Source organism: Talpa europaea (genome assembly GCF_964194135.1).
Source record: "Talpa europaea genome assembly, chromosome: 9".
Taxonomy (NCBI): Eukaryota; Metazoa; Chordata; class Mammalia; order Eulipotyphla; family Talpidae; genus Talpa; species Talpa europaea.
In genome coordinates this window covers 14880680-14950467 of record NC_140076.1, presented here as the reverse complement: position 1 = coordinate 14950467, position 69788 = coordinate 14880680, and the positions used below count along the sequence as shown (strand labels likewise).

General features: G+C 53.1%; 2 protein-coding genes and 1 long non-coding RNA gene across 4 annotated transcripts; 2 read left to right on the top strand and 1 right to left on the bottom strand.

Moving 5' to 3' along the window:
* Window positions 1–23593: 23593 nt before the first annotated feature.
* Window positions 23594–29139, top strand: ZNF683 (zinc finger protein 683; the record flags this gene model as incomplete). Its single annotated transcript, XM_084244114.1, has 5 exons — window positions 23594–23707; window positions 24269–24473; window positions 25976–26667; window positions 27727–27855; window positions 28816–29139. 5 exons carry the CDS (start codon window positions 23594–23596, stop codon window positions 29137–29139), a joined length of 1464 nt encoding a protein of 487 aa, XP_084100240.1.
* A 12424-nt stretch (window positions 29140–41563) lies between these two features.
* Window positions 41564–60219, top strand: CRYBG2 (crystallin beta-gamma domain containing 2; the record flags this gene model as incomplete). Of its 2 annotated transcripts, none has more annotated exons than XM_084242602.1 (20): window positions 41564–42967; window positions 43211–44290; window positions 44704–44751; window positions 44842–44954; window positions 45106–45235; window positions 47248–47387; window positions 48191–48317; window positions 48880–48915; window positions 49217–49353; window positions 49471–49597; window positions 49869–50008; window positions 50108–50234; window positions 50419–50451; window positions 50571–50683; window positions 54584–54713; window positions 56290–56429; window positions 56792–56915; window positions 58567–58725; window positions 59872–60031; window positions 60131–60219. In XM_084242602.1, the coding sequence occupies exons 1-20, from the start codon at window positions 41579–41581 to the stop codon at window positions 60217–60219; spliced, it is 4542 nt and encodes a 1513-aa protein (XP_084098728.1). In that variant the 5' UTR covers window positions 41564–41578. The 2 variants fall into 2 exon arrangements, with proteins under 2 accessions (XP_084098728.1, XP_084098727.1); XM_084242601.1 differs by having other exon boundaries at window positions 41564–43024; window positions 43235–44290.
* A 1384-nt stretch (window positions 60220–61603) lies between these two features.
* On the bottom strand, window positions 61604–63164 carry LOC311177422. Its single transcript, XR_014617081.1, has 2 exons — window positions 63046–63164; window positions 61604–61970 (listed from the first exon to the last, which is right to left on the bottom strand). It is a non-coding gene; the product is annotated as an uncharacterized lncRNA (long non-coding RNA).
* Between the last annotated feature and the right edge of the window lie 6624 nt (window positions 63165–69788).

The following is a 69788-nucleotide window of genomic DNA, read 5'->3' as shown; positions in this document are numbered from 1 at the left end:
TTTCACCCCATGCTGTCATCTTCATCCCTCTCCAGGGACTAGGGCTTCCTACATGAAGCAGAATTGTGCACCTCTCCCTTCTTAGGCCTGTTGAATTGGCAGGAGGGGGATGAACCAAGGGAGTCCCTTTCCTTCCTTCAGTCCTGCGCCCCATGTGGGCCTTGCTTCACAGAGCAAGACACCAGGCACTTGCTTTCACCAATAATGGCTTCATTACATTGAAAGGAGACGAGAGTGACCTCAGTGAAATAGACTTCCTGACCCCAGCTGACCTCTGACCCTCACCCTGACAGCCTCTAAATCTTTTCCTTCTGACACATCCCCCACAAGGTACAGCCAAGAGGAGGAAATGATGAGCCCGTTATAGCCCACGTCTGAGGACTGTAACTCCCAAGGTGTCCTCTTGCCGTGGAACTCAACGTGTCCAACCACCATTTCCCTCACGGCTCTGGATCCGTTCTGAGGTCCTCGCTGAGACTCTAGGCTGGCCTTCGGGACACAACTCATCCAGCTGCCATTCACCTGGTGTCCGCTGGTGTGTGTCCAACGATTGTCTCAACCACAGAGGAAGGAGACGGGGTGTCTAGCCGAATGCTGTCATTTCCCCAAGGCTGCTTTAGCACAGGTCTTTAACCTGCTCTCCCTGACTCTGCGGTCACTGGTTACCGAGAGCTGAGTATGTGCCAGGCGCGCACTAAGTGCTCTGTGTATATTGTCTCTGTCTGTCCTCCACGTTCCTGCTAGGATCCCCACTTTACTGGTAGGAAACTGAGACTTGGTGGAGTTAAGCGATTCACAGATCACAAAGGGTACATCTCAGGTCTGGCTCAACTGCATATTCTTTTCTTTCCTTTTTTTTTTTTTACAGTTAAAGTAATTAATGCATGTGGTTAAAAAAATCAATTGGTATTGAAAGAATTATAATGAAAAACAACAGGCCCCTCCCTCGCCATACCACCCCCTGCACTCCCAAGAGGCAACCATTCTTTAGGTCATTTCTTCTGGAGGGTATTTCCATACCTCTAAATAATATGCGTGTACCTCTCTTCCTTGAGTTATCAATTTTAGATATTATCTATTGATTTCTTGTAACAGTGGATGAGGACTTATCACTTTTAACTCTTTCTTTCCTTTCCTCCCAGCATAGTTTCATCACCATTTTCAAGCAAATTGATAACCACTATTTATATTGTCACAATTATAAAATGCCCACCACTGCATGACGAGGATGAAATTTCTCACTTTGCTTTTTATTTTCCCTCGACGCTCTAGATGCCTTTCTTTTTCCTGCAACATTTGCCACTGGAATATCCTCAGTTAGTTCAAATATCCTCATTTATTTCCATCCTATTCTCTTTCCAGTTACCTTATTCAGAACCTCTTTCCTGAGGGCCTCCATCCTGATTGCTGTAAGGCTTGCTTCACAGCTGTCACACTGGGGCGTCTGGTCACTAACAGTCAGCACCGGTTTTCTGGGTCTCAAGCCAAAATCTTCAAGTAACAGCCTCAAGAAACCACCTACTGAAGGGTGCTTGGGAGGAAATGCTCTAGACTTTGCGCTCTGAGGCTGTTATTTTTCTTTTGTTTTGTTTTGTTTTTTAAAAGATTTTGTTTTCCACAGAAGAACCAGGGTGTAGGCCAGAGGCAGGGGGAGGCAAAAGGATTCACCAGACACAGAGTGGGGGACAGAACAGGGGGCTCTACTGAAATACACTGTCTCTGGTGAATTCTCTCATCCCCAACACCTCTGGCCTACACCCCAGCTCTTGTATGCATAAATAAGTAAAAATAAATCTTTAAAAAAAAAAAAGACTGAAACTTGGTTTTCCTTTCTGTTTAGTGGGGAGAAAATGAGTGGACAGAAGATATGTATAACTAGAGAAATGCATCAGATAGCGCCTGGATGTCTAAGAGGGGCATTTACATAAAGGTACTGTGCAAATTTTGGAAGCCAGCACCTTACGGCATGGAGGGTTCCCAGGAGAAATTACATTGCTTTGGATCTTGCACAGGTTTCTGAAAACCAGGAAGGACAGGCTTTCCAGAGGAAAGGAAAACACCTCAGGTGAGGAACGGTACCCCAATGAACAACACAGACAGGCCTTTTCTTCATTCTTCAATTTCATTCATTTTGTCAACAGGAGAGCCATCACAGTGTGGTAGGAAAGTTCTGGGTTCTAGTTCTAACTCTGTCACCTAATTTATTAGGTGACCTGGACCAAATCTCCTCTTCTCTGGAGAGTAGATTAGAGTAGATTTCTGATCTCTAAATTAGTCTCTTCCTGCTTGTTGCTTGTGTGGTGTTTACAGAGTGAGAGTAAGATAAAAAGTATCAGTGTGGAGGACTCTCCCTCAGAGCACAGAGAAGACATCTGTTACCTTCTGCTATTGGCTGGGTGGAGGCCTCTCTGGCCACCCTGAGGGTGATGTTATTTTCTGCATTAATATCAGCGAAAACAGAAACTGACTGAATGACTTCCTCCTACCCAGTAACAACAATAAAATAATAAAAGCTAAGATGAGTGTGTTTATCATGTGCCTGACATTGGGCCAAGACCCCACATTAGCCTGTGTAATTCCCCAACAAACTCATGATGTGGGAATTATTGTCTCTATTTTCAAGATGAGCAAACAGGAAGGGTCTGATGTTGAATTTTGTGCTCCGAATTACTAGGGAACCCTGCATCTTAGTTGTGTCATTTGGGACAGCACCAGATTCCATATACGCCACTGCAGAGTTAAGACCTCCAGATGACATTGGTGCCCCTTCCTTCTCCTCACCCTGGGCCACCATGTACCTGACCATGTGGCGATAGGACAGCAGAAGCACAGATGCGTGGAGGTTGTCCCTGCCCACCCCTGATGGAAGCAGCACTTTGAGGTTCTGAGAAAAGAGGTCCCCACTCCTGTCTTATTAAAGAAGGGGGTGGGAAGTAGAGTGAAGAGAATGGAAATCCAGGATCCTTGATTCCAAGATTCCCAGAGCCAAAAGGGATCTGAGATCAGTTGTTTCCCTCCAAGACTCTAAACTTGACATGAATCCTTTCTAGTCTCAGCTTGCAAACCTCCAGCGACAGGGAGCTTACTATTTCTAGAAGCCTTTCCCATCCTGATAGTTGGGATGGTTAGAAAGTTCTTCCATTGAATTGAAGCTGATCGCTATACATACTGTACCATTGGGATCTTTAAAACAGGTCTCCTCTCTCTTGCAAATACTCTAGGGTAAAGCTTTTTGTTCAGACCCCAGTCCCCACCACCTTTCCCCAGTTGTATGACCTTGGAAAAGTGTTTCAGAGGCTCAATAGCTCAATTTTGGTTAATTTCCCTCTGTTCCTGTGAAGTCACTTATAGCCAGATTTACCCAGGTAGAGCCTCGGTGATCCAGTCTTCCCATGGTCTATGCATTGCGTGTCTTTCTCAGCCGCGGCCCTTATATGCATTTCGTCACCAGATCCTGGGAAACAGGCAGGTAAGGAAAACAGGTATGTGTTTATTTCAGCTTTGTAGGTGAGGCAGATCTCTGCCTCCCACTCCAGACTTACCTCCAAACTTACACTCCTCTCAGCTGTCATAGCTGCCTTCCAGGCTCTCCATATGCCTTGCTCACTCTTTCTGCCTGATGTTTTCCCAGGCTTACCCGGCTGCCTGAAGTACCATTTATCTTACTTCACTTTGCTGATCACTAGTCATTCTTTACGCTTTAACACAGATGTCCCCACTCACTCATAGATCCAACACCCTTTTGGGTCATGTGTTCCAGTAGCCCCTGCATTTCCACAACAAGGGATCTGTCCACGTTATATTTGTCTTTCTCCATCAGCTACTAGGATGCAAAATCCCATGAGACCAGGGGCTCTGTCTGGCAGAGACACTGAAAAATGTGTTTTCTTTTTTTAAAAGATTTATTTCTTTATGCATACAAGAGCTGGGGTGTAAGCCAGAGGAGTGGAGGGTGAGAGGATTCAGCAGAGACAGAGTGGGGAACAGAACAGGCAGACTGACTGAAATACACTGCTGAGGGGAGCAGCGGGCAAGTCAGGAGAGGTCTGCTGCGCCATGTGGGCCACTGCTCCCTGGCCACCTGGGGAATTGAACTCATGCTTCAGTGGCTGTGGACAGCTTCATAGGTTGTGTCTTAACTCCTTGTGCCACCAGGGAGGTCCTGAAAAATGTGTTTTCTTCATGTGCCTTGCACATAGCATGGAGCTTGGAGTAAAGTAATTGCTTTTTTTTTTTTTTAAAGATTTATTTATTTATGCGTACAAGAGCTGTTGTACAGGCCAGAGATGCGGGGGTGAGAGGACCCACCAGAGACAGAGTGGGGAACAGAACAGGCAGACTGACTGCTGAGGGGAGCAGCGGGTGAGACAGGAGAGGTCTGCTGCGCCATGTGGGTTGCTCCCTGGTTGGCCAGGGATCAAACTTGTGCTGCAGAGGCTTCGGATTGCTTCATAGTATGGTGCTTAACCCTTTGCACCACCAGGGAGGCCCCAGTAATTGCTTCTTAAATGTTTGTTGAATGAATAAATGTGTAACCAGCTCAGGATTCTACTATTAATGACATCCAAAATTAGAATCCAGGTTTCATTTCTACCTTCAACAATTCTTGTTGGCTTTTCCTAATGTAGCAATGTAGCGGTTACCAACTTTGCTTTGCACAAGAATTCTTCATGGGATCTCCTGAATCTAACCTAATTCCTGCCCCAGGTGTCAGCACCCACCCCCACTAAATTCCTTAGAATCTTAGATTGTTTATCTGGAAGGGACATCAGAGCACACCTGATTCAACCCTTTCATTTTATAGATAAGAAAGTAAGATACACAGAGGTTAAATGGTTTGCCTGAGGCCACACAAAAAATTGTAGCCATCCTTGTGACTTAGACTGGGTCCTTCCTACTGAGTGCACCCACTCCCAAGGCTTTGTCTGGGGGCTGGGAGTAGTAAATAATTCCATCCCAGCCCCTGCTTTTATGCTCCCTAGTTACTCAAAAGTCCAGATACCAGGAGTTTATTCTGAGACTTCCCATAGGCAGAAGTGTGTGTGTGTGTGTGTGTGTGTGTGTGTTCAAGGGGGGGCCAGAGATGTAGACCAAGCTGTGTAGCACAGCCCTACCCTTGTGGGGTCCCCTGAGGCTCCCACTGTGGCAACGCCACTCCTTCTGCCCCTGAAGCTGACCTTTGGGACCAGAGATCAATAAGTTGGACTTTGCCTTCAGCTCCTTAGCCCTCCAGTGACCGTGGGCTGTTCAGAAGAGCCAGCGGGATTCGGGTCATTAAGTAACTGTCACTCTTCACCAGCTCCACCCTGGGCATGACGGAGGCGGGGCCAGGGATGGGCAGCTTGTGGAGAGACACAGGTGTGGTCAGTTTCTTCCTCCCCACCAGATGAGAAACAACCTGTCTCTCCTTGAAGCCCACCTGCTTCTGCTTAAGCTCGCACCAATTTCCTCTCCGTCCTTCCCGCGCTCTTAGCACTGAGCCAGGCTCTCCTCACCAGAACCCCAACCCTGTCTCTGAGCCTCCACCCCATTTACTGACACGATCCCTCCTGCATGCAACCCCTGCGTTTCTCTTAACCCAGCCTCTGTGACCTCCACCCTCCCGGTGCGGGTAATGCAGAGTCTGGAGACTTTTACTCTTTTTCAGTCAACGCAGACCACAGAAATCCCCCATTTGCCATTTTCTAAATAGTTAATCCCTGTTAGCTTCTCACTCGCCCATCCCCCACAAAACAGTCACCTTCTGGCCATAACATTAGCAGGACCCTGTTTCAGAAACACCCACCCCACCCCCACCCCCATCCCGCCAACTTGCCACGCTCTCTGCTCACCACCCCTTCTCCACAGCCACCCCGTGCCCCAGCTGATCACTTCGGATTGATTGATTAGGGGGGAGGAGGAAAGAGAATCGATGGGGGAATCTGAGACTATTCTTATTCAAAGCTAAAGGTTCTTCGGAGGGAGGGTATTCGTTGTGGGGAGGATGAGGTGATGGTCACTGTGGAGCTTGGGGCGAGCTGGTCCTAGTGCGGGAGAGGCCCGGTGTAGGGGTTAGACTGCTCTGAAGGTTGGGAGGTGCGTGGTGATGGAGCTGAGAGGCGAGAAGAATAAATCAGTAGGACTCTAGTCATGAGGCTGGGATCCCTAAGACTACCCCACAGTTAAGAAATTTACCACCCCAGGGCCTCCCCGGTGGCGCAGAGGGTTGAGCGCAGCGCCAGTTGGATCCCCACACAGCGTGGCCGACCTCTCCTGTCTCGCCCGCTGCTCCCCGCAGCAGTGTACCTCGGTCAGTCTGCCTGTTCTGCTCCCCACTCTGTCTGGTGAATCCTCTCACACACACACCCCCCCCACCTCTGGCCTGTACCCCAGTTTTTGTATAAAATAAAATCTTAAGGGCCTCCCCTCGTGGCGCAGAGGTTGAGCTGGGCTGTGAAGCTGCCCGCAGCCTCTGCAGCGCTGGTTCGATCCCCGGACGCCGGGTGAGGGTCCCACATGGCGCGCAGACCTCTCCTGCCACCCGCTGCTCCCCTCAGCAGTGTATTTCCTTGGTCTGCCTGTTCTGCTCCCCGCTCTGGCTCTGGTGAATTCTCTCACCCTCCCGCACTTTTGACTGTACCCAGTGTTTGTATAAATAAATAAATCTAGAAAAATAAAATAAAATCTTAAAAAAAAAAAGACATTTACCACCCCATTATCTGCCCAACTCAGTCATGGGGTCGTTTGTACTCCTGCGGTGTCCGGCAGGGGGCACTGTGCTCCAACATTTCCCTTTTGCTCATTTGCTAGGACCAAGTCCCTTTGTTCATTCACTTGCTCAGAAATATTGTTTGAGTGCCACTGTGTATCAGACACTGATCCATAGGCTGGGAAAATGCAGGCATGAATGAGAAAGACACAAACACGGCCCCAGACTTCGTGGTGCTAGCAGGGTTACAGTGACTGAATGGTTATGGTGATTTAATGTTAGCGAAAGGGGGATTGACTTTAAACTGTGTCTTATCAGATGTCTAAATCTTGACCAAGTGACAATGTGGGGGAAAGGTGACGGTGGGACAGGTGGGGGATTGTGTTTCAGGCAGAGGGAGCTATGTGCAAAGACCCTGTGCCAGGAAGGATCAGCGACCCACCTGAAGGAGGGGCAGAAGCCTGCCTTGTTGCATCCAGCTTTGCCAGATGTTTAAGCTTCCCTAGAGTGGAATACACTGCTGCAGTCTTCAACTTTCCAAGCCTCGATTGTCTTGATAATTGCGGTTTTTTTGGAGGCAGGGGAGGGAGAGCCATAGGTCTCTGGGGCCTTTGAAGGATAAACAAACTGGGGAACCAGAATTCCTGCTCATTTTGTTACAGGGCAGGGAGAGGGGCAGCCCAGACCCTGCAAACCTGCCTGCTCTAAATAGGTTCTGCCATCTGCCGCATCAACACAAAACATGAGACTTTAATGAAAAGGAACTTTAATACAATTAGTGAACAATACAGGAAAGGCAAAGAATATAATTTCTAAATCAAGCACCCAAAGTTACCCGTCCCTCATGGGTAAAAATCCATCCAGGCAGGATTGGCCCAGAGCAAGGCCCCAAAGCCTGTCACAAGTCTAAAGTATCTTCCAGGGCCTCCCCTGGCGGCGCAGGTGGCTGAGTGCCGCGCTGTGAAACTGTCCACAGCCTCTGCAGCGCCAGTTTGATCCCGGCCGGCAGTGGCGAGGGTCCCACATGGCGCAGCAGACCTCTCCTGCCTCGCCTGCTGCTCCCCTCAGCAGCGTGCTTCGTCAGTCTGCCTGTTCCGTTCCCCACTTTGTCTCTGGTGAATCCTCTCACCCTCCCGCATGTCTGGCCTGTACCCTGGTGCTTGTATAAATAAATAAATAAATCTTTAAAAAAAATTAAAAATAAAGCATCTTCCAGTGGGGATCCATAGAAAAGGTTCAGAAACAACCAGACAAGTCTCGAAGGAAAAGAGCAAAATCAAAAGCAAGACAAAAACCGCCATTGTCACCTCACCCACATCTGTTTCAACCAGTCCATGACCAAAAGGCAAGCGCAGTTTCTTCACCTGTTTCTCAGCTCCATGTGCCTCCTCAAGGTCTCCTTCTGGCTCTCCATCTTGCTTCTTTCCTTCTCAGTCTCCTCTGCAGCTTCTCTCTCTGCTCAGCTCCAACCTCCTTTTGGGTGGGGCAGGAAACCTGGACCCTCCCCCTTTCCTGGGGACCACCCTGCTACAATTTCTTCCTAAGCTCAAAACTTCTTCCACAACTGAGTGGAAGAGAAGTAGGTATAACACAAGTTTCAGGCTCCCCTCCCCCAAAGACTCAGAAGGTGAGGGCGGGGGCGGGGGTGGGGAGAAATAATGTACTCACCTATATTTACAAAATGTGTACAATGAGGTTTTTTTTTTAAAGATTTATTTATTTATGCATACAAGAACTGGGGTGTAAGCCAGAGGTGTGGGCAGAGAGAGGATTCACCAAAGACAGTGGGGAGCAGAACAGGTGGATGTGCTGAAATACTCTGCTGAGGGGAGCAGCAGGTGAGTCAGGAGAGGTCTGCTGTGCCAAGTGGGTTGCTTCCTTCCTGGCCAGGGATCAAACTTGTGCTGCAGTGGTTGGCAAGAGTTTGATAGCACTCAGACTTAACCCCCTGCGCCACCAGGGAGACCCTCAGTCATTTCTTCAAGGAACCAATTGTGGAGCCATGTTCCTATAGTGTAGGGCTTTAAGTTTCTCGGTCCAATAGCTGACATTCTTTTAAGAAGACTTTGGGGGCCTCCCTGGTGGTGCAAGGGGTTAAGCACTGCGCTATAAAGCAATCCACAGCCTCTGCAGCACTAGTTCAATCCCTGGCCTGAGAGAGAGACACCCATTTGGCGAAGCAGACCTCTCCTGCCTCGCCCGCTGCTCCCCTCAGCAGTGTATTTCGGTCAGTCTGCCTGTTCTGTTTCCCACTCTGTCTCTTGTGAATCCTCCCACACCCCGCCCCCTTGCATCTCTGGCCTGTACCCCAGCTCTTGTATGCATAAATTAAATTTTTTAAAAAATAAATAAAAAATAAAAAGCCTTTGGCCTTAGAAAGAGCTAAGCTCGAATGTCAAGTCCACTTGCCATTTTGTAACTCCAGGTAATGCAAGATGGGAGCACTCACGCCTACCTCCCAGAGCTAGGGTGAGGATGGAACTCTGGAGGGCAGGGTCTGTCTGTTTTCCCCCAGCATGTCCCAACGGATGCTGACTTATAGATACTCCAGAACAGTTTTGAAGGAACAGCTCCAGGCAGGTGAGAAGCACCGTGCCAACAGCCAACCTGCAGTGTGCACATTTGTTTACTGGATATGCTCTGTTTTAGGACTGTTTGTATCTGCTGAGAGCTAGATGTTAGTTAGAGCTAGATGTTAGTTAGAGCTAGGTGTTAGTGAGAAGTCTCTGCCCCTTTCAGGAGGAGGATGAGTTTCCATGGAAGAAACAGAACTGGCCCAAGTGCTAAAAAGGAGGCCAAAGGCAGGTAGTCAAGTCCTGAAACAGCAGCAGCTAGAAGTCAGCTGGTGGCTTTGCAGGGAGTGTGGCAGTCTGGACCTGGGGGGAAGACAGGACAGGGGGCAGGTAAGACTCAGTAGGCATTGAGGAAGATCACACTTCTTGGGGCTGGAAAGCAGCTTTGTGCTGGAGTGAGAGAGGCAAGTGGACAGGACTGGATCTTAGAGCGCCCCACCCCCCAGCTCCTGATCTAATGAAAGACCCATCTGCAGGGGAGACCAGGACACAACCCCCAGAAATCCCTACTCAGATAAAGGAGTCACGGAACCTACTTGGGAAATCTGAAACACTCACCTATTCACCACAAACCCTGCTCCCTCCTCCTCATTCTGCTCCCGATCTTCCTCATCAAACCCAGTTGGACCTGCAGACCTGTTACTTCCCCCTTCTCTCCAGGAGGACGGATGAACTTGGGCTAAGCTGTATTTCTTAAATGCCCCCTCCTTTGTGCAGCTTCTGGGGTTTCCTGGAATTAGGGTGGTGGTGAGAGTGTGCTTCAAAGTGGCCACTAATCTTTCCTCAGGGGCTATTTTGGAAGGTGACACCTTACCTTTGCCTACCGCAGCCCCTGCCAGGGCCTCCCCACTTCCCAGCGCCCCAGTTGCTATGACAGCTAACAGAGGGAAACCGCAAGACCAGAAGTTGAGCCCTTCTGCTCAGGAGAAGCCAGGGCAAAGGGTGGCGGGGACCAGGGCCCTGCTTGGCACACCCAAATGGGCACAGGGGAAGGGATGCAGGACCACCACGCGGCCACACTGCTGTAGAACCCCCTGCCCAGAAGTCTAAGGGGGCACCCAACAGCAGGTTCCTAGAGACAAGTAGGTGCCCCTCTTCCTTGTTTCCATTTTAAGATGTGGAAGCTAAGGGAGCCATGTCAAGCAGCTTCCAGAAGCAGCTGAAACGCAGATCTCCTAGCTCTGTTCTGTGTCCTTTTTCCACAATTACCTACTGTCCAGGAATACGTGGAATTCATAATTTTCTAAAATGTTTTTTGAGACTTTGTGATGTGTCCTGAAAATAGATTCAAGACTAGTGATACACACGCGCGTGTGCGCGCACACACACACACGTGCGTGTGTGGAGCGTTTCTATTACATGTCTTGCAGTGACATAACAATCGCCTTTAGTCAGTGGCAGGATCCCCAAGCCCCGTGCGTGCGGCTGGAGTGGTTGAAGTCCATCACCATGTTCTGCCTGAAGCCAGGCTTCCTGTGGATTGTGTCCAGGTAGTGGCCGAGCTTCAGGGACAGGAAGGTAGAGTCCCCTGGGAAGACAGTGTTCCTCCAGTGGGCTCCCCGTTGTCTCTGCTGAAGCTCTCCCAGGATCGCACCAGTCTGAGACTTTTCTTGCCTGACCTTCCTTCCTCTCTCTTCCGAGGTGATCTCCCCTGCACCCCAGTCCACCAGCCGTCCCAGCGTCCTCTGGCTCCCTGCCCGTGTCCCTGCACAGGCATTTCCTCCAGGAAGCCTCTCCCACATCTAATCCCCTCTTGACACTTGCTTCTTGGAAGACCTGAACTAACACATCAGGAATTCCTACCAGGTTCCTAAATGATTCTCCATGTGAAAACTCTGGGGCTTCCCTGGTGGTGCAGGGGTTAAAGACAGCGCTATGATCCCCTCTGGCCAGGGAGCTACCCACATGGTACAGCAGACCTCTCCTGTCTCCCCGCTGCTCCCTTCAGCAGTGTATTTCAGTAGATCTGCTTGTTCTGCTCCCCACTCTGGTGAATCCTCTCACTCCTGCACCTCTGGCCTGTAACCCAGTTCTTGTGTGCATAAATGAATTAAAAAAACAAACAAACCTTGTTTCCTTTCTGCAAATACTTCTGTGCTTTCTTATTAATGTATTTTCCAACCCCCTAATGAGTTGCATTTAAGATATTTGATAATTAGCTGATTTCTAATTTCAATACGTGCGATATTTGATGCTGAGAGTCTATTCAAAATAACAATTTTTTTAAAGGTTTATTTTATTTATTTATACAAGCACTGGGTATAGTCAGAAGCGTGGGAGGGTGAGAGAATTCACCAGAGCCAGAGCAGGGAGCAGAGCAGGCAGAAGGACCGAAGTACAGTGCTGAGGGGAGCAGCGGGCGGCAGGAGAGGTCTGCACGCCGTGTGGGACCCTCCTGAGCAGCCGAGGATCGAACCGGCGCTGCAGAGGCTGCGGGCAGCCTCGCAACCCAGCGCTCAACTGCTGCGCCACCGGGGAGGCCCTCAATTTTTTTCCTAAAGATTTATTTATTCATGCACACAAGAACCGGGATACAGGACAGATGCACAGGAGGGTAAGAGGATTCACCAGAAACAGAGTGGGGAACGGAACAGGCAGACTTACTGAAATACACTGCCGAGGGGAGCAGCGGGCCAGACAGGATTGGTCTGCTGTGCCATATGGGATTCTCGGCGGCCGGTTGGGCTGGGATCGAAGCCGTGCTGCAGAGGCTGCGGACAGCTTTACAGCGCTGTGCTCAACTACCTGCGCCACCAGGGGAGGCCCCAAAATAGCAATCAATTTTTGAGCGTTTCTTGTAGCAGTTAATTTGTGACACTTCCGTTATTTTGTGAGAGGTGGAGCTGTCTCCTTTGACCTGGAGGTTAATATATTGTTCTCTTCTAAGTGTTCCCTGGGCAATGAGTTTGGGAAGAGCTGATTTGAACCTGAACTTACCTTGAACCTGTGTACCTTCTCAGCTCCTGTTGATGCTCAGGCAATGGGCTTTAAAGGCCCCTTTTGACTGGGGCAGAGCAGGTTCTGGTGCTGCGGTAATTCACAAGGAACTTGTCCTCCAGCCCACACCTGCCGGCCCTGCCCAGAGGAGAGGATCCTCCCTCAAAAACCCCTTTGTGTTGAGCCCTTTGGTCTCCTTTGATGTGTTAGGAGTGATCAAGTCAGTAGCTTGGTAATATCACTGGCTACCTTGGGGTTTTGATCCAAATGAGAACATTTTCAAGTTAAAATCCTTGGAAGGATTTTAGTACAAATCGTGTTTTAAAATTCTTTTGTATATATGCTTTGCGAAGTGTTTTCACAGGTTGCTCATTAAGTTCTTTTTTTAAAAAAAAACTTGTTTATGCATACAAGAGCTGGGGTGTAGGTCAGAGGTGTGGGGTGGGGTGTTTGTGAGAGGATTCACCAGAGACAGAGCGGGGAACAAACAGGTGGATCTCCTGAAATACACTGCTGAGGGGAACAGTGGGTGAGACAGGAGAGGTCTGCTGCGCCAGGGTAGCTCCCTGGCTGGGGATCAGTGTGGTGGCTGCGGATAGCTTCATAGTGCTGAGACTTAACCCTTGTGCCCTTAATTCTTAAAATGACTCTGTGATTATTAGAAAACAGGCCTTGGAGTCAGGCCTGTGTTCAGATCCTAGCTTGCTGTATCGTTTAAAATTTCCTTTCCTGTGAAATAGCAGTGATGCGTCCTCTGGGAAGATGATGTAAGATACTATATATTTTAGAGGTGGGCTGGGCAGGGGCAGCAACAGACAAAGCCTCCTGGCCTAATAGGGGTCTGGGAAGCCACTGAAGCATTTTGAGTCACCAAGCGACTTGGTGACATGGCCTTCCCTGACATGGGTCAGCCAGATGACAGCCTCTGGTTCTGCGCTCCCTCAACACCATCTCTCTTTGTCTCAAAAGTTATTCATAATTATGTCTTGGGATTTTTTTCCCTACCCAGCTTGGGAGATTTGTGTCCAGAAGCAGGTGTGGGATCTGCTGAGGTTCAGGCTTTATAGGCTGACACAGATCCTGGAGGCCCATGGAAGCATTCATTCCCTAGGAGGGTGAGCAGGCCCCCGGGGCGTGGTCCGTGAGCAAGCCCACCTCAGAGTCAGAGGACCCGCTACCATCTGGGGATTCTGATGAACAGGAGAGTAAGAGGTGCCATTTCAGCTCCCCCACCCTCTGCCCACAATGTGGGATCCAGGGAAGAGGGCACTCTCCCCACTGTTGACAGCAGCACGGGGCCTTGGTCCTGGCTCAGTGCTTGGGGAACCTGGGGGGAGTATCCTCAGCTTCCCATGGAGGCAGCTGGTGGCACCCCTCAGGTGGCATGTTTGGGAGCCCACAGGGTCATTCTCAGAAACTTACAGAAATAATCCTAGAAGCCCTTACTCATTCAGCCTTATTTTGGGTGAGGTGCTGGACCAAGCACTTTCCATGCACTGCCTGCTAGAACCTTCACAACACCCAGCTGACATTGATCAAGAACAAGCAGTGTACTTGGAGCCACTGCTGGCAGCAGGGAGGTGGTCCCAAGAGCCTTTTAGAAAAGGTGCTTGGCCCAGCAGGCAGCCCAGGCAGGGCTCCACCCTTCTGCTCATCAGACAGCCTCAGAGATCTCCAAAGACATCCCTAGGGTCTTCTTCACACGTTCAGAGAGGGCCTACCCATCCTACCCACCACCCTATCTTGTAAACTCAGGGGGCATCTTCCTCCTTCTAAACGCCTCTAGGGAGAGCCCAGTTCAGCTGCTCTCCCACAAGTGACTGTTCCTAGCCCTCTGTCCGACAGCTCCTCGGTGCCCATCACAGCCTCTCTGGGGTCATGACTGCAGTGGCTAGACTAGGAGGATGGACTAACCTCAGACCTGCAGCAGCCACAGACTACCTGTGTGATGCGGGACCTGTTATTGAACCTCATTCTTCGCCAGTAACACAGGGTTACTAATACCTTGCTGGAGAGATGGAGGTGACCCCTGTAACAGACTCACTAGGCCTGGCCCCTGTTCCATCGATGGTCGTTCCTTCCTTCTGGCCCCTCCCCTGCCATTTCCTTTCAGATTACAGCTTCCTTCAGGATAGAGAGAGAACCTTATTTATTTATCCACACCCAACCCATCCACACCCCCGTTCAATCTCACACACAGGGTGCTAACAACACCTACGAATGAGTCATTAACTGGAAACCTATGGTCTAAATCACTTCATTCATTTGTTTAACAAATGTGTCTCAGAGCCTCAGCCAGGTGCTAGGTCTTGTGCTGGGTGTCTGCCTCTCTTCCCCGGGTCCCTGGGAATGTCGTCTGCCAGATCTTGGGATTTGTCTGCATATAGATGGAACCACCCAATATGTGATCTTTTGCATCTGATTTTTTTTCGCTTAAACCTAGTCTTTTGGAGGTTCATCCACATTATAACATGTGTTAGTACTTCATTTTATTTTTTTACATTTTATTTTATTTTTTAATGCTTTTTTTTAAAGATTTATTTATTTATGCATACAAGAGCTGGGGTACAGGCCAGAGATGCGGGGGCTGAGAGGATTCACCAGAGACAGAGCAAGGAACAGAACAGGCAGACTGACTGAAATACACTGCTGAGGGAGCAGCAGGTGAGACAGGGAGGTCTGCTGCGCCATGTGGGATGCTCCCTGGCCGGCTGGGGATCGAACTCATGCTGCAGAGGCTGCAGATTGCTTCATAGTGCGGTGCTTACCCCCTTGTGCCACCAGGGAGGCCCTATTTTTTTTTCACATTTTATTTTATTTTTTTTTATTTACAATTTTTTTTTTTAAAGAGGCACGTATTTTATTTATTTATTTGTTTGTTTGTTTATACATGCACTGGGTACAGTCAGAAGCGCGGGAGGGTGAGAGAATTCACCAGAGCCAGAGCGGGGAGCAGAACAGGCAGAAGGACCGAAGTACACTGCTGAGGGGAGCAGCGGGCGGCAGGAGAGGTCTGCACGCCATGTGGGACCCTCCTCCGGTGGGCGGGAAGCAGCCAGGGATCGAACCGGCACCGCAGAGGCCTCAGGGAGCTTCGCAACCCAACGCTCAACCGCTGCGCCACCGGGGAGGCCCTTTTTTCACATTTTTAAAAGAACAGGTTTACTAGGAAAAGGAGAAAGAAAAAGAGAAGAACCTGCATTGTCACAGGTGCGCAGGAGAGCTGCATTGTTTCATTCTTTTTTTTTTTCATTCTTTTTTGATGACTGTATATATTACATTTTATTGATTCGCCTGTTGATTGACCTTTGGACTGTTTCCACCTCTTGGCTGTTGTGAACAGTGCTATGAACATGGCTGTGCATGTACTTGTTTGAACACGTTTTCCATTCTTTTGGGTAGATGTCTAGGAGTGAAACTGCTGGGTCAGATGGTTTCTTTGACTTTTGGAGGAACCACCAAAATGTTGGCCGCAGCAGCAGAGTCATTTTGCAACCCACCAACAATCTATGGGTGCTCTACTTTCTCTGCATTCTTGCCAACCTGTTATTTTTCTTAAAAAATTTGTAGCCTTTCGCATTCTGGTTTCTTCCTTTCTTGATGGAATCCTTTGAGGCACAAAAGTATTTAATTTTATTTTTAAAATTTGAAATTTAAAAATTCTATTTTCTTCTCGTCTGTACTTCCAGTGTTATAGTCTGTAACTATATAAGAATATGTAGTATATAAAAGTTAGTATATAAGAACTCTGCCTAATGCAAGGCCATGAAGAATTGTTCCTATATTTTAAGAGTTTTCTCTCCTACATTTATGTCTATGATCCATTTGCTTAGTTTTGCTTCTGGCATGTTCACTGTTTGCACGTGGACATCCAATCTTCTCAGCACTTGGTTCATCTTGTATCCTACAACCTTAGCTTTAATAGGCTTTGGGGGGATTCCTTAGGATTTTCTCCATATATAATCAAGTCATCTGTACATAGAAGCAGTGTTTGCATAATTGCGCTGGCTAGAACCTCCAGGACAATGTTGAACAGAAGCAGTGAGATTAGATGTCTCATCCTTGATCTGAAAGGGAAAGCAACCAGCCTTTCATCACTGAGCACAGTTAGGCCTGTGCTTTTTGTCAGTGCCCTTTATCAGCTTGAAGTAATTTAAAAACACTCCTAGTTGAGTGTTTTTTATCATGAAAGGGTGTTGGATTTTTGTCAAATGATTTTACTGTGTCTACTGAGAAGCGCATACAGCTTTTACCCTTTATTCTTTTAATAACAGTGTAGTCCTCGTTAATTTTTGGATGTTAAACCACTTCTAGTGTAAATCCCCCTTGGTCATGGTGTGTAATCTTTCTTTGATCTGGGATCTGTTTATTCGTATTTTGTGGTGGTATTCATAAGATATTGGTATGCAGTTTTTTTTAAAGATTTATTTTTTATTTACTTGTGCAAATGAGAACTGGGGTACAGGCCAGAGGCGGGGGTGTGAGAGGATTCACCAGAGACAGAGTGGGGAGCAGAACAGGCAGATCTACTGAAATACGCTGCTGAGGGGAGTAGTGGTGGGCGAGAAAGGAGAGGTCTGCTGCGCCATGTGGGTCAACAACCTGGCAGGGGATCCAACTCATGTTGCAATGGCTGCCGAGAGCTTCATAGCATCTGCACCACCAGGGAGGCCCCAGTATGTAGTTTTCTTGTGAAGTCTTTGGTTTTGGTATCAGGGTGGATACTGGCCTTGTTAGAGCACAACCGAGGGGCATCTAGGGGCCCCAAATTATGAAGGGGTTCATCTTTTAAAAAGGGTCCAGCCCTCTGCTGCATAAAGGCAAAGGAAGCAGACTCTTAGTGTGAAAGATCTTTAATAGAATTAGTGTGCATAAGAAAGAGAAGAAAAGAAAGGACATTCCTAATAATAGTTTCCCAATAAAGACTCCCAAATTAGTCATCCCCTCACGGGCATATGCCCAACCAAACAGTCTTGGTTAGAAGTGGGGCTGCTAAGGCCTTGCCACAAATCTGAGGTGCCTTCTGGTGGGGAGCCACAAGAAAAGAATTAAACAGGCCCCAAAGAGCTGGGACAGGAGAAAGAAAATTCAAAATCAAAGAATCAATCAAGATAACAGCTCCCACTGTTTCTGCCAAGGACAGCCTCCCACATGTCTCTCACCCCTTCCAAGTATCTCTTCCAAGTGTCTCTATATGTCTCTCTTCCAGGTGTCACCTTCTCACAGTACCAGGGAGCAGGTCAGTCTGCAGAAGCAAGAGCACCTGAGCCTGCTTATGGTCTGTAATGCGTGTTCAGGTTAACCCAGACACTCAGTGCCACCCGTAGTTCCCAGTAGCTCCCCTGTTAAGAAAGGTGTCTGTGACATACTGGGACATGTAATCCAAGGTGACTGCCTGTAAGTAGGGGCCAAGAAAATGGCAACTCCCCATGACGAAGGTGTATCCAGATCAGCCTCATAGAATGAGTTGGGAATGTTCCTCTCCTACTTTTTTGGGAAGAATTTGAAAGAATTGATATGAATGTTTGGAATATTTGGAAGAAACTATCTGGCTCATATCTTTTGGAGACAATTGGAAACATGAAAAGGACTGTGGGCAAAGGCAGCTGAATCTAACACACAAACTTGTTATGATTGGCATGTACACTATCTTTAAATAATGGAATCAGTTTTTTTTTTTAATCTAGAGACAATACATAAAAATCCTGATTTTCAGATTCTCTAGAAAAGTCAAGACCCTGGCAACTCTAGGCACTAATTATGCTGTTATGATGAATAGCCCATGCGCTCTGGTTTGCCTCCACCCCCATCCGTGCCTATCATATCCTGACACCAAGGCTGAGATCCAGGCACCATTTGTGTTATCCTGGACCACTTTATTTATGGTAACTGCATGGCTACTGTAGACATTTGAGTTGATGCTGCTGGTCACCCTTGCTGAGTCTGTTTGCTCATCTACAAAATGGGGACATTGATAATTCTTACCTTGGAATGCTTAAAGGAAGATTAAATGAGATGGTTGCAAAGAGGTTGGCGTATAGATGGCTCTCAATAAATTTACTACTTGTTTTTCCTGGCTGCATAGTATTCCTTTGCATGGATGTACATAATATGTAGTATTCCTCTAACAGTGGACATATAGGTAGACTCCAGTCTTTCCCTGTTCCACACAAGGCTGGAAAGGACATGCACATATATGGCAGGCATATTGTATGACATCTTTTTGTCTCCCACTCTCTTGTAATGGTTGCATTGAGAGAATGTGTAAGATGACCTCATACATCATTTGAAGACATACTGGTGGCTTTGTCCACAGCAGGCCTGGAAGGTCAGAGGTGGGTGTAGGGGAAGATGCAAGAGCCTCCAGGCCCTTTCTGCAAATGTGAGCTATCTCAGGATCTCCCCACCTTGGGGTGTGAAGCCAAAGGCCAACTCATTGCATTTAACAGACTGACAGCTGGGCTATCGGGATGATGAGATAAGTGGGTGTCAGGCAGAGGGAGGGAGGTGTCAACCGCAGAGTAGAGGGAGGTAGAGTGCAGTGGACTGGGCTGAGCTCTGGGCTGAGCTCAACCCTCTCCTCAGAGTCACATCCCACACAGCTGCTTAACCCTTTGAACCAATGATGGTTCCAGACCTTCTCCTGATCTGGACCCCTCAGTTGGTACCCTTCAAAGGTATCCATGCAATGGAGTTCCTGGACTCATGCTAAGCCGGTCAGGAGCTGGGCCAGCTGGTCTCAAGGCTAGAGGTGGCCGTGGTTATGGATTGGAGAAGTTTTTGAGGTTTTCAGAAAGGAAGTAGGGCTTCTGCATGTGGTTCTTTCTCTTACTCTTTCCTGCTTCTCTTTCTGAATGCACACGCCAGCTCAACGCCCTGGCTCTCCTTTGCTTTCCAAACCTCTACCCTGATCATAATAAGTCCTGATAGTTGCACACTACTTTCTACTTCAGCAACACCAGCAAGCCTTCTGAAAACCAGACAGAAAATTCCAGATCTGGGTCATGTTCCTGTGAGCTGTATTCCCAGCAACTAGCTGAATGTCTGGCATAGAGTTGGCAATCGAAAAACATGTGGGTGAATGAGTGAGTAAACTGAATCCATGACAGGTTTGGGGAGCTTGTAGAGTGCCAGAAACTAATTTCAGAGCTCACTCCCCAAAACCCTTAACTTGGACTTTACTCCATCTTGATTTTTCGGGGGTAGGAGGTCTTCTGGCCCCTAAAGGAATGCAGACTCAACGGTGTCATATTTGTGGCATTTTTACCTCTTCATATTTGTGGAATTGCACCTCTGCAGCAATTCTTCCTTGGACTCTCCTTCCTCTCCTCGGTGTTTCAGGCCCAAATTAGGTCATGTGACCTTGAGCCACTCCCTGAGACTTCTCTGAGTCTCAGCTTTCTTGCCTGTAAAATGGGATTAACAGCATCGTCTTGGAGAGTCGTTATGTTATGGAGGGATTTTGCAGGGTCTGGGTACACGGTAAGGCCTCCAATCCCCAAAGCTTTAATTGTGGCTTTGTGGCTCCAAAATTGTGGAGGCTGGAGGGGACCAGGTTGCAGTGGTCTCCAACTCATCAACTGTTCCAGTGATGAAAAAAGCAATGGAACAGAATGAGTTAACCTCTCCAAGTGTATTACCCAAAGTCTGGTCTTCCAGAGCAGCAGGGAACATCCCTCAGAATTTTAACACCTTTCAGAAAGGTGTTAAACTTGCAGACACTTGCTTAACTAGGCAGAAATTGACATACAATATTAGCAATGATCCACATTTGTCAAGAGCTTGCTTTGGGTTGGCACTGTTCTATACATGAGTTACCTCTAGGCATCCTCAAAAAAAACTCTTTGAGGCAAGTACTATGTTATTCCTATTTGACAGATAAGGAAAGAGATGCAGAGAAATCATGTGACTTGCCATATATCACACAGCTGGGATTAAGTCCAGCGGAGTATATATTGTTTATTTTTTTTAAAAGATTTATTTATTTATGCATATAAGAGCTGGGGTGTAGGCTAGAAGTGCAGGGGCGGAGGGTGAGAGGATTCACCAGAGACAGAGTGGGGAGCAGAACAGACGGATTGACTGAAATACAGACTGCTGAGGGGAGCAGCAGGCGAGACAGGAGAGGTCTGTTGCGCCATGTGGGTCACCTCCCTGGCTGGGGATCAAACTGCTGCTGCAGTGGCTGTGGATAGCTTCATAGTGCTGTGTATTAACCCCTTGCGCCACCAGGGAGGCCCTTAGCAGAGTATATATTGTGAACCACTCTGTGTATTACCTCTGTATAAGGTCCTTCCCAGTATTGTGTGGAAAAGGAAAATAAGTGGAGTCCACCAGTAGAAAAATGCTACATATCTGTCTATCCCCGCAATGGAACATTATACAGCCAGGAGAAGAAAAACAGGAAACAGGTGTGTATATTCTGGAATGAAATGATGACTGGATTGTTGGAAGGAAAAAAACTTCAGAACAGTATGATTTGTATAATCCATTTTTGTATCAAAAAATTTAAGTCCAGGGCCTCCCTGGTGGCGCAGCGGTTGAGCGCTGGGTTGTGAAGCTGCCCGCAGCCTCTGCAGCACCAGTTTGATCCCCGGCCACCAGGTGAGGGTCCCACATGGCGCACAGACCTCTCCTGCTGCCTGCTGCTCCCCTCAGCAGTGTACTTTGTCAGTCTGCCTGCTCTGCTCTCTGCTCTGGCTCTGGTGGATTCTCTCGCCCTCCCGTGCTTCTGACTGTTCCCAGTGCTTGTATAAATAAATAAATAAATAAATCTTAAAAAAAATTTAAGTCTGTTTACCTGTTCACAGTTTCATAGAGAAATGTCTGGAAGGACAAATACCAAACAGTTGCATTGGCTTCTGGGAAATTATGAAGGAGGGGAGCGCCATGGCATTCCCTGTCGCTTGAATGCTCACCACAAGCATGCATTTTTAGGTAATTAACGCAAAGAAAAAAGTCAGTCCATGGTGAACTTAGGAGCTGGGGGCCAGCCCACCCCTTTAGCTCTTATCCCCTCTTCCAGATGCTGCTGCTTTTCAGAGTCCTCCCCAGTATCTCCCACTCACCCCGAAAGTGCCTCAGCCTGACTTTCCCTCCTGAGCATTTCCTAAGCCCTAGGCCTGTCATCTGGATTGAGATATCTGCAAAGGCTCCTGGCTAGAAGGTCATGGTCCTACTGTTGGGCTACCCCTGAGGGATGTGGTGACCTCACAGTCAGGCCAGTGATATCACAGTGGACCTGGCAGGACAGAGGAGCTGGCAGGGCTCCAGGCAGAGGGGCGGGGAAAGGGCTGGCAGGTAGAGGTTCTTCAGGTGGGAACTTGAGGGACTGGGTCCTCAGCCCTCCTCCCAAGACATTCCTAGCCAAGCCTTTCAGGGGCCAGAGATGTGAAATCTCCAAGGCCACCTCCATTTTCTGTTTTAATCAAGAGGTTCTACAGACTTTTCTGAGAGTTGGGAGCAGAGTGTGATGCCAGGAGGGGATGGAGTTGGCAGATGAAAGCCGAAGGTGTACGTGAATCTCCCCTGGCAATGTGGGTGGGGTCTTCTGCGGGTGGCTGGCGACACCCTTGCTCCCCGTGATTCTGGCAAGGCTGCAGGGGGGCAGGCTTGTGATCCTGGAGGGTGGGGGCGCTCTAGCCTTGGGGGAGTGGAGTCTGGGTGGACCAAGACTGCAAGGGGTGCCATGGGAGGGGCACCTCCATAAAGGCTGGGGAGCATGGTCTGGACACTAGGCGCATGCCGCTGGGTGGAACTTGTGAGGCCTGGTTGGGGGGGGGTGTTCTGCTTACAGGAACAATGAAATTGGCCTAAAAGTTGCTTCCTGGCCACTGGGACCTCCCCTTTGGTACCCAGTAATGCCTCACAAGCAATTTGCCAGTCCTTGAATTCTCTCTTGCCCTGGGTGGGGGGGGGGTGTCTCAGTTCTCCATCTGGAAGAAAGAAAGGGTTTCCCAGGGGAGGGAGACTGGAGTGAGAGGAGGTGGAGAGAAAGAGGGGGAGAAGGAGGGGGGAGGACATATTTGCTCTAAGGTCACACCCTGCTTTTCTCTGTCCCACGTCTGTCTCCCGTGTTTCCTGCGCTTGTCCCTGCCGGTTCCTACCCCCATTGTCACCATGGCCATCTTCCCTGCCATCATCACTACCCCCTACCCCCAGAAAGAGCTCCAGCCCCGACTCTGCACCTCTCCTGCTCAGCCTTCTGGAGTCCCCCAAACAGCACCCACCCCGCCCCCACACCGAAGCCCTCACAGCCTTCATTTCACTACAGTCCAGCAGTCAGTGCGTTGCCCATGTTGCCAAGCAGAGCTGCCACAGGTGGGTAAAGGCAGGTGGGCGGTTCCCCTATCAGGTCTAAAGGAACCCCCAGCTGCCTGCCTGCCCCCCTCTTCCTATTTGTGGCAACTTCAAATGTTACACCTTCCTGTCATCTCTCACACCCACTGGGGCCTCAACCACAGGCAGCAGCTGCTGCCCGCCTGCCCACCTCCTCTCCTCCTGTCTCATCGTGGGGACTACTGCGGAGCCAGGTGAAGTGCCTCTTGTGGCAGCTGCACCGGGGGGGACTGTGTTTTGAGACCTGGGGCAGGGATGGGAGGATCTGGAAAAGGGGAAAGAGGCAGGGTTTGGAGGGCTGAGACGGTGCTAGGGGCCGAGGGGCTGTTGCCACAGGGGTTAAGGAGGGAGGGGAAGTGATGAGGGGAGGAGAGAGGTCCTGAGGCATTTGCTGAGCTGGGGGGATTTCTGTGCAGTGAGCTCTTCGGCGGAGGATGGCAGAGAAGCAGGTGCTACCTGAGCAGACTGCGGGGCTCCCGGGCCAGCCACAGGCCCCTGGGGGACACTTGGCCCATTCCCTGTGTCCTGGTGAGAGGGCTGAACCTGGGCGGTCAGTGGCAGGACTCTGGGGCTTCCTCAGTCACCCTGAAAAGCTGTATGAATGAGCTAGAACACTTCCCCTTAGGGGAGCCCATGGCTGATGGCTTCATCATGGAAGAGACCCAGTCGGTTCCCACTTCCCCGAGGTCCTGAGGAAGTCTGGGATGTTCCCGCAAATCTCTGCGCTTACTGGGAAATAATCTCCATGAGGATCTTCCTCTCTTCCCCAGGGAAGGGGATTAGGCCGGCTCTGCTCCTCACCTCTGACCAGCTGGTCCCCTCTCAGTCCTTGTCCTACACCTACCAGGAGGGCACCAGCGGCTTCTAAATGTCCTTACACAGCTGTTGTTCCGCTTTCCCATTTTGCAGATAGGGACACTGAGGCCAGGAGGGGCCATGACTGGCTCCTGGTCGCACAGTGGGTCGGGGGAAGAGGTGGCCCTGGAAGCCGGGCCGCTATTTGGAGGAGTCCTGGTTCACCTGTGACTGTCCTGTCTTCCCAGCAGGCAGCGTGGGCATGAAGGGAGAGCCTGCCCCAGAACTGGGTTGTTGCCACAAGACCAAGGCCCTGGGGAGTACAGGGGGTTCCCTGACCCCCAGCCTGGACTCGAAGCTCAGCCCAGGTGACCAGGTAAGGTGGAGGCCCAGTCCTAGCTTTGAGGGCAGCCTGTGGGGATGTCAGGAGGAAGTGGGGTGCCTACCCCTTGGCACCCCTACCCTGGCTCATCCTGGAGATGTGCCCTTGACGTGCCAGAGACCCTCACTCATGCCCAGGGTCTGTGGGGAATGAGGAGGGACTGTGCCATGTGGAGGCTTGGCCTGGGCGGCGGTGGGGGGCTCAGGTCCATCTCGGGGGATTACACTCTCGATGAGGACTTTCTCCAAGTTCTCTTCGGCTCCTTTCAAAATGCAGTAGATGGTCTGGGCGCAGTGGGACCAGCATGGTCAGGAAGGCCTGGAAGGAGGGGGCACAGGGCTAGATGAGGGGTTCTAGTTTGCAGGTGAGGGCAAGTTTGGGATATATAACAAAATCCCTCGGGGGGAAATCTTTGGCTGAGGGGAGGGGAAGCCATCAGACTTGGCGGGGGAAGACTCTTAGCTTCTACCCCCTCGAAAACCAAGCTGGGATAGTCCTGTCCCAGAGACCAGGAGTCTGGCCCCCAGTGCCAAACCCATGCCTCATGCCCTCCAGGTCTTCCCAGCCTGCAGGTCACTTCCAAACACAGAGGACACCGATGACCTGTCCGACACCAGCTGGCTGTGCCCCATGCCACTGGCACCAACCAGGCCCACCCTGCTGGCCTGCCCTCAGGGCCCGGACCTATACCTGTGCACCCTGCAGCCCGCACACCTGGGCCCAGCCCCGCAGCATCTCAGACAGGATGTCTTGAGCAGAAGTAAGCCCAGGGTACAGGGCTGCACTGTGGTAGGAGCTGAGGTGGTGGCGGGGGGCACAGTTAGGTTAGGATGAGGGCTGGGGAGTCCAATGTCGCTGGTGAGGACAGAGCTTGAAGCACACTTTATTTCCTGCCGTGCTTGGGGCTGGAGTTCTTACCTGGGGCACAGGGGTCTTACAAGAGGGTCGCACCTGAGTTAAAAGAGTGGGAAGTGACTTTCCAAGCATGGGTATGGGGGGGGAGGCTGGTGTAGGGGTGGCCAAAGTCCAGGGTGTTTGAGCTGGAGGGGTCTCTATTATAAGAGCATGACTGGGAGTCATGGAGCCTGGGGTGGGGTCTTGGTTCTCCCCTTTCTGCCCTGTGACCTTGACCACGTCTCGGCTTGCGCATCGTGATATAACATTTCCTATGCAACTGTGACTTTCTGGGCAGGGGGGCTGCCATGTCCTTTATTTCTGGGACCCCGCACAGAGCATGTCATGAAACAGATCGATGGGCTGATGGGCTAAGTGAATAAATGAGGATCTAAGCAGAAACATACTTTTTAGTATTTTTCTTTTTAGTATTTTCCTTTCTATCACTCCAAGCTTAACCTGACTGTACTGGCCCTTGTGGCTCAGTCTCCTTGGATAACTCTTCTCTCCTGACTTCTGAAAAATCCCCGAAGTCAGTCCAGAGCCTTCTCTGCCTTCCCTGCCTCTTTCTCCGCTCCTGTTCTCTATCTCAGAAGTGCTGTTTGCTAGAACTTCCTGCATCTTGGAAACTTTCTATACGTGGATCTTTACTTTTCTAATTTATTTATGCATACAAGAACCGGGGTACAGGCCAGAGGTGTGGGGGGTGAGAGGACTCACCAGAGACAGAGCGGGGAACAGAGCAGGCAGTCGACTGAAATGCACTGCCGAGGGGAGCTGCAGGCGAGTCAGGAGAGGTCTGCCTCGCCAGGTGGGTAGCTCCCTGGCCGGGGATTGAACTAGTGCTGCAGAGGCTGCAGATAGCTTCGTAGGTTGCATATTAACCCCTTGCGCTACCAGGGAGGCCCTATACTTGGATCTTTTCAAGGTTGTGAGTGCGACTGAAGAACTGATATTTTTATTGTACGAATTTTAATTAAATGTAGTTACAAGCATCCTCAGTTTGGGATACAGCAGATCTAGTGTCATTTTCATGATCTCACCTGGGTTCACAGCACCCAGATCCATCCTCAATGAATCCAGCTCAAACCTCTCCTTTCAGCCCCAAACCAGTTCACCCCACCTGGTATCCCCACCTGGTGTCTCATAGGCTTCTTGAACCATTTTCTCTTCCTAGAATTATCAAGCACTGCACAATGCTGACTGCTTTTCTTGGTATGCAGGCACAGGCACCAACCAGGAAAGCAAATGCCTTTCCCAAGTCACCCACAGGCTGTGACTTCCAACCCTGAGCCAGGCAGGTTAGACGGGGAACAAAACCGTACCCCCCGGCTGAGGGACCCTGACCGTCTTCCCTTTTCTGCTCAGAGCACCAGGCACCAGGGCTCCCTGCCAGCTCCACGGATGATGAGAAACTCACAGCCAAGTACCCTCCGGCCAGGGACAAGACAGGAAGCCAGCCAGAAAGAGCTGGCGAGGGGGCCCCCTGCCCATCCATCGTCTCTCCTCACAAAAGCACGTCCCCCACTGCCCAGCAGAAGAGAAAGGGGCCCAGACACTGGGCTTTCTGCACCTGCCCCACTCCCACTCCTGTCTTCAAAGATCTCCCGTTCCACTTCCGCTCCCTCTGTCCCGCCTGCCCGCTTCTCCTGCCGCCACCTTACCTGCTCGCCTATGGGGCCCTACCTTCTGCCCAGTGTTCCCCTCTCTTCATGCTGCCCCAAGATGCCTCCGACACCACCATGGCTGTGCCCAGCTTGCTGAAGAGTGTCGATGAGCCTGGGTACCATCGTGCCCAGGAGGGGACCCTGCTTCCTTCCTTCTCCCAAGCCTCTGGACATACCCCGCCCTCCCAGGCCCAGAATCCAGGCCCCGGAGTTGCCAGGACCTACTCCCCAGGGTCGCAGAGGGCTGGCGGGGTGGCTCCAGCAACGCGGGTCTCCTCGGGGTCCCGGGCAGGCACCACCCCGCTGCCCTACCCACTGAAGAAAGAGAACGGCAGAATCCTGTACGAGTGTAACGTGTGTGGCAAGAACTTCGGGCAGCTGTCCAACCTCAAGGTATCTGCCCCCTGGGGAGACCCCGCTGCTCCCCTCAGCACCATTCAGTGACCCCCTTTCATCCTGCTTCTAGAAACAAGCACCGTAATGCCAGGAGGTAGGCCTGGGCGGCTTCTACTCTGTGATCTGGGGTGGCTCCTCCGGCCACCCCAGAGAGAGAGAGTCCGCTCCACGCTAAAAGATTGCCCATGAGATCATCTCACTTAAGTTAAAAGTGGGGAAACTGAGGGTCCCAACAGGAAGGTGACTTCAAATTAGTAAGTTAGGCCTTGATCTCAAACTCTCAACATTTAATGCAAAGCCGTTTCCTGAACAACCATCATTTCTGGATTCCCGGTTCAGTCTCCTTTTGTTTTTCTGAAGTTCAGGTGATAAAACGGGTAGATTTTAGTGAGTCTAGACCACAGACCTGACAACCAGCCTTTCTCAAGTGGGATCCCACAAATCAGGACGGCACGCTGTTGGCGTCATCTCCCGCATGGTCCAGCAGGCGGCGACCGTGAGCGCATCGCCGCGTGTGGCGGCCCCGCGGGAGGCTGTGCGCAAGAAGCCCTCGCTGAATTTGAGGAAAAGTTATGGCTCTCGGGGAAGAGCCTTGCTATGGATAGATCCTCTAGGGCCTGAGTTCTTAAACCTCCAAGCGCCTCGAAACACCTGGTGAGCTAGGGACCGTGCAGATTCCCAGGGCCCCGCCCCACGGGTGTTTGACTCGGCTGGTCTGCGGTGGATGCAGCCTGAGGTCCAGCCCAGCAGGCTCTTGGAGATGCTGATGCGCGTGCGCACACCACAGTTTGAAAAGCACCTGTCAGGATGTCTCTTCCTAGGGCGTCCCTTACCCGGCTCCTGACCTCTGCTGTCTTCCCTCGGCAGGGCAGCAGGAGTGGGGTGTCCTGAGGACAGAAGAGAAGCCTTGAGGGGGTGATAGAGAAGCAAGGGGCTTGAGAGGCCTTGATGACAAAAAAAGGGTCCCGTGGGGATGTGGGTGGAGATTCATATGGAGAGGGTCCCGACCCTGCTGGGGCTCGGGCAGTTGGCAGCCTCTCCCCACACCTGGCTCAGGTCCACCTGCGCGTGCACAGCGGGGAGCGCCCGTTCCAGTGTGCCCTGTGCCAGAAGAGCTTCACCCAGTACGCCCACCTGCAGAAGCACCAACTGGTGCATACTGGGGAGCGGCCCCACAAGTGTCCGGTGAGCCCGCCCTCTGCCCCTCCCTCCACTCCTGCAGGCTGGTGAGGGGTTTCTGGGGAGGGTGGCCCCTGTAGCCTCCATTCCCCACTCCTCCGGAGCCAGTGGAGACAGGGCAGGAGGCCAGGGTGGGGTGGGGAGGTACAGGAGCCGGACGACCCCTCTCAGCCTGGAAGGCTCAGTGGAGCGAATGGAAAGGCATGTCTGTGGGGGATTCAGGGAATGGATACCCACTACCTATGTCTCAGAATTACTGGAGGCATTAATGCCAGAGTGTGTACAAATACCAACTCCATGGGTAACATCACCGCAGAGTTAGCTCCCTCCCTCTTTAAGCCGCACACCTTCTTTGGGAGGTCAGAAGGACAGGGATTCTTTGGTTTACAAAGGCAGATTGGAAAGCAGTGGAATAATTAGGGGCCTGGGCTGCCTAGGTTCAAATTCTACCTCTGCCTCGAGCTGGCTGTGTGACCTCTGGCTAGTTACTTCACTCTGCTGAGCCTCTGCTTTCTCATTGTAATATAGGAGTAGTACTAATACTTAGTCATGCTTCTTTGGGGTCCTGGGGGAAGACTACATGAGACCAATTCCCGGCATGTGGCAGCTCCCAGTAAATGTTAATTACACTCAAGTGGCAGCGCCTTGCATTGCTCTATGTCATGATGTCATTCAGTTAACCACACCTATGAGGTTAGGCACAGCCACATGCTACTAGTAGGAGGGAAAGGCTCAGAGAGGGAAGTCAACTACACAAGGTCACATAGCGTCTAAGAATCCAGGTTGGCCGGGTCCAATGTAGGGCCTGAGGAGAAATCATGAGGGAGGGAGGGAGGAAGAAGCTTCCAGGAATGCATTGACCAGGAGATGGTTGTGGGGAAGGGGTGGTTCCAAGATGAAGAGAGGGAGCAGAGATCCTGAGCCAGCCTGGAGGGCAGAGCTGATGCCAGTGCTCACTCCTGTCAGATGTGCCACAAGTGCTTCAGCAGCTCCAGCAACCTCAAGACCCACCTGCGTCTGCACTCTGGGGCCCGGCCCTTCCAGTGCAGTGTCTGCCCAAGTCAATTCACCCAGCACGTTCACCTGAAGCTGCACCACCGGCTGCACACCCCACAGCCCCACCGCCTAGCTCACACCCACCTGCCCCTGGCATCCCTCACCTGCCTTGCCCGATGGCATCCGGGGGCACTAGATTTTGTGGCGGTGCCACCAGAGATGCAGATGGGCAGGGACGTGGACAAGGTCAAGTCATCTTCGACATCCCAGGGAAAGCAAGGACCAGCAGCCTGAGAGGTGGGGCCAACACTGCCCTGGGGAGAGGGCAGGGGTGGTGCAATTAAAGGATTTTCCCTGTGATGACCTAAGACATTCTAAATTTTTTAAAAAAGATTTATTAATACCAGAACCAGGGCATAGGCCAGATGTGCAGGAGGTGAGAAGATTCACCAGAGACAGAGTGGGGGACAGAACAGGCAGATCTACTAAAGTACACTGCTGAGGGGAGCAGCGGGAGAGACAGGAGAGGTCTGCCACGCCATGTGGGCATCTCCCTGGCTGGCTGGGATGCAACCCGCACTAAGAGGCTGTGGAAAGCCTCACAGTGCTGTGCTCAGCCGCCTGTGCCACCAAGGGAGGCCCAAGACCACCTAAATTTCAATAGTGGAGGGAGAAGCCTTGTGTATCTGCCAGACCACACTCCATAGTTCAGGGGACACAGCCAGGAAGAGTTGCCAGTGCCTGGGGTGGCCACCTGCAGCCACTTACCTGCAGGGCTGGGTTGGGCTCTGCTCCCTCTCAGCTGCGACCAGGTCCTCCATCTCAGCCCACCAGTGGACCCTGTCTACTCCTCCGGGACTCTATGGGGCTGGAGACTGCTGGTAAGTGCAAGGCACCATTGCCCTCTTTTCTGAACAGAGGCTCCAGTGCCTGTCATTCCTAGGAGTTACCATGCCCCCTCAGCTGGTACTCCTGCCCCGGTCAGGTGGGGTGTGCGCCTCCCTCTGTATGTGCCAGAACCTGAGCCCATGTGGGGTGGAGGAGCAGGAACACAAGGACGGCAGTGTCCGCTCATGACCCAGAAGCGCAATGTCCGCAGTGTGCCAGGACCAGTCACCACAGAGGGCAAACCACTAAGGGGATGCCAAGCTCAGGAGAGGGGTGGAGGCCCTACAAGGACTTCAGGCAGGGCAGAACTGGCAGACAGAGCCTGGGGAACTGGAGCCTCGGGGTGGCCTTTCTCCCTGCAGTTCCAGAGGCTCCCCTCAAATGGGGGTGTACCCCACCCCCTTGGAGCATTAAGGAGTTGGCATCAGTGGGGAAGAGGACTGCCTGGGAGTCGGGAGGCCCAGGATGTAGTAATAATAAGCAGTTGCTGTTATCAAATAATATACTGATATACAGAGAGTGGGGTTCCGGGCCAACTTCCAGCAGGGGGGCCCATTCGCACTACTGGTTTCACAGCCCATGCTCACCTGTGCTGGGCAAGCGTTCCGCCTGTCTAAGGTTCTCCAGGATGAAGGGAATCCTCATGGCGGGTGGGGGTGGGGGCCACGGCAGGATGGCTTTCGACCCCCACCAGTGATCAAGGCCCGGATCCCAAGCTCAGGCGCTGACTCCCTCAGATGCGGAGCCAGAAGATACCCACTCGGGCTAGGCCCCGCCCCGCCCGGAAGACCACGCCCACTCCAGGCCCTGACCACGCCTCCGTGCGCTAGCCCCGCCTCCTCCCGGGGGGGAAGCCCCTGCTCGGCCCCGCCCCCTGGTTCCCGCCGCCGCAGCCCCCTCTTGCCCTTCCCAGCTGGCGCGGCGGGGCGCGGGGCTGCTGCCTTCGGGCCTGAGGAAGGAGCGCCCACAGGCCACGAGCAGGACCTCGGGATGGGGGCTGCAGGGGCGCGGCCCGGGGTGGGGTGGTCCCCTCCGGAGCGCAGCCCCAGGGTGTCCTCTGCCCTCACGGGCTGCGGGCGGGGCCCCGTTTGCTCTGCTGGGCGGGCCGGAGAAGGCGTTTCTCCGTTAATGAACGGATCCGGGTTGCGCTCGCGGCCGGGAGCTGTCAGGGGCTCCGACACCCCGAATCCGGGACCGCGCCCTCGCCATGGCCCAGCGGCGGGGGAGCCTGGGCTCCCGCCTGGCCCGCCGCCTGGCCGTCTGGAGGGAGCGCCTTGGGAAGCGAACCCCCGAGACCAAAGGCCGGGACAGGTGAGGGGCTGCAGGGCCGCGCGGGGGCGCTGCTGGCTGTAGGTGTGTGTGTGTGTGTGTGGGGGGGTGTCTTCGCTGTCGTGGATGTGGAAAGAGGCGTGTGTGTGTGTCTTGAAGCATAAAAATACACTGTCCAGGCTCCACGACGGGGAAGGGGAATGGGAAGCGTCTTTATAAAGTCCCTGTGCGCTTTTGAAACTAAAACTGTGCCGGCCAGGAGGCTTGTCCACGGTGATTTCCTCTCCAGAGACAGTTTAAAGGTGAAGGTAGCAGGTCGTTCCACCTGTGGACTTTGAGCCTCAGCTTGCGCTGGTCTGCGAGGCCTTTTGTCGTGAGGGGTGACAGGTTCCGGAGTTGTCCGAGGGGTACTGTGTCTGCCCCGGAGAGGCTCCCCCTCCACCTGGATTGTAGCGACCACAAACCTCCTTGCCACTTGCTTCCTACTCTGGCTGGGTTATCTCATTTAATCCACAGCAGCTCTATGAGGCAGGTTTTCCTTATGATTCAGAATCGGAAATGAGGTTCAGAGAGGTGATGTCACCTGCCCAAGGTCAGCTGGGAAGAGGTGGTACAGGGAGACCAGCTAAGCCTCTGACTCCAGAGCCCACCTGGAAGCACTGTTGCCTTGGAGACTGCAGCTGCAGGCCCCGGGGCAGACTTCTATCTCAACCCTCCTGCCACTGGCCATGTTACCTTGAACATGTGGCTTCTTCCCAAGTCCTGTGTTCACTGGTACCTGATATCTGAGTAAAAGGAGACTACAGAGCCAGGTGGCTGGGAGGGGACGGTGAAGAGGACCCCGGTAGCTCATGGGCCTGGTGTCTGGGAGTGCGTGAGGTGTGCTCTCAGGCACGAGATGTTTGTGTGTCTACGCAGTTAGTGGGCAATTTGTTTTGATCTTATCGTGACACAGCTGTCTTCAGCCTGCCCTGGGAGGGGTGGGGGTGTGGCAGGGGCAGAGTGAGGGATGGGGTACTGCTCTCTCACCCCAAAGTGAGAGGGCAGGGAGGGCCTAGACAACTTCGGGCTGGAAACTTTGGGGGGGGTGCCCAGAAGCTGCCAGTGTCCTGGCCACCCCCGCCCAGAAGACACACCCTCCCCCTTTACCCTGTCTGGCAGGAACCTGCCCTATAGGCCCAGGTAGTACTGCCCCTCCCTTTCCTCACTTGAGAGGAGGTGGAGTTGGGGTACAGGTGAGTCAGGGTGGGGAGGGCACTGCAGGCTCCTGGGCCAGCGTGATGACACATCCTGTGCACGCTCTTGGATTCAGTTCTCACCAGTCATGGGAATGGGACTCTAGCACTGAGGTACAGGCCTCTAATCCCTGCTGATTGCCTTGGTGGGGGTGGTGGGAGCAGAGTACAAGGAGGAGGAGGCATCCAAGACATTCCCCCCTGTGCCCCACATGTGCGGTGATATCCAACCAGCCTTTACAGTGGGATGGCCCTGGCATTCTAACTCCACATCTCACTAGCTGTGTGACTCCAGGCAAATCATTTTACCTCTCTGGGCCTCAGTGTTCTTATCTGAAAAGTGGGTGCACTGATATTCTCCTTTTAGTGTCATTGTGAGTCTTGAAGAATATCATGTTAACACACTCCCTAGTACCCAGCCTGGCACAGGGAGAACCTCAGCAAATGAAAGCTTTTGAATTATTGGGGCTGTGGCCAGAAACAGGCTGAATCACCATTTCTGTCCCAAAGGCACCCCTGTCTTTCTTTTTCTGTCTCTGTGATGGAGTGGAGAGTGGGGGGCATGACTAGAGAAGAGACTTGCCATCTTCTCCTCCCTCCAGGTTTCAGGAGCTCATGCTGCCTGTGGGCCCTGAGAAAAACGGGGGAAGGGCCATTGGGTCCAATCTGGGGGGTGTGAGAGAAGAAAGTTACTTCATTTCTTCCTGTGCTTCCTCCCCAGGCCCTGGGGTGGCCGGAGCTGCCCTGACCTGGCCCAGGGCCAGGACAGCATCAGCAATGTCAGCCTCAAGGTAGGAAAGAATCCACAGAGAAGGGAGGGAGGAAGGGGGCCAAAGCTCTGGGAGGGGCTGGGCAGGCCCTGAGAACCCTGACTTACAGGTCAGGCAACCAGAGTTCCCTCGCTCTCCCTCTGCCACCGATTCACTGTGTACCCTGGGCAGACCTGCCTCTGAACTTCAGTTTCCCCATCTGCAAAATGGGGACCATGAAGCTTCTCAGGGCTGTTGTGACAAAGGAGTGGACGTAGGCCATCGAGCATGGCGCCTGCGTCCTCAGAAAACATGAGCGTCCTAATGCTGGGGCTCTTGGGGGAGGCAGGTAAGGACAATGCCTATTCCCAGACCCCCTTATCCACACCCCCTTGTTTAGCTTTACCTCCTTCCATCTTTGACCCCTTTTCGCTGCTTCCTGGCATGACCTCCGAGGAGTGACGCTCTGCTTGTGGCCTACTCTTCTGGCCTTAGTGTCAGGTCCACGGGGGCCCGAGCCACGGCTTGGACAGGATATCCTCCCCTTGGAGGGTCAGAGCGTCGCCTCTGGAAGTGGCTCAAGCAAGCCCATGTCCCTGTGTTGTCCTAAATACCATTCATAATTACTAGCGTTTATGGAGTGCTCGTTGTGTGCTGGGTACGCTGCCCGGCTCTCACACCATCTTCACAGCCCTCCCGGAAGCAGGTACTGTTATTATCCCGCCCATTTCGCACATGGGGAAGCAGGCGGGCGGCTTGACAGCCGCTGAGTGGTGGAACTGGGATTCCAGACATTCACCTCGCTGCAGGCCCCCAGTGAACATTAACTACTCTCTCCCCTGTTTCTTGAGGGCTTCAGCCCTGGGGACATGAGAGGCTGCATCTGTTTCACAGATGAGTACATGAGGCATGTGGGTCAAGGGCCCCTGATCGGAGAACTTTGAGCCAGGCTTGGCTCCTCTGCAGCCAAAGACACGAGCCCATCCCTGAAAAGTGGTGTGTGTTTAGGGGGATGGGGGGTGGAGGGGCAGTGTCTACATGGGCTTAGGATCCTGAGTGCCCTACCCTCAACCCCACAGCCATGTGGGCCCCTTAGAAGACAGTAGACATTGGTCAAGTTGCCCCACTTTTAGGGGAACCCTTCCCCCATGCTCTCAGGTCCCAGGTACACCTCTATACCCACGTACCTCCTCCCAGGTGTGATTGGGAGGTGACTGGGAGGGTACTAGGGAGGTGGCTGCAGGCTCTCTGTGAGTCTGGAGCTGGCAGAGGCCATGGGTACTTGAGGCAGGCATGCCCACGCCCCTAATCCTGAAGGTAACTGGTGCCAAAGGGCCAAAGGCTGGTGGATGCCTGAGGAAGCAGCTGTTCCCCTGTGAAGAGGCTGAGATTATCACCCTTCTGGAGGCCCGGCTAGGCCCTGAGTGCCTGTGTCAACTAAGAGGCAATGTGGCACCTGAGATTGGGCCCTCACTGTGTGAATTCAGCCATGTTAGTGTCCTCTCTGGGCCCCGCTCTCCTCCTCTGCAGGCTGGGGAGGAGTGAGTTAAATGCTCGAGGGCTTTTCTAGAGCTCTGCCCTTTGTCCAGCTCCCATGGCCTGGCAGCCTCTCCTCAACCCTGGGCTGATCAACTTAGTCTCAGAGCTCTGCTTAACTTCTCCCATGCCAAGCAGCGCAGCCAGGGGAGTTTCGGAGGGATCTGGATGGCAGGAGGAGATGCTGTTACTGGTCCCCTGCTTCTGCTTTCCCCCAGGCCCAAGCCCAGAGTCGTTCAGAATGGGACCTTCTGGCAGGAAGTCGCGTCTCCTGGCTTTGGAAGAGACGGCACAGCTCAGGGGGTCCCTCTCAGCCCCTGGGGCGTCTGCAGAGGCCAGCGGTGGGCAGTGCCTCGGACCTGGCCAGCTATGCCGCCATCGGGCCAGAGAGCCCAGGACTGGATGTGGCCTCAGCAGAGCCTGCTGGTGACAGGAGCCCCTCATGTTTGGTGCCATCTCCTGGATGCTTGGGAGACGGGTCCCTCTGCACCTGCCCTCAACCCCCTGCCACAGCCCCAGAGGTCCCTCTGAGACCGGAGCCACCAGGCAACCTGGAAGTCACACTGCCCCACCCAGCATGCATCCCTACAGAAGAGGGGACAAAGGGCAAGTCTGTCACCTCAGGGTTGGCCCTGCCTGTGCCAGCCCAGACCCTACGCAAGAGTTCCTCTGTCTGGAGGACCCGCTACCACATCACCGTCACCCTGCAGGAGTGCAGACAGGCAGCTGGGGAGGACGGAGAGGAGCCCAAACCGGCTGGACCAGCTCCCCACCCCTGCGGCCCTGAGGAATCCAGGGGCTGGCAGGAACCTCCCCAGGGGCCCCGCCCCATCACGGGGTACTCTACCGACACGCCCCAGGAGCCCCGGCCAAGAGCCCCACCGCGTCAGGGGAGCACTGCCCAGAGAGAGGAGCTCCAGGCCAGCCGGACGCCTGGGTCCCCGCACACACAGTGAGTAGAGGCCCGTCTCCATGAGGGGCAACAGTGGGAGGGAAGACTGGCTGGGTGCCCCTTCTTGGGTCTCCGCCTCGCTTCCAGGCTTCTCCACCTCAAGGCCCATTCATTCAGCTCCCTGAGGGAGAGCTGGCACTGCCATCCCCTCTCTGCCCGACTTTGCCCTCCTCTCCCTCCACTCACCCACAGATTACCTCCTGGAACCTTCCTCTGCTCTCCTCTGCTCACCTGAGGTGGTGGTGGGGTCCTGTCAGGGAGAGAATAGGGGAGGGCCACCTTTTCAGCAGCACCCTCCACCCCTCTGTCCTGTTCAGGGGCCCACAGAGCCAACTTGGGATTAGGCATCCACTCAAAGTGCTGGGTGTCCTGGGGCAAGTTGCTTAACCTCTCTGGGTCTTGAGTTGCCGAGTTAGCTGGTAGCTGGAGATGAGGAAGGAGGAGGTGGTGACAGGAACGTGCTTTGAACTCCAGAGAGTCGGGCCGCCGAAATAGCAGGGATGCTTATTAATAAGCCTCAGTCGCAGCAATAATTACCCCGCCTGGTTCTGTGTTGGCGGCCACAGGCACAGGCACCCAGACTCCCAAGCCTCGACTTTTATTTGTGTTGAAATGACCCTCCCAGCTCTGCCTGGTGGGCTCAGAGATGGAAGGTGGGTCCCCTAAAACTCAGTGAGGGGCCTACATGGGACCACTTCAGGACCATCAGGAAGGGATCCCCAACGCTGAGCAGCTCTGAGTGTCTGTCGCGCACGGCTTGTTTGGGAAGCATAATTCTATTTAATCCTCACATCAGCCCTATGCGGCAGGACTGAGCTTGCTCCCCACCCCTGATTACAATAGAGGATCTCAGGCTAGGAGGGGCGCCATCACTCCATCACTTGCCCAAAGCCAATGAGAAAGTGAAGGGGCCAGAATTTGAACCCCAGGCACCTGTGCTCTAACCGCTTCTCTGCCCTGCCCTCCAAGAGGCCCTGCGTAGGCAGGGCAGGGTCGCGTGTGGCTGCCGTGCGGACTCCGGGTTTTGCTGCCCTTGTGGGGGTGCATCTGTGCTAGTGCAGGCCACATCAGGGATGCCCAGCCTCCAGGGCTTGGGGTACCTGGTCCTGTGGCAAGAAAGAGGGAACCGTGGGCCCTCCTGGGTGTCTCAGCTGGGAGAAAGGATGGCAGAGAGAGGGAAGGTGGGCCCAGGAAGGAGGCCTTGGGAGGAGAGAGGGAAGCAGGGAACAGAAGTTTAACTGGAGGCGCTGGACTCTACCTGCCACTCGCTGGCTCTCTGGGGCCCAGAAGGGCAATGACAGGCTCAGGCAGGAGGTGAGGGCTCAGCTAGAGAGGGAGGAAGGGACATCACCCTTCTATGTCCCCTTCTGGGGAGGATCCTCTGGGTCATCGGGAGGTGGGAAACAGTTGGGGTGGCGAGCAGAAATGTGTGAGACGTGCAGCCACGTGTCTGTGTCTAGGTGTAGGAGAATTCCAAGAGGAGGACTTGGGCTGTGAAATGACCATGTGTGTGGATTGTGACACACACACGTGTGTGTCATTGTGTCTGGGTGTTCCTGGGTTTATGACTTGCACGTCAGTGTGTCTCTGGGTGCCTGTAGCTGTGACCTTATGTGTGCTTCCAACTCTGCGTGTCTGGGTGCCTGGGTGTGTTTGCCCGTGGGACCTGTGGATCTGTCTGTATGTGCCTGTGACACAGCATACGTTTGCGGGCCTCTGGGCCTGTGGACTGGTTTGGCCTAGTTTGGGGGTGACTCACAGGTAAGCAGGGAGAATCCAGGACTTGTTGGGTTAGACAAGGCTCTTTCCCACACTCCCCCCGCCCCCTCCTCAGCCTCTCCCTTCCCAGTTTCACACACCTTGTTGGGAGGTCATAGGTCACCCTGCTAACAAATCCACTCTGGTCTAGAGCCCTGGAGATGAGAGGACTCTGGGAGTGGGTGCTTCTGCTGGCCTAAGAGAGGCATTCTGGGTCATCAGGGTGTGTCTTCAGAGCAAGGACAAGAGGGGGGAACTATAGGTAGGTAGATTCCAGCATAGACTGAAGAATATTCTAGCAGTCATGGCTGTCCAAGAATGGGACAGGTCAACTGTCAAATGGTGACCTCCCTGTCCCTACAGGTATGCAAGTAGAAGCAGATGACCACATGCTTGTGGAATGAGTTACTATCAGGGGTGTTGGCCTGGGGTTGGGTTGAGAAAGGCATTGAATTCTGATTGGTGGGTGATCATTGACAATATCTCATCTGATTACCCGTGGCTTCCTTTGAAACTACTCTTCTGTTGCTTTTACTATGGAGACTTCCAAATAAATGCTTGTTGTTATGTCTGGTTCTTTGACCTCCTGGACTCCTAGGATAACACTTTGGTAAAGTCGGCTTTGGGTCAACCTAGCCAGGGCTTAGCACATCACCTAACACCATTAGCAATGAGTGAATGAATAAATGAATGAATGACTTAGAATCCAGGCTCTGCCCCTTACTCTCAGGGGCAGGGACTCTTAGTGAATGGTAGTTGTTATAATTGTCATTCAGAAATGGAGGGGAGACTAGGTGTGGGGATCAGCAAGGGGGTGACACTCCATGGGTGTGAGTCCCAGCGAGGAGGACAGGGTTTCTGTTAGAAGAAAGGGCTTCCTTAGTGCGGACAGTGCATTGGGTCAGGGCTCAGTGAAGAGCTCCAACCCACGGCCTAAGGTGTCTGTCCTGCTCTCAGGAATTCTGGCCTGGGGTAAGGACTGGGAATCCGTCTCAGTCGCCACCTTCCCCACACACAGGCTTTTCCATGGCCACTCAGACCCTGTCTGAGGCCAGGCTGCTGGTTGCCACTGCCACCAGTGGTCCCAGAATTAGGGCCAGCTTCACTGGGCCTCAGCCCCTTTCATCTGTGCCTTTCATAAAACCTGAGTCACTGCTGGGGCCACAGGGCTGGGTCAAAGTTCTGGATTCTACCAGCTACTCTGGAGGGAGGAATGTAGCGATAGGGGAGGAGTTTGGGGGCAGTGGGTCCACTTCTTGCCTGAACCTCCCTTATGATGCTCTGGGGGGGCGGGCGGGGGCCCTGGAGAGCAGGAGCCGATGGGAAGGCAGGCTGCCCTGTGGCTGAGGCTAGGGATGAGAGGTTGCCCCCTGGTGTCCCTGGAGTCTAGAAGAGAATGGCCCTGGTTGGTGCGACCTGGAAGTCATAGTGGAGGCTGGATGTCCCCTTTAGGACTGACTGCTGGGGCCCCCTTTATTTATTTATTTTTTTTAAATTTTTTTTTTATTAAGGCATGTTTTATTTATTTGTTTGTTTGTTTTATATATGCACTGGGTACAGTCAGAAGCGCGGGAGGGTGAGAGAATTCACCAGAGCCAGAGCGGGGAGCAGAGCAGGCAGAAGGACCGAAGTACACTGCTGAGGGGAGCAGTGGGCGGCAGGAGAGGTCTGCGCGCCATGTGGGACCCTCCTCCGGTGGCCGGGGAGCAGCCGGGGATCGAACCGGCGCCACGGAGGCCGCGGGCAGCTTCGCAACCCAGCGCTCAACCGCTGCGCCACCGGGGAGGCCCTGGGGCCCCCTTTAAAAGTAAACCTCCAGATGAATACATTAGGGAGTTTGGTGTGGTGGTTAAGCCCTGGGGATTGGGGTGCAAATATTGATTCTGTTACTGTGTGACTCTGGGCAAGTTTCTTAACCTCTCTGAACCTTTTTTTCTTCCCTCATCTGCAAAATAGGAATGTTTCTTTATAATTAATACTTTATTTTTATGAGGTATCAAACACATGGGTTTCTTTTGCTGATTCAGCAGGGCGATGAATGGAAAGGTGTTTGGCACAGACTAAGCCTTCAATGCACATGGTTGCTGCCTGCTGCTGTTGTCATTGTTTTATTATTACTCTTAAAACAGGAAGAGTCACTGGGGAGGGCCTCCGCGGTGGCGCAGCGGTTAAGCGCTGGGTTGCGAAGCTGCCCGCGGCCTCTGCGGCCCCGGTTCGATCCCCGGCTGCTCCCCGGCCACCAGAGGAGGGTCCCACATGGCGCGCAGACCTCTCCTGCCACCCGCTGCTCCCCTCAGCAGTGTACTTCGGTCCTTCTGCCTGCTCTGCTCCCCGCTCTGGCTCTGGTGAATTCTCTCACCCTCCCGCGCTTCTGACTGTACCCAGTGCATGTATAAACAAAACAAACAAACAAACAAATAAATAAATAAAACATGCCTCTATTAAAAAAAAATTAAAAAAAAAAAGAGTCACTGGGGAGTTTCTGGGAGCTTAGAGGTCTTCCTAAGCAATTGTATCATTGTTCCCCATTCAGCAGAGGAGGTATGGCAACACAGAGAGATTAAGGGAGGTTCAGAAAAGAAATCAGACACCCTCCCCTCCCAAGGGGTGAAGGTCAGATGTTGGGTGCTGGAAAGAGCACAGAATAGAAGGATGTGTCCAGAGCCTTGCCCGAGGGGGCAGGTGGGAGGACACCTGGACAGGGGTTCAGATGTGTATTCAAACCCCAGCGTGGCAACCTAGCAGTTCAGTCACCTGGGCGAGTCATTCCTCTCCAACCCTCAGCTTCTTCATCTGGGCAATGGGGAGGGGAGAATCAAAGGAAAGTGCGTTCAAGTCCAAAGCACTGTGTCCTGAGGGGCTCCTTTTTTTTTTTTTTTAAGATTTATATATTTATACATACAAGAGCTAGGGTAAATGCCAGAGGCATGGTGGGGCGGGGGTGGTGAGAAGATTCACCAGAGACAGAGTGGGGAACAGAACAGACAGATTGACTGAAATACACTGCTGAGGGGAGCAGCGAGCGAGACAGGAGAGGTCTGCTGCGCCATGGGGGTATCTCCCTGTCTGGCTGGGGCTCAAACTCATGCTGCAGAGGCTGCGGACAGATTCATAGGTTGTGTTTTAACCCCTTGCACCACCAGGGAGGCCCCTGAAGGGCTCCTTTACGACCAACTGATGTGAGTGCACTTAGTGCGACAGCAGCATTGCAAGCTCATGCAAGCATGCATGAGCCTGCAGCCAGGGTTAGCCATGGTTCTCAAAGGTCCCGCAGGAATTATGAGCCAGAATTTGAGTTTTTTTAAATAGATTTTTTTAAAAGATTTTTTATTTACTTATACAAGAACTGGGGTACAGGTCAGAGGCATGGGAGGGTGAGAGGATTCACCAGAGACAGAGGAGGGAGCAGAACAGGCAGATGGACCAAAGACACTGCTGAGGGGAGCAGCAGGCGAGGCAGGGGAGGTCTGTCACACCATGTGGATATCTCCCTGGCCGGCCGGGAATCGAACCCTCACTGCAGAGGCTATAGACAGCTTCACAGCGCGGCACTCAACCCGCTGTGCCACTGGGGAGGCTCCAGAATTTGAGTTTTTAAAGCAAGTTTTCATTGTCTCTCTGATTGGATCCTGGCAATAATCTTCTGAAGCACATACTCCTATTATTCCTGTTTCATGGCTCGGGACCCTGAGCTCGAAGGGGAGAAGCAGCCTGCCCATGGGCATCTGGTCGTGAGTGAGTGACAGGGCCAGGGAGGGCCCAGCTTTGCTTGAGGCCAAAGCCCTCCTTTCCTTCCCTTTCCTCCCAAAGGTCAGTGCCTGGTTTTCTGTTCCTGGGGACTAGATCCAGGGCTCCTTGGGCAGAGTCCCAGCCCCATCCACAGGCCAGTGGGTTGGAGCCCTCGTCCTGCCTGCTCTCTCCCTCCCTCTTTTTTTTTATTTTTAAAGATTTATTTATTTATTTATTTATACAAGCACTGGGTATAGTCAGAGGCGCGGGAGGGTGAGAGAATTCACCAGCGCCAGAGCGGTCTCTCCCTCCCTCTTCTTCCAGGCTCAGGCCTCAGCTTCACCCCGTGAAGGATACTGCTGTAGATCACTTGAAAGTGAGGAGAGGGTGGGAGAGCTGTGAGTGTCATGCCCATTTCACAGATGAGGAAACAAAGGTCTGAAAGAGCAAATGACTTGTCTGAGGTTACCCCATGGCCTTGGCAGGGGCAGCCATCCTGACTGTGGAGAGCTACCCTCAGACCCCCCCACCTTGTCTCTCTTCTTCCTGGCACTGTCTGCAGGGAGCTGGACCACAGCGAGCCGAGGACGCCTCAGGACAGATCTCTGGGGCCCGACATGGAGGAGGCAGGTGGGCCCCCCGCTCGGGCTGAGGCCCGAGTGGTGAGCGCCACCCTGATGTGGCGGCAGCGGCCCCCTGCCCAGGAAGAGATCAGACACCAGTTTCATAAGGTGTCCCTGGTGTCAGCGGCCCGGATGGAAGCCGACCGGGAGGACCTGTACAGCTACCGTCGGGAGGAGATCAATGGCTTTGATGTCTGGGAGGAAGAAACTGTGAATTACCAGGGCCCCCGGGATGGGCCTGGCTCCAGGAACTTTGAGAGCCACGAGCCCATCTATTCCAAGAAGTACACACCACTCACTAAGGAGAAAAGGCCAGCAGGGAGGCCAAAGGAGCTCTTGGACCAGGGTGATGGCAGCCCCCAGGACCCTAGGAGTCAGACCCTGAGCCTGGGAGCCATGGCCAAGACTGAGCTTTTGGTGCCTCTGCATGGGCCCCGGGAGCCCAGCCCCCACCCAGGCGTGAGTCTCCTCAGTGGGAGCCGCCGCGAGGTGCGGCAGGTGACACGCACTGTGCGGACCACCACGGTATTGGGGGGCCATGTGGACCGGCGGGTGAGCAGCTCTGTGACTGTGGGGTCCACATCGGGAGAGGCCCTGCCAAGGGGCCGCAACACTGTCCGCACGGTGCGGACGGTGGTCGTGAGCCCCCGGGCTGAGGGCTCGCCCAGCCACAGTCAGGCCGTGGAGCTGCTAAGTAGCCTCATGCCTGCTGAGCGCAGCTCCCCTTCCAGCTGGCTTTCCCGGCCCATGGCTGGCCTGCCAAGGAGTCCGGGTCTAGGCAGCACAGCAGGAGCCGTCCTGGGGCAACTGGCTGAGACGGGGACAGCAGAGCCAAAGGACAGATCTGCCCCGGCCCCTGTGGGGATCCTGGAGGGTGGCCACCCACCTGAGGCTCAGGATGCCCTTACCGCCCACCCAGACCAAGACCAGGGCAGAGCCCTGGATGCCAGGGCCCATGAGACCCCAAGGGTGCAGGGAGGATCAAGCTCCACCCAGCTCCATCACCAGACCTCTCAGGACCACAAACCCATACCCTCCTCGCCCAGACTTCAGACCTGTAACTCTTCCCTGGACCCAGTTCCCCTCCCAGAGCAGCCTGTGGTACCCACTCACCCCAGGACCCAGTTGACTGTTGAGCCTCGGGCACTCCAGACCCTGCCCTCTATTAAAAGGGAAGGACTCACAGATTCCCCTGCTACCACCATCCTGCCCATGGTGAAGACTGAGGTTGTTACAGTTCCTGAACAACCTCTTGCTCCATCCTCTATAAGAAAGAAGGCTGTCTCCAGCCTAAGAGGTCTTTCTGATCCATCTTCCCCACGGAATAAGGTTTTTCAGGACTCTGAAAATGTCCCTATTGTCTCTCCTACTCGGAAAGAGATAGTACAGGGCCCTGCTGACCTAACCCCCACTCAAAAAGAGGTTGTCCAGGCTCCTGCTGTTCTCCCTGCCCCCTCCTCCTCAGTGAACAAGGAATCTCTCAGCCCAGAAGGCCCCTCTGCCACAGTGCTGATGGGAGCAGAGGGCAGCCTGGGGCCCCAGCTTGCCCCTGACTCCACTGAGGGCAAGATGCTCTCTGAGTCATCGAGGGAGAAGGAAGAGGCAGACCTGACTCCTGACCTGGAGATTTTCTTGGATACCCTGCCTGATGCTCCTACTGCCTCATCCCCCAAACCAACCAAGGTCGTCCAGTGCCCCGAGAGCAGCCCTAGCACTCCCAAGGAGGTTATCCAGGATACTGAAGGTAGCCTGGCCACTCCCCTCACCAAGGAAAAGACGGTTCAAGATCTGCCTGCTCCTGTTAGCCCATCTCCCAAACAGGATAAGGTTGTTCAGGGCTCCGAAGGGAGCCTCATCTCATCTCCCTCTCAAAAAGAGGATGTCCAGGCTCCTGCTATTCTCCCTGTCCCCTCCTCAGTGGACAAGATGTCTCCCAGCCCAGGGGATCCCTCTGCCCCCGTGTCAATGGGAACAGAGACCAACCTGGGGCCCCAGTCTGTCCCTGACTCCAGTGAGGGGAAGACTCCTTCAGGGCCATCAGTGGAGGAGGAGGAGGTGGCTCTGACCGCTGACCTGGAGATGTTCCTGGACACCCTTCGGAGCATGGAGACCCCAGAGATCCTCCGCACTCACCGACTGCCCCGGGCTCCCCGCTCCTCCTACCTGGCCATGTACGCCACACTGCCCGCCATCGAAGAGGATCAGTCCGGGCCATGGGTGTTGGGACCCGGTCCCCAGGAGGTGCCCTCACTGGAAGAGAAGGAGGAGGAGGAGGTGGAAGAGAAGGAGGAAGAAATAGAGAACCCCTACCTAAGCAACGAGGAGAAGCTGCAGCACAAGCAGGAGAAAGCTGAGCCCAGCCTCCCCTGGGAGTCCTGCTCTGCCAGGCCCCCCCAGGTCTCCAGCTCCCCTCTGGAGATGATGAAGAAGCATGTAGTAGGTTCCAAGGGCTCCCACCCAGAGCTGGGGTTGGAGTGGCAAGCAGGCAGCAGGCCCCTGTCCCGCCTTGGAAGCAGTCTTCTCTTTGGCAGTCTGATGTCTGGCACCAAGGAGACATCCACCTTGGAACCTCTGGGCACAAAACTCTCCACTCTGCCGCCCCACAAGTCACCAGGGCTCAGGAAAGCACCAGGACAGCTGCCTCTGCTCTGCAACGACATGCCGCTGGCCGAGAAGCCTGAGTGTCCCCAGCCCCTGGAGGGGTGGGTGAGTGAGGCCCTGGGGGAGCAAGGGAGGGTTCTGGCCTCATGGGCCAGGGTTTGGAAGGTGCTGGAAGGAGAATCTCCAGGCCAGGGGCTTGGGTCTGAGGCCTCATGCGGTGTGACTTGTGCCAGGCCGTGTCTCCCAGCCTGTCCCTATCCAGACAGCAGGAGGTTTGCACCATGGATTCCGTAGGGCTTGGTGGCTGTGATCTGGGGAAACTGCGGAAGAGACACAACAGACACTCAGCTTCTGGACCAGGCCGCTGAGGACCCTAGGGGCTGGGAACAAGTGTGGCATCCTCTGTGGGCCAGCTCTGGGGGTGGAGGCCAGAGGGGGTTGAGATCCTCAGCATGGCATGTGTGGGAGGCACTAAGAAGACCATCCCTAAGATTTCTTATCCCCACCCTCTACCACAGAGCCCAGCACTGAAGACCCAGAGCAAGCTGAACACCAGGCCCGGCAAGGTAGGAGGGTGGAGGCAAGGGAGTGGGAGCTGGGTGGGGGAGGCAGGAGGGCGGAGTCAAGGCCTGAGGTCCTCCATGTGCCTTGTCCAGGTGGTCCTCTTCTCGGAACCTGGTTGCCGTGGCAGCAGCAGGGAGGTCTGGGAAGACATTGCTGATGCCTCCGCCTGGGCCCATGTAGCTTCCATAAGGGTCGTTCGAGGCTGGTGAGTGTGGAACGTCCTGCTCGTGAACCAGGGAGGTGTGGGCAGTGGGAAGTGGCCAGGTCAACCTGGCAGAATCCCCCTCACCAGCCAGAGCCTGCCTTATGCCGGCATACTCTCCTCACCTGGTGACCGTGGGTCTCTGCGCCCACAGCTGGATACTCTATGAAGAACCAGAGTTCCAGGGTCAGAAGCTGGTCCTGCCTGAAGGAGATGCGGAACTCAGAGCCAGCGGGTCAGTGTGGACTGCCCAAGGCATCGGCTCCCTGAGGAGGGTTGTCCGGGTGAGTGGCTGGGGTGGGAGCCAGATAATACCCCTTTACCCTGGGCCCTAAGCCCTGAGCCCTGCCTGAGGAAAGAGACGGCCTCCATACCTGGAGCTGGGGTCTCTGAGAGGGAGATCACGGGGTGGGGGTGGGGGCAGGGCAGACAGAGGATGGGGAGGACAGGCTCCCCTATGGATTCATATAGACTGCCCCATGGATTCCTGACCTCTGAGCAACTTGGGGAGAAAGGGGTTCTTGTGGGTACTAAGCCTGGCTTAGGAAGACAGGGGCCAGACAGAAGCCAAGCCCCAACTTGGGAAAGCAGCCTGGGGAGTTTGAGCTGGTGCTGGAGAAGGATTCAGTTAGTACCAAAGAAACAAGTGGGTGGAAGTGGGCGCCTGCCCGCCCACCCCCCCAGGGCCTAGGCTATCAGGCCCACAGTAGGCTCCAAGGGGCCACTGGCGTCTCTTCATCCCTTTGCTCACGGGCTCGTTAATATTGCTGTGCCAGGCACTGTGCCAGGCAATGAGCGGGTGAGGGAGACCTGCTCTCTGCCCTACAGGACTCCTGCTCAAGCTGGGGGGGAGGGTTGGGTTGAAAGTAGGAAGGGCACATAACCAGATTAAGGATTTATGAACATCCCTCTGGCTGCCAGGAGAAAAGACAGGGTGGGGATCCTAGGGAAAGTCCAGCGAGGGCTGTGATTTCCAGCTGAGGAGCATCTCTGCATTTGGCGGGAGGGATGGGTGGTTTGAAAAGGCTATATTATATACCTACGTCTACTGTCTATATTAATATTGCTTATTATGGATTTTATTATCAATAATACACAAACATATAATGATTATAATATCTATTGTCCATATATGGAAAGGCAATATTGTAGGTTCAGATCTGTAAAGTAGGAACAAAACCACATTGTTTTCATAATACCAATTTACAAACGACTGAAAAGAAGTTGACAAACCCGCCCTGGCCACTAGAGACCCAGAAGAGAAAGCAGTAACGCTAAGAGCAGGATCTATTAGGCATTCGGGGTTGTTGCTGTTTTCTGCAATGAAAGGATAAATACCTTCAGAGCTGTTGCAATCTTCCTGGCAAGAGAGGACAACAGCTGATGAGTCTTAACTAGGGCAGCGGCCCAGCCGTGCAAAGGGGGAGAAGACTTTTCAAAGCCTCTCCCGGGAAACACACACATGTTTGTGGACAATTTATTGTGAGCTTCTCCCAATAAATTTATCTTCGTGTGGGTGGTGATGAGTTACGAGAGAAAAACAAGGGCTTTGAAGTCAGGCAGCCCTGGGGTCATCTGATTGACCCTGCATTGATTGGGTGCCGATCAGGCGTGCGCCTGCGTCCGGGCCGTGGGAGCCTGCATCCAGGCTGTGGGAGGTGCTGGGCTAAACAGTGAACACGGCCTGCCGCGCTCTGTGCCGCTGTGTGCCCCGGGCGGTGCTTCCCTTGGCTGGGCCTCACGCTCCTCTGGGAATGGAGTAATAACTCCCATTGGGAACGCTCAGTGAAACGGGGTCAGACATGCCCTGAGCGCAGCCTTGGTTCAGCACATGCTTCAGAGACATTTGGTGCAGGAGTGAGAGAACAAAATGGCCCTGTGAGGAAGGACCAGCATGCTGAGGTTGCGGCTTCCTGGGGTGAGGGGCTTGCCTGTGCAGGTTGGTCCAGACCGGGGCAGGGACTGCACAGAAAGGAAGCTGTATGGCCTGCCCGACCCTCCACCAGGCTGGAAGTCAGGCTTGCCAGAGGCCAGGCAGAGGGCGCTGGCACTTGGCAGGCACCGTTGGCTGGGAACTTTGGTTTCAGGTCCCAAAGGTCTAGTGTGGGAGGGAAAAACTTTGGTTTCGGTCTTGTCTATTGGGAACATCCCAGGTACCCTCCTGGCTTCTGGGGAAACAGCTGCAGAGTTTTCCAGAAGCCCGTGGAGCCCTGGCTGGACAGGCTTGGGGACAGGTGCTGGTGGGCGTGGTCTCTGAGGCACTGACATTTTACTGTCCTATCTCCTTCTTCTGCAGGACTACGCTACCCCACTGATCACCCTGTACTCTGAGGAGGGCCTCAAGGGGGAGCAAGTGAAGCTCAATGAAGCCTTGGAGAATCCCCAATGCCTGGAGGGGGCCCTGCAGGTGGCATCTGCCACTGTCTCTGCAGGACTGTGAGTCTGGGCAGTTCTGGAAGCCTTTCACTGAACATTGACTGTGCTGGGTTTTAGGGACACAGAGGTGACAGCACAAAACCCTTGCCTTCAAGAAGAGTCTAGTCGACTGTAGGGAGAGGCAAGTGCACAGCAGCAATGCAGAATTTTGGGATGAGGGAGCACAGGTTTGTGGGAGCACAGGAATCATCACACCAGCCTGAAGTCAGAGAAGCCTTCCTGGAGGAGGAGACGTCTCCGCTGAGATGAGTTGGCTCTAGAAGAATCTAAGCTCCTCAAGTAATTTTGTGCTTACTACTCTATCCCTGGTGCCTTCAGCAGAGCCTGGCATAGGGTAGATATCCCCACATATTCCATTAGTTGAATGAGTGGGGAAAATATATCCAGCAAAGGGAACAGCATCTGCAAAGGCACAGAGGTGGGAGAGCTACGCTTCAAAAGTTCAGTCTGGGCAATGAGGCTATAAACTGAGAGTTGTGAGGTCCAGGAGGAGGGCAGAACCTCCTTTTTTTGTGCAGCTGGGCTGTAGTGTGAGCCTAAGGGGAGCTACCGAGTGGAGGTGTCTTTAAGCAGGTATGTGTGTTTGAAAGAACACTCCAGCTGCTGTGTGAATTAGAGGCCAAAAGAAGGGAGGCTGTAGGTGGGGAGTGGCCCACCTCCAGCAGATTATGGGGCTTAAATATCTCTGAGTCCCCTTGATGGGGCCTCTTGCCCCAAACCCTTTTCTCCCTTCTAAACATTCCCTTCCACCAATCTGTGTCCCTAGGCATCTGGGGTACAACTGCTTCTCTGCCTTCCCCCAGGTGGCTGCTGTACCCCAAACCCTACTTTGAAGGTACCCCCTGCATCCTGGAGCCTGGAGAGTACCCCACCTCAGAGGCCTGGGGTATATCAGACCCCAGCATGGGCTCACTGAAACCCATGAGACTGGTAAGAAGCATGGTCCTAGCAGCACTCCCTCTGCCCACCTGTGACTATGCAGGTGCTTCCTTTCACCATCTCTCTCCCTCTACAGGGCAGCATCTTCCTGCCCATGATACCATGCCAGGACTTCTCTTCACTGACCTCCCTTAGTGGAGGCAGCTCTCCTCAAGGCCTCCCGCCTGCAACCATGCAGGCCTCTCTTAGTAAACCTATCCCTCTTGGGGCAGCTCTTTCTGCCCGCTTGTGTCTATGCAAGTGTCTTTTACTGTCCTATCCCTTTCCTAATAAACCTGCTCTTTAAATATAAAAAAGAAAAGGAAAAAGGAAAAGAAGCAGATGGTCCTGCAGTTTTACCCCTTCCTGGGGTGAGGCAGGGCCTGGAGTTCCTACTGGGAATGTGATGGAGGATACGGGGGAATGAGACTAAGCCGGGGGTGGGGAGAAGGAGGACATGGGATCCACCATTTTTTGGGGGGGGTGTCAGGATTAAGTAAATCCTAGGCCTTCTATCCCAGGTGTCTCCCCACTAATGCCCTGGGCTGAGGTCTTAGCTCTATCTCTTCCTCAGGGTTGCCCAAGCGTGGAGAAGCCAGGGGAGCCCAAGGTAAGAGTCTGGTTTCAGGGTTAAGGAGGGCTGTTGGGTGGTACGGGGTTGGGAGGCTACTGTGGCCTGGTCTAGGAGACAGGAGAGGAGTGCTCTGGGGGCCAGAAGCCGGGTCTGGGAGGGTAGATCTCCGTGAGCTCCCTGGGTCTGGGGTGAGTCAAGAGACACAAGTGAGGTGACGCTAGAGGCCCAGTGAGAGAGGGGGAGAGCTTGGGCTGATGCTGAGCAGAGCCTTCATGGGCTAGCTGGGTATGTTTGGGTCCAGATGACTCCCTCCACCCTGACACCCCCCTTTCTCCAGGCTGTGGTGTATGAGTCTCCAGGCTTTCAGGGCCGCAGCTGGGAAGTGAGCCGAGACATCTACAACCTTCAGCAGCCAGAGGACAGCCAGAGCCCCCACCTGGACTCAGTGGGGTCCCTTCGAGTTCTTGGAGGCTGGTGAGGACTCTGGACCCTTCTTCCTACCTCATCCCCCTCACTGGCCTCTGACCTCAGGGGTGAGCTGGGCTGCCTAGGGGTGAGAGCAGCTGTCTTACCCAGCTTCCTTTTCCCCAGCTGGGTGGGCTATGAGAAGGAGGGCTTCCGAGGACACCAGTATCTGCTGGAGGAAGGGGAATATGCTGACTGGTCACACTGGGGAGGCTATGACGAGGTGCTGACCTCCCTAAGGGTCATCCGGACGGTAAGCAAGGGCAAGCGGGGCATCCCTCTGCTTCTGGCCACAGCCAGACTGGAACAGTGCCTTGGGGGAAGACTCCCCGGGCCCTCTGCCCATTCTCCAGAGCACCCAGAAGCGTCCCCTGAGGTCTAGCCTCTCCCTGCAGCTGCTCTTCCCCAAGCCACACTGATGGCCTCACGCCCAAGCCCCCTGATGGGCAGCGTCCCCGGGGTCTGGGCACTCCCAGGGGCTTCCATCGCTGGGTGGGCAACACCTGACTGTCCCTGGGACCCAGGACTTCGGGGACCCGGCCGTGGTGCTATTTGAGGCCATGGACTTCGAGGGGCACCACGTGGAGGTGAGCGAGGCATTGCCGGACGTGGAGCTGGCGCGACACGGCCCCCACACGCAGGCCATCCACGTGCTCAGCGGCGTGTGAGTGACCCCGCTCCGGAACCGGGTGGGCGGGCAGGGGACGGCGCCCGAAGAGCGGAGGGCTCTTCCCCGCTGACCCGCGGCCTGCCCTTCCTGCAGGTGGGTGGCCTATCAGGAGGTGGGCTTCTCCGGGGAGCAGTACGTTCTGGAGAAGGGCGTGTACCGCAACTGCGACGACTGGGGCGCGGGCAACAGCGCCCTCGCCTCGCTGCAGCCAGTCCTGCAGGTGCGCGCCAGCCGCGGGGGCGGGGCCTCCGCGAGGGGCGGGGCCTGGAGGTGGGCGTGTCCCACGGGAGGGGCGGGGCTAGTGCCCGCGGGAGGCGGGAGCCCCGCCCTGGGGTCAGCAATGTTGAAATCAGAATCGCTGAGGTGTCTCTTGAAGTCTCAAAACTTTTGCTTCCTCCCTGTAGGTCGGGGAGCACAATCTTCACTTTGTCTCAAAGGTAAGGCCCTGGTGGTGGCCTGTGTCTCCTCTTCCTCGTGTCTACCGCCCCCCACCCCCCATTCTCCCAGCCCCACCCCATCGCTTCCTTCGTCCTCATCTCTTCCCTTCTCTCCCCAGATCCAGCTCTTCAACGGCCCCGACTTCCTGGGTGAGCACATCTCCTTCGAGGATGACCAGCCCTCTCTGCCTCTCTCCTTTCAGCCCCAGTCCTGCCGCGTCCACGGGGGCAGGTGAGCTCGAGGGGGAGCGGGGCCAGGGAGGGGTGCAGGTGAGCTCCTGCGGGAGCAGGGCTGGGGAGGAATGCAGGTGAGCTCGTGGGGGAGCTGGGCCGGGGAGGGGTGCAGGTGAGCTCCTGGGGGAGCAGGGCCGGGGAGGGGTGCAGGTGAGCTCGTGGGGGAGCTGGGCCGGGGAGGGGTGCAGGTGAGCTCCTGGGGGAGCAGGGCCGGGGAGGGGTGCAGGTGAGCTCGTGGGGGAGCAGGGCCGGGGAGGGGTGCGCGCTGGAAGGGCTTACCTCAGTTTGGAAACCCAGGCTGCGGGACAGGGGTCTAGCTTTCAAATGATTTCCTTCCTTCTGCTTCCTTGAGACTAGTTATTTCTGCCCCCCAGCCATTAAGTCTTAAAAGAAAGCAAAATAAAATTTGAATGGAAAAAGTAAGTCTTGTAGGTTGCATAGTATAAAGCACCCCAATCTTGCTCCACTTACCCTCTGCTTTTTTTTTTCTTTAGTGGAGTATTTAAAATCCTCCACCCAACATGAAATTACACATTTAAATACTTCAATACCTATCTCTAGTAAGAAAGGACATATTTCTCCCCACATAGGCACAGGTGTTATCACATCTAATAAAATTCACAATCATTTATTAAGATCACCAAATTCCCAGTCCATGTTCAAATTTCTGCCTCCAAAAAATGTCTTGTGAAATTGTTTTTCTCAAGATCCAAACATGGTCCATGCGTTGTATTTGATTGAATTGGTTACTGATAACTGTCTCCCTCCCTTTCTTTTTATTTTACACCATTTATTTGTTGGAAGAAAATAATTTACCCTATAAGTTTTATATCTTTTATATGGGGTTGGTTGCTTCCTGCTGGTGTCTGTTAATGTGTTCCTCTGTCCCCAACATTTCCTGCAAACTGATAGATCTAGGGACCTGGTGAGATTCAGGGTGTTTTGTTGTTTTGTTGGCAAGTAGTCTGTATAGAGGTGGTTCTGGGCACTTCCCACTGAATCACATCAGGAGATGTATGGTTGTTCCTCATGAGATGATATTAGGAGCACTGCATTGTGAGAGTCCCCATTTGCCTTTTTTAAAAAAAAATATATTTATGCATATAAGAGCTAGGGTGTAGGCTTGGAGTGCAAAGGTGGGGGGTGAGAGGATTCACCAGAGACAGTGGGGTGCAGAACAGGTAGATCTACTGAAATACACTGCTGAGGGGAGCAGCGGGCGAGACAGGAGAGGTCTACTGTGCCACGTAGGTTAGCTCCCTGGTGGGGATCGAATTCATGTTCCAATGGCTGTGGATTGCTTCATAGTCCTGAGACTTAACCTCCTGCGCCACTAGGGAAGCACCCCACATTTGCCTTTCACCTAATGGTGTTTAGAAACCCATTGATGATAATTGCCTAAAATCATTATTATTATTATTTTTTAATATTCTGTCTTCCTTTTTAAAAAATATTTATTTATTTATACATACAAGAGCTGGGGTACAGGACAGAGATATGGGGGTGAGAGGATCCACCAGAGACGGAGTGGGGAACAGAACAGGCAGATTGATTGAAATACATTGCTGAGGGGTACAGCAAGTGAGACAGAGGTCTGCTGCACCACGTGGGTTTCTCCCTGGCAGGCCGGGGATCAAACTCGTGCTGCAGAGACTGCAGATTGCTTCATAGTATGGTGCTTAACCCCTAGCACCACCAGGGAGGCCCCATTATTATTTTTTTAAAGTTTACAAAATGATAATTTTCTAATTTTTGTAATTCCTGATATATATATTAGCTGGAATACTTCTCTTTTTTAGATTTATTTATTTATGCATGTAAGAACTGGAGTACAGGGCTTCCCCGGTGGTGCAGTGGTTGAGCGCTGGGTTGTGGAGCTGCCTACGGCCTCTGCAGCACCGGTTCGATCCCCAGCTGCTCCCCGGCCATCGGAGGAGGGTACCACATGGCGCGCAGACCTCTCCTGCCGCCCGCTGCTCCCCTCAGCAGTGTACTTCAGTCCTTCTGCCTGCTCTGCTCCCCGCTCTGGCTCTGGTGAATTCTCTCACCCTCCCGTGCTTCTGACTGTGCCCAGTGCTTGTATAAATAAATAAATAAATAAATCTTTAAAAATAAAAAAAGAACTGGGGTACAGGCCAGAGGTGTGGGCGTGGGGGGTGAGAGGATTCACCAGACAGAGTGGGGAAACAGAACCGACGGACTGACTGAAATACACTGCTGAGGGGAACAGCGGGTGAGTCAGGAGAGGTCTGCTGCGCCATGTGGGTAGCTCCCTGGCTGGTGATCGAACTCATGCTGCAGTGGCTGTGGATAGCTTCATAGGTTGCATCTTAACCCCTTAAATATTTATTTTTATTTATGCATACAAGAACTGAGGTGTAGGCCAGAAGTGCGGGGTAGTAGTGAAAGGATTCACCAGAGACAGAATGGGGAGCAGAACAGGCAGACTAACTGAAATACACTGCTGAGGGGAGCAGTGGGCGAGACAGGAGAGGTCTGCTGCACCATGTGGGTCAGCTCCCTGGCCGGGGAGGCCCGGTGTCCTGGCTTATTCTCTTGCTGGTAAAGGCTCTCTTCCTGGCTAACAGGTGACTGCCTTCTTGTTAGTCCTCACATGGTAGAATGAGAGCGCCTGTCTCTTCCTCTTCTTATTAAGGCACTAATCCTGTCAGGAGGCACTGCCCTCATGACCTGATCAAAACCTAATACCTCCCCAAAGCCATTGAGGTGAGGAATTCAACATATGAATTTTGAGGAGACACAAACATTCGGTCAATAGCAATTCCAAAGTCAAGACTTAAAACAAATATCCTCCCTCCCTCCCCCATAAGTAATCACTTTTTTAATGTTTATTTTATTCGTCCACCATTTCTTTCTTTCTTTTAGGATTTATTTATATATGCAGTGGTGCTGCAGACTCTCCTCTCACCCGCTGCTCCCCTTAGCAGTGTATTTCAGTCAGTCTGCCTGTTCTTTTCCCCACTCTGTCTCTGGTGAATCCTCTCACCCCCTGCACCTCAGCTCTGTCCTACACCCCAGGTCTTCTGTGCAAAAAAAAAAAAGAAAAAGAAAAAATAGAATCCAAGTCAATAAGAATCCAAGTCAATAAAGAAAAGGCAATTAAAAAAAAAAAAGATTATTTATGCACAGAAGACCTGGGGTGTAGGCCAGAGGTGCGGCAGGTGAGAGGATTCACCAGAGACACAATGGGGAGCAGAACCGACGTCCACCATTTCCTATATATACACTCATATCTAAAATGACATATAACTTTAGAAATCAAATGTCTTTTATTTCCTCCATTCCCCCATTTCCTTCCACAAAAAGCCTATTACAGCCTGGTGAATGTACTAAAGACCCATTGAATTGTACACTTTAAAATAGTAAATTTTATCATATGCAAATTGTATCTCAGGTTTTAAAAAGGAAGCATACTATAAGCACTGTTAGATGCTTCTTTTTTTTCACTTAATAATTTGGAGATCATTTTATATCCCTTTAAAACTCTTTCTCATTCCATTTTAATTGTTGTATTATACCCCAGATTCTTAGTCTGTTCAACCAATCACTTATTAATGGATATTTGGGCTGCATGTGTCATTTCATGTTTTTGAAGGATATCCTTGGGCTAGATTCCAAAAACTGGGATTGCTGAATGACTGTGCGTGGAGTTTTTCTTGACGCTGCCAGCTTTTTCTCTCTAGGCATAATTCGTTTAGCCCTGTCTTAAGTCTGACCTTGGTCTCTGCTGCTGCAGTACCTGTTCCTCCTTGATCCCTGACTGGGGGATCACCATCAAGTTTGGTTCTGCTCCGCTGTACCTCAGGGGGCCTGGGGAAGCTGAGGACAGGACAGGCTCAGATACGCACTTACCACTCCCAACTCTTACCCTTCCCAGTTGGATCCTGTTTGATGAGAAGAATTTTGAGGGTGACCAGCACATTCTTTCTGAGGGCGAGTTCCCCACTCTCACGGCCATGGGCTGTCTGACCTCCACAGTCCTGGGCTCTCTCCGGAAGGTGCCCCTGGTAAGTACCCCTGTCTAGTTCATTCAATCTCTGAGCCTGGGCTTGCTGCTGGGGGCGTCCTGGATATGGAATCTCTTGTCACTGTGAATAGGCTGCTGGGGTTGAATTCTTAGGCTCTCCTCCTCCGTCCCCTTGACCAGGGCTTCAAAGCCAGTTCAGCCTACTAGAGCTGTATCAAGCACCTGCTGAGAGAGGGCCTGGGGACACTGACATAAACCAGACACCTTTCAGGATCCCTGAGTCACATGGACATGAAGATACCAGCATGGGGTGGTGTGTCCAGATCCAGAAGTGGAGCAGGGACAGGAGGGACTGGTTCTTGGGGTCAACTGGGGGGCTGGCCGGGCTGCTGAGGTGGCGGTTCTGTGCAGGAAGGAGCGCAGCAGAATGAAGGCTCTGCGGCTGCAGGGGAGCGGAGGGGAGGGGCCCAGGCTACAGCCAGCCAAAGCAAACGGTGCTCTGCGATGAGCCCTGAAAGTGATGCGGCCACATTAAGGAACTAGGCCTGTAGGATGTGGTGACTGGCTGGCTGGGCCAGTGGCAGGGCACATAAGCAGAATAGCCGACAGCATCCTTCAGGCTGTATGATGGGCTGTTCAAGTGCTACAGTCGATTCAGCTGCCAGTGGTCTCAGCTACCGGTGGTCAACCTTTGTCCAAAAATAGCTTGTGCAACAACATATTTTCAGAGAGGGAGAGAGAGAGAGGGAGAGAGAGAAGAAACTACATTCACATAACTTACTGCAGTATACTGTTATAATTTCCCTATTTTATTATTACTTATTGCTTTTAATCTCTCACTGTGCCTAATTTATAAACTAAGCTTCATCGTTGGTAGGTATATATAGGAACAAATAGTACATATTGGGTTTGATGGCATCCATGATTTCAGACATCCACTGAGGGTCTTGGGATGTATCCCCCATAGATAAGGGGGACCGCTATATGGTACTGAATCCTCACCTCAGCCCTCAGAGGTGTGTTACTATCATCGTCTTTTTCCAGAGGTGGAAACTGAGGCACACAGGATATGTGACTTGCTCCAGGTCACATGGCTGGATACAGGCAGAGCCAGTTTCTCCCCAAGGCAGCTCGAGTGTCCAAGCTCTTCACACCAGGGCTCTGTAGACAGCAGACCTGATTCTGCACCAGCTATAGGACCTTGAGCGCATGGCTGACCTCCAGCCTCAGTTTCCCGTCTGTTAAATGGGGCTTATAATAGCAGCTACCGTATAGGGTTGTCAAGAAGTTATAATAAGATCAAGTCAAGGGCTTAGCACAGAATCTGGCCTGTAGTAACCCCTGAATAAATGAGAACTGCTATAATTAACAGTATTATGATTACTATTCTTAGCAGGGATGTTTACCAGAAAGGAAATTTAAGGGGGTGTGGGAGGCCAAGCCTGGCACAGATTGTGGCTGAAGATCTGGGGGCCACCTAGCTGGCAGTGTCCTAGAGTCAGAGGCCCCGTGGCAGGGCAGATGGGGTGCTCAGGAGGAAAGAGGGCTTGGGAGTCAGGGTGTCCACCTGGGTGTCTGAGTCACATCACCCCTTCCTGCTGTGCCCGAACCCCCAGCACTTTTCAGAGCCCTCCATTTTCCTGTATGGACTCGAGTGCTTCGAGGGGAAGGAGATCGAGCTCCATGGGGAGGCACGGAGCCTGCAAGCAGAGGGCTTCAATGACCACGTGCTGTCTGTGCGGATCAAGGGCGGCAGGTGGGTGTGTGGTGGGGCCGCCCAGGCAAGGGGTCTGCCAGCGAGTGAGGTGGGGTCTGTGGCCTCTCCCCCACCTTCCACTTCTACCTTACCCCAAGGGGGAGGGAGCAGACGCAGACTGGGAAGAGTTCTGGGCCTTCAGGGCTTGGACCCCAGCTGGGGCTTCTCCAGGACCCTCCTCTGCCCTGTAAACCCCAAACTTACTTCCCAGCCTTCCTGTCCCCTCTGGGGACTCTGACCCCAGGCTGAGAGTCCTGGCGTGAGAGAAAAGGAGGTGGAGAATGCTCTGACATCCATGTCTCCTTTGCCTCCCCTCCCGACTGTCTGTCCTCCTTCGTGTCCCTGGGGCTTGCTGGGCCCAGCTGGGTGCTGTGTGAGCACAGTGACTTCCGGGGCCGCCAGTGGCTGGTGGGCAGCTGCGAGATCACCAACTGGCTGACCTACAGTGGGACCCAGCGCGTGGGGTCCCTCTACCCCATCAAGCAGGTAGGTGGCGTGTTGGGTGGAGCCCGTGTGCCAGCCAGTTTGGGAGTGTGCCAGACTCAGCATTTGCAGACTTTTGTTGTCATTTTGGCCACGTCGTCATGCCTCTGTTTAATATTTTTCTCACTGGGTCTGTGTCAACCTAACTTTTTTTTTTAACCTCCTCCTTATCCTATGGAATATTATCCAGAAGATCATGTGCACTGTTTGTGCATCATTTTCCCCTTAATATTTTAATAAAAACATTGCTGTTAAATTAAAAAAAATAAGTTTATGCACATAGGACTGAAAACGACCCCTGTGCTGTCAGCACCCCTCAGCTGGGAGACTGCACATGCGCATTTGTGCGCAGGTGCTTGTGGGTCTGTGCGTGCCAGTGTGGGTCTGGAGGGTGTTTCTGTGCCGGTGACGTCAAGGTGTCCGTGTGTCTGTGTGTTCTGGAGCTAACTTGTGGACATGTGTGTACATATCTTGTGAGTGTGTTTATGATTACGCTTGCCTGTGTTTTTGACACTCGGGGAGGGGGCAGGGATTTTTGCATGTCGATGTTTGTGGGGTCCCTGTGTTCACAGACTCTTAGACGTCACACTAGGGGAAATCTTGGAGAGTATTTCGAAGCCTCACATTTAACAGATGGGGAAATAAAGGCCCAGAAGTAGCAGGATTTGCTCTGCAATCTTGTGCAAGTACTGTTCCTCTACGGACCTCAGTTTCCTCATCTTTGAAAGGGGCTAATGTGCACGTTGGAGTTGCTTTGAGGTTGAAGATAAACACTGTGTGTACAGCTCTTCGAATGGTGCTTGAATGGTTAAGTACTCATAGAACATTAGCAGTGATTATTATTATTATTTTAAATTTATTCATTTATGCATAGAAGAATCAGGGTATAGGCCAGAGATGTGGGGGTGGTGGTGAGAGGATTCACCAAAGACAGCGTTGGGAGCAGAGCAGGCGGATTGACTGAAATACACTGCTGAGGGGAGCAGCGGGCAGGTCAGGAGAGGTCTGCTGTGCCATGTGGGTCAGCTCCCTGGCCAGGGATCGAACTCAGGCCGCAGAGGGGATCGCGATATCACTGAGACTTAACCCCTATGCCACCAAGGAGACCTGTGACTATTATTATTATTATTATTACTGTCACCACTGTCCAACCCCCCAGCTGATTTGTGGCAGAGCCAGACATGTGTCAGTCTCCAGTCTGATTCCAGAGTTCTCCCTGGGTACTATTCAGCATGGATGTGTGGCTGTCTGGAGTCCTATGTGCTTCCATCCTTTTAGCAAACAAGTGTCTGGCGCCTGGTGCGTTGGGTAGGTGCGTGTCTACAGGCGTGTGTCTTGGTGTCTCTGTGTGCTCATGCCTGCTGCTGGCAAACTTCTGTGCAAGTAGGTGGACTTTGGGTGTATCTTCCCGTGTGTCCCTTATGCACGTCTGTGGGTTTCTCTGTGGACACGGCACTGTGTGGTGTGGGTATGTGCTATGTATGTGCTTTTGGTATATGTGTATAAAGTAAGGAGTGACTTAGAAGCCAGGCCAAGGAAGACTTAGGGGCAGGAAGGAGGACTTGAGTGGCGGGTCCAGAGTTGAGGGTATTGAGGGCCCAGGTGGGAGCACCCCTGCCTAGGGATACCTGACTCTTGCTCCCCCATCCTCTAGCGCAGGGCTTATTTCCGCCTCTGGAATGCGGCTCTGGGGGGATTCCTGGCAGTGCCGGACCATGTGGAGGACATGAAGGCAGGCCGTGTGGTGGTCTCTGAACCCCAAGCCGGAGGCAGCTGCATCTGGTACTACGAAGACGGGCTGCTGAAGAACCAGGTACCAGTTCAGGGGCTGGGTCAGGGACTCCAGGGCCTGGGCACTCACAGGCCACCTTGGGGAGTCCCAGCCCAATCAGGGACAGGCCCCAGTATTGGACCAGAGAGACAGAGAGGTCCACACAGATACCAGGGTGTTGGTGAAGTGGGGAGAGTGGGCTGCATACCCCTGGCTGGTTCAGGCTCTTCCCTGGGGCCCATCTGCAAAACAAGAGGGTTGATCTCCCAGCTCTGATAGCCTGTGACAGAACTCAGATCCTATCAGTAATGATGGATGCACTCCACAAGTGTTTCCTGAGCACTTACTATGTGCCATGTTCTAGTCTGGGTGTTGGAAATCCAGCAATGAGAAGACTAAAATGACACTTGCCCTCCTGAGCTACATCCCAGTGGGGGGGAGGGGCAACAGAAACAACTCCAATGAGTGAATACCTTAGGACCTTGGGTCAGAGAGAGGAAAAATAAAGCAAGAAAGGAGAGGCGGGAGTAGTAGTCTGAGATGAGAAGGTGACATTGGAGGTTGGCAGCTGTACAGGTGCCTGAGGGGAGAGTCCCAGGCAGAGGGATCCATGTGGGCAAAGGCCCCGAGCGTGGGCACCAGCAAGGCCACCTGAATGGCTGATGAAGAGAGGGAGGGAGGGAGGACGTGGCAGGAGGTGCACTCAGCAAGGCCGTGGTGGTCTAGGTCTTTGGAGGCTTTTGGAGGGGTTTGTTTTTCATTTGAAATGCGAGGGCACATTGGCTGTGTGCCAGCCCTGCGAGAAGGCCTTCCCCTGTGTGCCTCATAAAACCCCAGAGTGCGCTGTGGGGCAGGTTGTTCTGTTCTGAAATTAACTGAACGTTACCCGGCTAATAAGTATGTGGCATCCCATCTGATGCGAAAGCCTGTGCTTTGAGAGTCAGTCATGGAAGCCTACCTGGTCAAGCTGATCTTTTCCAGCCCTTTTCTGGTTCCTCATGTTGAGCGCAATAACCAGAACTTGGAATTCCCATTCCCAAGGAACCCAAAGCTCTGAAAGGTTTAGAGATTTGCCCAGGTCATGGTCTGTGAGAGCCAGGACTCAAAGCTCGGTGTGTCAAGAGTGTGTTGGGTTTGATGGGGTACCTATGGGAAGGAACAATGCCTGACAACCTCCTGGGGCCTCAGGTGGCCCCCACCATGAGCCTGCAGGTAATTGGGCCCGCCAGCACAGGCTCCAAGGTGGTTCTGTGGGCTGAGAGCCGCCTGCCGCGCCAGACCTGGAGCATCAATGAATTGGGCCACATCTGCAGCCAGATGTTCGAAGGCCAGATCCTCGATGTGAAGGGTAAGGTGGGGCTATCTGTGGTAATAGCACCTGAGGGGTATAGGGGCGGTGGTGTCCCCAGCTCTGACTGTCTCCCTACCTCTTCCCTTCCTTGCCCAGGTGGCCGTGGCTATGACCGGGACCACGCTGTGCTGTGGGAGCTGACCAAGGACAGGGAGTCCCAGATCTGGACTGTCCATGTGCTTTGAACTTTCCCCCAACGCCCCAGCCCTGGAGGCTTTCCCTGTTTTTATATATTTTTTGTTGTAATATAAGATATTTTCTAATATTCCCCCACGTATCCTCCTTTCTGTTCACCTTGGTGTTTGGGGTGGGGTAAAGGTTTCCTACGTGGGTGGCTTCTTCCCTCCTAGTTCTGCTCCTGGGGCTGAGGTGTAAGGCTTCCCTCTGCCACCAGAGGGCGCCCCGGGAGCAGACAAACTGGTGAGTGTGGCGTCACCCCTGAGGAGGTGGAGTCACCCCTGAGGAGGTGTTCTGGGAGCGCGCCCCATTGGGCTTTGAGACACAAACATGAACCCATCCCCGTGGCCCCCGCCCTGAGGGAACTCCTAGTCCAGTGGAGGATCATGACAAGTCGGGCGATATCGTCAATGATGGGGTAAAAATGGAAGTGGGAGAGGAATGGCCTAACCTACTTAGGTACAGAGCAGGCTGCCTGGAGGAGGGGACCCTTGGCTGAGCTGTGGAAGGCGGGAAGGGGCCAGTGGAGCTAGAGGGCGGCAGAGGAAAAGTGCTCCAGGAATGCACACAGTCCAGGGGTGAAAACTTGCAAGTTTGTTGTCATGGGGCCACAGTGGGTGGCAGAGAGGGCAGTGGCAGCCGGTCCTGAAGGCCTTGCCTCCCAGGGCTCCTCCCAATCTCCCCCAACTCTGGTTGGGTCAGGACAGGGAGGCTGGGTCCCTTACCCACTCAAAGAGAGCAGGGCACAAAAGAGCAGCTCCCCCTGTCCCCAGTCAGAAGGCCCCTGAGGCCCGTGAGGCCCTCAAGGAGGAGGCAGAGATGGTCAAGGCTCTTGCAGGTTTGCTTCCCCCCCTGCAGATCCCAGTGCCACCATCCCAAACCCAGGAGGATTAGGAGTGAATGGCTAGAGCAGCTGTTTGCCCTTCAGCTCTGGGGGGTGTGGGGGGAAATTTTGGGGGGAAGGTGGACAGCTGCCCCTTCATCCTTCTCAGCCCCTGTGGTTGGAATTGTGAGCACGAAGGGGGCCTTGTGAAGCTGGGACTCCATAAGATGGCGGATCCCTCTGAATGGGTCATTCTGAAGACACCCAGCAACCGCATCCGGAGCCATTCTGAGCCTCTCAGCTAGAGATGCCTGTGGTCTAGGGGAAGGGACGTCTCTGGGGTCATCATTCCCAAACATGGAGGGGGGCAGCAAATGCCACTAGAGGGGATGGTGAGGATGGCGGGCGCCGGGCCTCCTCCTTGCCAGGTGAGGCGATGGGAGGGGCTCTCAGCATTTGGGTTCTGGGGCCCCCTCCTCCTGATGGGGGTTTAGGAGGCACGCTGGTGCAGCTGCAAACCTGGGGCTGGGGAGGGCGCTGGAGATTCCAGTGACCACACAGGCTCCCACTGCTGGTACAGACAACTTTATTGCCTCCCAGGGGGAGGGTGTGTGTGCCTGCACATCCGCACGGGCCGCTGACCCCAAGCTCTGCGTGTCAATTCTGCAACCTCTTCATCGCTGGCATGCATCCCTCCCAAGGGCTTGGGGGCTTCTCGTCCTAGTGATAGATGGTGGCAGCTGTCTAGGGGACACAGGGCTGGGGCTGAGGCGTGCCACCTCAGCTAAGGTAGAGGAGTTGGAGGAAAGTGTTGGTCAAGAGGAGAAGACTGCCCCAACCCAGGCTGCTGAGTGCCGGGGCCCCGGAGCTGGGTTTCTTGGTGGTGGCGGTGCTGCTGGTGCGGGTGGTTCCATTTCCTAAGACTCCAGTGTACATCTGCAAGAGGAAAAGTGGACGAGCTCAGGGGGCTTTTGAATCTTCTGTTTGTTGGTTAGATACACAATTCACCTCTCCTGATACCAGAACACCCACTTCTCTGTCCCCTGTGAGCAAGGTCCTGTGGGGACACGCCGGCTGCTGCTTGCCTAGACAAAGATAGGTGGTCCCTGGCCCAACCTTCACAGAATCTTCCTTTTGCTTCCACCAGGCCACCCGCTTCTCCATTCCGCAAGAGGCAGGGGAGGCTGTGACCTGACTAGCTGGGCCAGTAGTGGTGCCGCTCTGAGCCTTAGTTTTCTCCTCCTCAGCCTCACGGTCATGGCGTTCACAGTGGCAACGCTGGCACCAGCCTCAGTGCTAGTGGCTGGAGGAGCAGGTGGGAGGGGTGCGACTTCCTTCCCAAGAAAATGGCAGGCAGTGGTCAAAATGTGCTCAACGCTCCACCGGGCTGTGACAAGCGGCTCGTGACGCTGAACAGGCTTTTCTGTGAACAGGCTGTTCCTGATCAAGAGCCGGGCGGCTCCCATCTATACTGCCTAGAGCTCAGGGCACATGGGGTGCTGCCGAAACTGCTGCCTCCTGGAAGTGCAGTTGATTTTGAGGCCCCAGCTGTTCTGGGGCAGGGGATTTCTATCTTCTTTGTGATCCCAAACACTTAGGCGTCTCCCCTAGGGGGTGGTGGCCACTTCCTGAGCCAGAGCAAGAAGCCCTGGAAAGTCTCCTGGCCTGCTCCCCACAGGATCATGTGGGTTGATGCCGCCCCACTTCGTGGCTGTCTCCCCAAGCCTGTCACTCTGCAGCACCCTGTGGTGTCTCCCCAGGCCCAGCTCTCTGTTAAGTGCTCCCCAGACTTGGGCGTGGGCATCTGCTCAGGGGGAGCCTTGAGCAGTCTGATCCCACCCAGACGGGCTGGAAAACTAGGAGCCAGACTCCCTCTCCCCCCAGCGCTTGGTTCCCCGCCAAGGCCCTGCTCTCAGGGAGAAGGCTGGGTGCCCAGGAGCCCCTCCCTCCGAGCCAGGCTGGTCTGGGGATCCTGGACAGTGGAGCTGGGTGCTCTGGGGGCTGCTCTTACCTGAATCATAAGCAGGAGGCTGATGGTGAGCAGGAGGAAGAAGACCCGCTTCATCTTGGCTGGGCTGGACCGCACGGTGCTCTGGATGGCAGCGATTGGAGAGGAGCAGGGCGTTTGGGCGCCTCTTTAGCCTTGTCTGCTTTTTTAAACAGTAGGCGGGGTGGAAGGGGAGGAAGGAGGACCTGTGCATGGGTGGGGTGAGGTTGCTTCCTTTTTACAGAGCTCTTGGGGGTGAGGATTTCATGCACTAGGTTCCGGAGGGAAGCAGAGTTTGACACTCCAACGTGACTCTGACATAAGGATTATTTTAGGCTAAATTTTTAAGAAACAGCAGACACAGGAAAAAGTCCTGAAAATAAGTACAAGTTACTTTTGCACAAGAGACGTTTTCATATTTAAGGGAACTTTCCATTTGGAGGGGTCTCCCCTCCAGAAAAAAGATGAGCAAATCTCTGGGAACCCACCTATGAGGAGGCAGGGACTTAAATCTGCCTGGGGCCCTACCCTGGCGGCTGTGCCCTTCCTGGTGACCTCCCACAGGGCCCTCCCCTCCCCGCCGACATCTTTGGTGTTTGGCTGTATTTCAGCTGGGCCATTTCAGAGTGACTCTGTTTCCCTGGCCTCTCCCATGTATACAGGAGGTCGACAGCAATCAAACTTCTGTGTTTTCTCCTCTTAATCTGTCTTTGATTACAGGGAATGTCTCTGCCAAGAACCTAGAAGGGTAGTGGGGAAATTATTTTTCTTCTCTTATACAGCTCTGCCTGGTTATGACTTCTGGAAAGGGACTGAGCCAAATCCCAGGGGGTGGGAGGTGGGCACACCCTGGGGGTAGCTCTGGGGCAGTAAATGGGGCTTTGGGCTTGCAGCCATGCAGAATCAGAGCTGAATCACCTGCCTACTCTGAGATGCAGGACCAGAAGTGACCTCTCCGAGCCTCTAACAAGAGCTGCTGGAGGATTGAAAGCATTAAAAGAAGATGGGGCACGGAGGAGGGTCCCACATGGCGCGCAGACCCCTCCTGCCGCCCGCTGCTCCCCTCAGCAGTGTACTTCGGTCCTTCTGCCTGCTCTGCTCTCCGCTCTGGCTCTGGTGAATCTCTCACCCTCCCGTGCTTCTGACAGTACCCAGTGCTTGTATAAACAAAACAAACAAACAAATAAATAAAAATATGCCTCTATTTAAAAAAAAAAAAAAAGATGGGGCAGAGGGAGTTGCTGAAGGAGAAAAGGCTGGGGTAGATTTAGGTCTCAGGATGAGGTGGAGGAGGGCTCCGCAGGTTCAGAAGAGGGCTGGGGATCATTAAGCTCCGGTGGCTCAGCGGGTTGAGAGCAGCGCTGTGAAGCTGTCCGCAGCCTGTGCAGCGCGGGTTCGATTCCTGGCCAGCCAGGGACATTCCCACATGGCGGGGCAGATCTCTCCTGTCTCCTGTTGCACCTGCTGCTCCCCTCAGCAGTGTATTTCAGTCAATCTGCCTGTTCTGCTCCCCATTCTGCCTCTGGTGAGTCCTCTCACCCCCCGCATCTCTGGCCTGTACCCCAGCTCTTGTATAAAAATAAATAAATCTTTTAAAAAAATTTAAAAAAGTTTGCACTTAAAAAAATATGCACTTGGGCCTCCCCTGGTGGCGCAGAGGTTGAGCGCTGGGCTGTGAAGCTGTCCACAGCCTCTGCAGCGCCGGTTCGATCCTCGGCCACCGGGCACGTGCAGACCTCTCCTGCCGCCCGCTGCTCCCCTCAGCAGTGTCCTTCGGTCCTTCTGCCTGTTCTGCTCCCCGCTCTGGCTCTGGTGAATTCTCTCACCCTCCCGCGCTTCTGGCTGTACCCAGTGCTTGTATAAATAAATAAATAAATCTTTAAAAAAAAAAAAAAAGTCATCAAGGTCAAGTATCCTTTTAAAAAAACATATGCACTTAAAAAATTAAAACAACAACAACAACAACAACAAAACATTAAGCTCTAGGAGAGGTGGTGGATGTCTGGGGAAAGGTAGGATCCTTGTATTTTTGGAATCAGGAGGCCTAGCTTCTGGGGTGGCCCATTCCCTCGAGGCCTCCAGTTTTCTCATTTCAAGTGAGAAGGCTGAAGCGGATCATTCCTTAAGTTTCTTCAGTCCGGGCTAGCACTTTGGGTCAAGAAAATAGCAGATGGTTTGTCTGAATCGAGGGGGGTGAAGGGGGAGCCAGTAGAAGAGCAGGGGAGGCAGCTGCAGTGGAAGGGGGCTGGGGGCAGCGATGGCCCTGAAGACAGTCCCGGCCAGGAGTGGGGCTAGGAGGTGAAGCGCAAAGGCCATTCTTCATCCTCTGTCACTTCTCTCAGCCAGGCTGTGCAGGGGGTGTATAATTATCCCCCTTTTCCCTGATGAAGAAACAGGATTAGATATTAAGTCCCAGGTAGGAACTTGAATCCCAGTCTGGAGCCACAGCCAGGCATGGAACCTCGCCCCCCCCCACCCCCCCCCACCCCCCCCCCACCCCCCCCCCCCCCGTCTTTGCAGCCATGCCATTCTCGGGCTTTCTCCCTTCCCGGGTCTATTGTGCCTTATTTACATGCCAAATACTAAAAAAAAATCCCCTTTCACTTCCCTTCTACCATGTTGGGGCTTGTATTGAAAGTATAGGAAAAATCTCAGTGGGCCGTAGGGCCTCTCGCCCTGGCTAAGAAGAAAGATGAAAAAGAAGTGAAAGACAAGACGGCGAGGAAAGCCAGGAAGTGGAGAGGGAGGGAGGGGGCGGGAGTTTTGAGGCCCCTGGGAGGGGGCGTGCAGGGAGGAAATGCAGGGAGCCCTCCACGACCTCCTCTTCCAGAAGGGGGTCTCCTGGCCCTTGACTCAAAGCTCAGTTGTCTTGATGTTCCTGTGGGGTGACTGCTTGGGGGGGTGGGTTCATGAGAGCTGGGGAGGGAGGGGTGCTGGAGGGGCTCTGACAGGTAGGCAGGACTCTGACGGGAAGACAGGGCTCTGACAGGAAGACAGGGCTCTGACAGGAGACAAGGTTCTGAGAGGAGACAGGAAGCCTGTATTGAAGTCCAGGGTTGCTTGGCTGACAGTTGGCTCCATCGCCCTGACTGTCTTCTCACCTCTCACCTAGAAGCAGCCAGAAAAACCAAGTCCGGGGACTGCTGCGCTCTCTTTTCTCCATGCTGGGAGTACGTGTGAAGACACTTAAATGCCTGACTCAGAGTTGCAAAGATTGTCTTGCAAACCTCGGAAACTTCATTTCTACATTCTGAACCTCTGCTGTGGGGTGAGCTGCCGTGGACCAGCACAGCAGTGGATGATGAGGCCGTCTCAGGGTTGAGAGATTGCGCGGGGTGGTCAGGGAGTCGGCGAATAGATGACACACAGACACACTTCAAGAGAGTGAAAATCTGAGTGCGATTTAATTTGAGTCAGTGGTCAGTATATATATGTTTTTCTAAAGGCAGAGGATCGGTTATCAGTGAACTAAACCAGCTGGCTCATAGGTTTAGCTCATCATTGACAGGGCAGTGACCTATGTCCGAAGTTCCATCTGGACCTAGCTACATTTCTGAGTAGAGAGGCTATTAATCCTTTCTTTTGTTCTATGCAATTACTTTTTTGTTTTAATAACTACTCACTACCACTAACTTATTTATTAATTAGCATGGGTGAATATCCTTTTCACAAAGTAATATTTTTTCATTAAGATTAAAGCTAACAAAGCCAAGGACACAACAGAGAAATCATAAAACTAACAATTCTATTATTACACAGAGTTTAGTAACGTTTCATTTGAATTAGCCTAGTTATTAGATTACATATGTTTTTTTTAATCAGCAATCAATGACCTTTTTAGACCGGGAAAAGAAAAGATTTTATTTTATTTTTTGAAGATTTATTTATTTCTCTATACAAGCGCTGGGTACAGTCAGAAGCGCGGGAGGGTGAGAGAATTCACCAGAGCCAGAGCGGGGAGCAGAGCAGGCAGAAGGACCGAAGGACACTGCTGAGGGGAGCAGCGGGCAGCAGGAGAGGTCTGCGCGCCATGTGGGACCCTCCTCTGGTGGCCGGGGAGCAGCCGGGGATCCAACTGGCGCTGTGGAGGCTGCGGGCAGCTTCGCAACCCAGCGCTCAACCGCTGCGCCACCAGGGAGGCCCTTATCTCTTAACAGGCATCCGCTTTTCTGCATCTTAGGGAGTTTGCTGTTCTCCCCCTGCACGCATGGTTCCTTTCCCACGCCGGACCTCAGGGACCATGGCAACAGCCATTAGCCCTGAAGGTCACTGCAGGGTGAGGTGCAGCAGTGAGCCTAAATTATGAGTGGGGGACAGGGGTCCTGAGGTGCTGGGAGGTTTTTAAGGGTCATCAGGACTTGGGGTGTGGAGGGATATGTGGGATCTGTCAGTACTTGAGAGAAGAAACTTCACACTTTTCTTCTCTTGCATGCTGAGCAATTTTCATTGTGTCTTGACATCTGGACAGACCAAGGCTGGTCACAAAGCTTGAAGAGCCCAGGGAAACTCCCATTTGACAGATGGGAAAACCGAGGACTCAAGAAGGGTAGGTTAATGGTAGAACCTAATCTATAACTTAACATCTGTGTCCTACTCTACTCCTTCTCCAAACCCGACTTCTGGGCTTTAACTGGCAAGCTGGGAAGTCTCTGTCCATACAACTCTCCCCAGGGAGAGACTAAGGCCAGACTCCTTAGTGTCACATCACGGCCCCTGCCTTTCTCCCCACTGTTGCATTTTGGGTTCCATAACATCACCCCCCCTTGCCCATCCACACCACACCACACTCTAACCCTCAGCCGCCTCCAATTTGCATCTCCTCAACTGCCCGAGGCTCTTTTACACCCCATGTACTTTCTCTGCAAGGAAACTCCTCCAATTATTTTACCTGGTAAACTCTTATTTGTGCTTCAAGCCTTACTTAGCTCAGAAGCTTTCTACCCTCCAAGAGACTCCTCGAAAGAGAAGGAATTCTTCTTTGGTGTTTCGACAGCCCCATCTCTTGACCTCCACTCTCTAGAGATTGAGTCCACTAAGAATATGGTCTGGTCCTTTGTCACCTCTTTTTTTTTTTTTTTAAAGATTTATTTATTTATACAAGCACTGGGTACAGTCAGAAACGCGGGAGGGTGAGAGAATTCACCAGAGCCAGAGCGGGGAGCAGAGCAGGCAGAAGGACGGAAGCACACTGCTGAGGGGAGCAGCGGGCGGCAGGAGAGGTCTGCGCGCCATGTGGGACCCTCCTCTGGCGGCCGGGGAGCAGCGGGGATCGAACCGGCGCTGCAGAGGCTGCGGGCAGCTTCGCAACCCAGCGCTCAACCGCTGCACCACCAGGGAGGCCCTCTTTTGTCACCTCTTTATTGCAGTACAGCACCAAAGGTGACACGGAGTGAATGTCAGGGACAGCTGAACAGGAAACAAGAGCTCAGCCCTCACAGAAATAAAGGACAAGACCAAACACACACGAAACAACAGATAATGGGAATAGTTATTCCAGATTGTGGAATTACCAAACTTAAAGTAGCAATGCTTAATAAATTCTAAGACATATAGCACAAGATCAAAAAAATTATGATGATGGGGCCTCCCTGGTGGTGCAAAGGGTTAAGACGCAACCTATGAAGCTATCTGCAGCCACTGCAGCACATGTTTGATCCCCAGCCAGGGAGCAACCCCCATGGTGCAGCAGACCTCTCCTGACTCGCCTGCTGCTCCCCTCAGCAGTGTTCTTCGGTCAATCCCCCTGTTCTGTTCCCCACTCTGTCGTTGGTGAATCCTCTCACCCCTACACTTCTCGCCTGTACCCCAGTTCTTGTCTGCATAAATAAATACATCTTTTAAAAAAAATTATGACAGTGGAGCAGGAACCACAGGACTTCCATTCCCCACTGTGTGCAGAGCAGGCCCAGCAGAGGGCCAGAGGGAGCAGCTGGAGGAGACTTTCCAGGAAGAGGAAATTCCTCCAGAATTTGGAGGAAGAGCAAGGGACGGGGACTTGCACCAACAGCTGGCCCAGGCTCTGCAGGAGCGTCGTGCTCTTGTGGCAGAACTAAATCTCAGCAAGGAGGACTTGGAAGCCATCTTTCAAGACACGAACAAAGAATAGCAGCAGACCAAGGAGGAGGAGAGGGGCAGCACAGGGGACGTCCTAGCCATGTGGTGATGCACCAAGCATGTTGTCTGCTCAGGATGCATCACTGAAGCTGTCCCCCTGAACTGTGCCCAGCTTCTGCTCTTGCTGTATCAGTAAATGAATGAAGCAGAAGACAGACTGACCTATTTGTCCAAAACCCCTTCCCGATTCTGGACAATTGCATTAATAAAATGGTAGATTATCTGAGCTCAGCAGTAAAAACGTCAAATTGTTCTTATTAGAGAATGAAGAGTCAGGAGACTTTCCTGAAGACCATGCTGCGGTGGTCATAACACGACAGCCTTGGAGGTTATGCTGAACTAGAGGTGGCGAGGGCCCCACCCAAGGCGGTGGTGCTGTGGGGAAGAGGCATTGACTGCCTCAATAAATGCTTTGAAGAAATCAAGCAGAAATATGAGAAAAGAGGAATGACAGAAGAATATACTGTAGGTAAGTGTTCAGGGAAGACTGCTAGGAAAGTTTTGTGTTGAGACCTGCAGAACAAGAGGGACCTGGGCACCCCTTTTACTGCCTAGTCTCACAGGGTATCTGATATCGCCAGGGCCTCTCACAAAACTACATGAGGCAGGTGCTCAAGATAGCCTTGTTTGTGACAGGGTGGAATTCAACAGAG